The 72089-nt window shown below is 43.2% G+C and overlaps 1 protein-coding gene and 1 non-coding gene across 3 annotated transcripts; both read right to left on the bottom strand.

The window, feature by feature from the left end:
- Window positions 1-20332: 20332 nt before the first annotated feature.
- On the bottom strand, window positions 20333-62882 carry AGPAT5 (1-acylglycerol-3-phosphate O-acyltransferase 5). Of its 2 annotated transcripts, XM_065947196.1 has the most exons (8): window positions 62329-62882; window positions 50487-50556; window positions 44154-44269; window positions 40770-40859; window positions 37921-38011; window positions 29740-29901; window positions 23916-24039; window positions 20333-22914 (listed from the first exon to the last, which is right to left on the bottom strand). In XM_065947196.1, the coding sequence occupies exons 1-8, from the start codon at window positions 62545-62547 to the stop codon at window positions 22689-22691; spliced, it is 1098 nt and encodes a 365-aa protein (XP_065803268.1). In that variant the 5' UTR covers window positions 62548-62882; the 3' UTR covers window positions 20333-22688. The 2 variants fall into 2 exon arrangements, with proteins under 2 accessions (XP_065803268.1, XP_065803269.1); XM_065947197.1 differs by lacking the exon at window positions 40770-40859.
- A 2171-nt stretch (window positions 62883-65053) lies between these two features.
- LOC136143892 (U6 spliceosomal RNA) lies at window positions 65054-65160 on the bottom strand. The gene has a single exon (XR_010658400.1). It is a non-coding gene; the product is annotated as a U6 spliceosomal RNA (small nuclear RNA).
- Between the last annotated feature and the right edge of the window lie 6929 nt (window positions 65161-72089).

The raw sequence follows: 72089 nt of genomic DNA, 5'->3' as shown, positions 1-72089 counted from the left end.
ACATAATTCAATGGGCTTTCTTGGTGGTTCAGCTGGTAAAGAATCTGCCAGCAATGCTGGAGACCTGGGTTTGATCCCTGGGTTGGGAAGATCCCCAGGAGAAGGGAAAGGCTACCCACTCCAGTATTCTGGCCTGAAGAATTCCATGGACTGTATAGTCCATGGGGTCACAAAGAGTCAGACACGAATGAGTGACTTTCACTTTGACTTTCACTTTCACATAACTCAATAGCCAAAAAGAAAAAAATCTCATTTTTAAATGGGCCAAGGACCTGAGTGAACATTCTTCCAGTGAAGACATACAGATGTCCAACAGGTACATGAGTTCAATGTCACTAGTCATCAGGGAAATGCAAATCAAATCCACAAAGAGAGCACCTCACACCTGTCAGACCTGTCACAGCTGTCAATGAAAAGACCACAAATAGCAAGTGTTGGGGTGGATATGGAGAAAAGGCAGCCTTGTACACTGTTGGCAGGAACGTAAATTGGTGCAGCTACTGTGGAAAACAATACAAAGTTTCCTTGAAAGACTAAAGACAACACCGTACGATCCAGCGATTTGAATTCTGGTTATTTATCTGAAGGAAAGGACAACACTAAGGTGAAAAGGCATCCACACCCCCATGTTCATGGCAGCATTATTACAACAGCTAAGACACAGAATCAACCTAAGAATCCACCAGGGGATAAGTAGATAAAGAAAATTATCCATCTATCTGTCTCTTTGTAGATATAAATACATATGATGGGACTTCCCAGGTGCCACTAGTGGTAAAGAACCTGCCTGCCAATGCAGGAGACATAAGAAATGTCAGTTCAGTCCCTGGATCAGGAAGATCCCCTGGAGGAGGAAATGGCACCCCACTCCAGTATTCTTGCCTGGAGAATCCCATGGACAGAGGAGCCTGGCGGGCTACAGTCCACGGGGTCACAAAGAGTCGGACTTAGCACACACGCACAGATATACTGAGCCCCCGATGGCGCCCTCCAGAGTGGACAGAGACTGCAGCCGACTCTCCGGAAGGCCTGCAGCCCCCGGCAGAACCCGGACCTGGCCGCACGGCTCCTGGAGGCCCAGTGGTCTCCAGGGGACAGAGGGCTCAGAGGAAGAGACCCCACAGCCCTCTCTGCCCCACCTGCCCCCCACCGAGCTCGGGGTGGTCACTTCCTGAAACAAAACTAGGGGAACGTCAGCCAAGTCCTCCAGTAGCTTGTACCATTTACACCTCACCTCAGAGCCAGTGTGGAAAACTACTCGGCTGGAGAAATTTTCCCCATGTTACTGCTTTTGTGTTTTATATATAAAAAGGGTGTGTACATAATAGTGATCATCCCCTGCCCACACACACACACACTCACACAGGGTAACTGTGCAGAGGTGATGGATAAGTTATTTAGCTTGACTGTGGTGATGTTTTCACAATGCCTACATATACCAAAGCATCCAGTTGTACACCTTAAATACACACAAATTTGACATGTCAATGACAGGTCAGTAAAGTTTAAAAATTAAGTCATAAAATAAAAACAATGGAGGAAAGGGTAACAACAAATAAGATAACCACATGAGAGAGTTGACACCCCTTGTGGAGAGAAATAAGTCATTTAGCCATTGCTGCTGTTGTGTGAAGTCTAGTCGATCCTTTGCACACTGGCTTTTAATCACTAAAAATATTATATCCTTTGGTCAAAACAGCAGCATCAAAAAGGTACGTGAAAATGCTCCCGGAAGCGACATGGCGGCATCCCACGGCACTCAAGACGCCAGGAGGCAGGCTGGCTCACCTCAGCCTTGTCTCAACTTCCATCAGCCTCTCTCTGGGAAAGTTTCCTGCCCAGAGCTGCATTTCCGCCCCCTCCAAGGAGGGCGCTGTCTCTCCTATCATCTTTCTGTAATAGTTGTGTCTCCTCCTGAGCTGCCTCAAAACAAAGTTGTGGGCTTTGATGCCCTCGCTGGGAGAGAATAGAGAAGTATCATCTCCACTCTGGAGGCCGGATGTCCAAACTCTGGGTGTCAGCAGGGCCCCACCCCCTAGAGCCCCTCGGGGGTCCTCTCATCTCTGCGGCTCCTGGTGGTTTGCTGCTGTTCCTTGGCTTGTGGGAGCCTGTCTCCAATCCACTGGCTTCACGTGGAGGGCTGTGTCTCCTGTGTTCACATCGCCCTTCCACTGCATGTGTGTTTATCACTATGTACATGAAACACAACTACGACTTCTATATTTTTAATATATAACATGCACCTACTGTTTAAGAGACTTTTCTGGAAGTCTCCAGGAAACAGACTTTTTCCTGCTGAACCCACACTGACCATGTTACCTGGTGCTGACCTGTCCTAGAGAATAAATAACTATCTGCCTTTGACATATGGTTACCAATGTTCCTCAAGCTCGCTCTTAGGCTTCCCACAGTCCCTCTGGCACCTGATCCTCGCCAACCCGCCAGCCTCTCCCACCCATGTCCTCACACTCAACCACTATCTATGCCTCATCTGAGCATCGTATAACAAAATGCCACACTCCTCCGTTTTCTTTTCTTTGTTGTTATTCAGTCACTAAGCAAATGTGGAAAACTCATCAGTGGCCACAGGACTGGAAAAGATCCGTTTTCATTCCAATCCCAAAGAAAGCAATGCCAAAGAGTGCTCAGACTACCACACAATTGCACTTATTTCACACGCTAGTAAAGTAATGCTCAAAATTCTCCAAGTCAGGCTTCAGCAATATGTGAACTGTGAACTTCCAGAAGTTCAAGCTGGATTTAGCAAAGGCAGAGGAACCAGAGATCAAATTGTCAACATCCACTGGATCATCGATAAAGCAAGAGAGTTCCAGAAAAACATCTATTTCTGCTTTATTGACTATGCCAAAGCCTTTGACTGTGTGGATCACAATAAACTGGAAAATTCTGAAAGAGATGGTCATACCAGACCATCTGACCTGCCTCTTGAGAAACCTGTATGCAGGTCAGGAAGCATCAGTTAGAACCAGACATGGAACAACAGACTGGTCCCAAATAGGAAAAGGATATTGTCACCCTGCTTATTTAACTTATATGCAGAGTACATCATAAGAAACGCTGGGCTGGATGAAGCACAAGCTGGAATCAAGATTGCCGGGAGAAATATCAATAACCTCAGATATGCAGATGATACCACCCTCACAGCAAAAGGTGAAGAACTAAAGAGCCTCTTAATGAAAGTGAAAGAGGAGAGTGAAAAAGTTGGCTTAAAGCTCAACATTCAGAAAACGAAGATCATGGCATCTGGTCCCATCACTTCATGGCAAATAGATGGGGAAACAGTGGAAACAGTGGCTGACTTTATTTTTTGGGGGCTCCAAAATCACTGCAGATGGGTGACTGCAGCCATGAAATTAAAAGACACTTTCTCCTTGGAAGAAAAGTTATAACCAACCTAGACAGCATATTAAAAAGCAGAGACATTACTTTGCCAACAAAGGTCCATCTAGTCAAAGCTATGGTTTTTCCAGTAGTCATGTATGGATGTGAGAGTTGGACTATAAAGAAAGCCGAGTGCCAGAGAATTGATGTTTTTGAACTGTGGTGTTGGAGAAGACTCTTGAGAGTCCCTTGGATAGCAAGGAGATCCAACCAGTCCATCCTAAAGGAAATCAGTCCTAAATATTCATTGGAAGGACTGATGCTGAAGCTAAAACTCCAATACTTCACACTTGATGTGAAGAACTGACTCATTTGAAAAGACCCTGATGCTGGGAACAATTGAAGGCTGGAGGAGAAGGGGACGACAGAGGATAAGATGGTTGGATGGCATCACCGACTCAATGGACATGAGTTTGAGTAAACTCCAGGAGTTGGTGATGGACAGGGAGGTCTGGAGTGCTGCAGTCCATGGGGTTGCAAAGAGTTGGACATGACTGAGCGACTGAACTGAACTGAGTCACTAATTTGAGTCTGACTCTTTGTGACCCCATGGACTGCATTATACTCCTCTGTCCTTCACTATCTCCTAAAGTTCACTCAAATTCATGTCCATTGAGTCGGTGATGCCATCCAACCCCCTTATCCTCTGCCACCTTCTTCTTCTCCTGCCCTCAATCTTTCCCAGCATCAGGTCCTTTGCCAGGTGGCCAATGTATTAGAGCTTCAACTTCAGCATCCATCCTTCCTTACAGATGAATACACAGGCACTGAGAAAGAAGGATTCCTCAAGATCACACAGTAAGTAATGTTAGGATGTAAGACCAGGTTGTCTAGATCCAGCCCTCTTTCAATGAGCTGCCTGTGTGAAGTCCATTCCTTTTCAAACCTAGGCAGCAACCCCAGGAGGAATGATGCTTTCCAACTTGAGGCTAATGGCCGTGGTTTGGGGATGGGCTAGTTAAAGCAGATGGACTTTCATGTTTTCAACAGAGTCAGCACCTTCTGGTGGGCAAGGGAAATGAAATGAACTAGGAAATGCTCTGCTCATCATGAGACTCAAAGGGTTCCATGATCATGATCTCTCCCATTAAAGGCAGTTTTTCCATGTGGAAAGAAAGCAGTCACCTAGTCACAGGCCTCAGATGGGTCAGGGGCCAGTGGGAACCATCCTCACAGCCCTGCAGATGGAAAATCAGCCTGCATCATTTTATCCAGTCCTGGGAAGGGCATTCTCAAATGATTCAATGGGATGGAGTCATGGAGCAATGGCTTCTCCGAGGCCCCCAGGGAGGCCTTGAAATTTAATGACTCCCCATAGCGGTAAATTTCCTTTAGTTCATTTGCTCATTTAAGTTTGCGGAGTTTTTTGGGTTTTTTTTTTTTTTTTTTTTCCATGAAAAACCAAACTGAAAAAAGAAAAATAATATGGTTCTATTTTTTAGCCAGGAGCTTCCCTGGTGTTTCAGTGGTAAGAATCTTCCTGCTAATGCAGGAGACATGGGTTCGATCCATGGGTTAGGAAGATCCCCTGGAGTGGGAAAATGGCAACCCACTCCAGTAGTCTTGCCTGGAAAATCCCATGGCCAGAGGAGCCTGGCGGGCTGCAGTCTATGGGATCGCAAAAGAGTCAGACACAGTTAGTGACTAAACAACAATTTTTTAGCCAATTTTTCTAGTCACAGAAAAATATACCAGCTTAAAATTAGTGTTTATTTTCTTGGATTTCTTTGAATGAGTTAATAGGAACTCAGACTATGATAGCAAACATTTATCAAACACCTATACACCAGCCCTGATGTACCGATTCACCTGGTCCTACCAGCAACCCAAGACGGAAGGAACTCTTACCTGTTCCCAGATTGCAAATGAGGAAACCAGGCCCCCAGGAGACGTCCTCAGAGACACTCAGTAGGGGCAGGAGTTCCAGGCTGACATGGCCAGTGGACGCTGGAGCAGAAACCCACACTTCGAGACCCCTGTCTGTGCCAGCTATATTCAGTCTGGAAGTGAACACATTTCAATAGTGAGAAAAACTATGATCTGTTGCCCCTCACCATTTAATAACAGCCCACAAGGCATGTCTTCCCAACCTTCTTCAGACCTCTCCACATGCATTTAGGGGCACAGTTTTCCACTAGTCAAGGCCCTGATGCTGGGAAAGACTGAGGGCAGGAGGAGAAGGGGGAGGCAGAGGATGAGATGGTTGGGTGGCATCACTGACTCGATGCACATGAGTTTGAGCAAACTCCGGGAGATGGTGATGGACAGGGAAGCCTGGCGTGCTTCAGTCCAGGGGGTCACAAAGAGTCAGACACAACTTGGCGACTGAACAGCAGCGACGGAAAGGGAAACAGAGGGCTGTTTCCTTTGTATCTCCTGACTTCAGACATCCCAGAGAGCACCCAGGCCTCTGGGCCAGGCTCTCTGTGAAGCCCGCCCTGCAGCTCTTGGAAACTGTCCCCTTGCTTCCAGGCCTGCAGCGGAGCTCTTTCCTGGTGTCCAAAGAGAAAGCTGACCTCTCTGTCTCTAGGTGTTCTGCAAGGAGGGAAAACCAGTCTCTCCAGCACATGGCAGCCGGGTCTCCACCAGTGACGCCAGCAACAGCGGGTCTCCCCGCTGGGAGAGGAAAGCCCCCAAAGGCAGTGCTGGGTCCTAACCTGAGAGCTGACCCCATGTTCCTCCTGTGTGAGACTGGTGTGAAAGGGGGAGCGTCCAGCTGGACGCATGAGGCCGGCAGGACAGGAGGGACCGTCTGTCCTGGGCGTTCACCAGGTGGGGCCATTTCCCTGCCTCCAGGGGCCTCATCCTTCTGTCCACACACCCCCTGCATCAGCATCGCCCTACAGGCAGTTCCCGAAGTGGATTCCGGGGCTCTGCTCGGACCTGCTGACCTGTTTCCAGGAGGGTAAGCTGGGAGATTTAAGAAGCAGCCCTCCAGGGACCCAGCACCCTTTTTGTTCCCAGACGGCGAGGCAGGGGTGACTGACGAGGGCTTTGGGCGCCTGGGCAGGCGGGGCGTCCTCCCCACGGAAGGCAGAGCCCCCGGGCACCTTCTCCCAGCACTCAGGATGCAGGAGGGATTCAGGGCGCCTGGAGCAAATCACCTGGGAGCAAGCGAGGGCCATGCTCGGGAATGAACTGAGGCCTGGCCTGGCCCCGGGGCAGCTACGTCGTGTCCCCTGCGTGTTAACGGGTGACTCGGCCTTGAAGCCGCTGTCTTGCTCTCTGCGTCTTGGTTCTCAAACTCATCCTAGAAGGACATGGACTGAAGCCAGTGGCCAAACTGTCGTCCCCCCGCTGGCCACGAGATGGCGCGCCACCCCCTTTCTGCGACCCGCGTCTTTGAGAGCCCCGGGCCAGCGCCAGCTCTTCCTGGGCGGCGGGTTTGCGGACAGAATCGCGCAGAGAAGTCTAATCTCTGCGGGGATTTCAAAAGGAACAACAACAGCAAGAAAAAGAGCCAAACACAAATGTATTAAAGCTGGAAGCCCGTCTGGGAGAAAAAAGCCTGGAGCCAAAATATTTCCCGGGTCACGGAAGCTGAGATGCGCTACCTAGGAGTCCTCATCTCAGGTCCTCGGAGGTGACCGTCTAACACGAACGGGCGCCCCCGCCGCTTAGGAAACGTCGCTCGGGCCACGGGGGTGCCCACGGGCCCCCCTGACTCCCCGTATCCACCCGCAGTCGGGGTCTCCCCGGGGATGCAGGGGGGAAAGCCGGCTGTTGGTTTGGTTTTCCCATCAGCCTGGCCCATCCTTTGCGGGGAAACCTGAGCTGTTTGGGCCTCGAGGTCCACAGGACTGGGCCTGGCTGTGTTCAAGGCTGTGAGTCCCTCAGTACCTTGGGCAGGCTGGTCCCTCCCGCAGAAAGCTGCCTCCTTCGTGGCTTGTCCCGAGGACACTTGTCTTCCCAGGCCTGCGGCTTTGACCTTGACTGGGGACGTAGGGAGCCTCGGGGCTGTGGAGGTACTGGTTTAGGGGGGCTGTGACCCCAACGACCTCTGCCGTCGGCGCCTCCATTGCTGCCGTCCCAGGATGAACAGGAAGGCCTGTGGAGAGGGAGGAGCAAACCACGCTCTGGGCTCCCCTGGACTTCACACCGAGCGCCTTTGAGAAGGGTCTTCTATGACACCGGGATGGCGGCTTTTTCTGGCCTCCTCAAATAGGACCTTTGCTTCTGCCTCTGAAGTAAAATGAGCTGAAATAATAAGGCCCTATTTTTTAACCACATAACCTCCTAGATTACTCCAGGCCTGCCTTCACTCCGTCTTTTGGACTTTCCTTTGCACACACACCCCTGGCATCTCTTTCTCTAAGACGGGCTTCCCAGGAGTCTCAGTGGTAAAGAATCTGCCTGCAATGCAGGAGATCCGGGTTCCATCCCTGGGTCAAGAAGATCCCCTGGAGAAGGAAATGGCAACCCACTCCAGTATTCTTGCCTGCAGAATCCCATGGACAGAAGAGCCTGGTGGGCTACAGTCCATGGGGTCACAAAGAGTCAAATACTACTTAGCAATGAAAGAACAACAGCAGTAAAGAGCTTCTGTCCTCTGGGATCAGGGCCCCGACCCAATGACCTCACTTTACCTAAATCACACTTTTAAGACCTTATCTCTAACGCCAGTCACATTTTGAAGTCCTGGGGGTTAGACTTGAAGACACCAATCAGGGGCGGGAGTTCCAATTCAGCCCATAACAATCCCGGTGATTCCAGAATCAAGCCCGGACCGCTTTCACACCTGGGGAGGGGGGCAGGTTGACACGTATTCATTCACAAACCCAATCAGTCAGTTTGCTTCCACTGGACACCGCTGGGCCCTGGGAAAGACGGCTGGCAGGTCAACAGAGGACTTGCCCAGATTAGATATGAGCAGCATTTTGAGAGCAGGAGGATTTGGGGGTTGGGCTGGGCCAGGCTGGGAATTCGGAAAGGGCTGGGGGCACGAGAAGGCAGACACTCCTTCCTGGGGCAACACCTGCCCAGTGTCCATCAGCTGTGTCCCCCCAGGCTTCTCCTTGACAGTCCACATGGAGATGGTCACCCCGCAGACAGACACCCAACCGCAGTGCGCCCCAACCCCAAATCCACTCCACGGCCCGGAGTCACCCACGGCATTCACAGACAGAAGTCAGGAGGTCTGACCCCAGGGAGAATCAGACCCACGTCGAGGCCAACTTCAGTCCTGCCAGGCAGTTCTGTCCTGGAGAAAGGGGTGGGTGGGGAGGAAACCCTGTGTTTCTCTGCGACCACACGGGTTGTGCCTGCCAGCTCTCCTGGGCCTGCTGGGCAGGCGGTGTGCAGCCAGAGAGCTTCCCGAGTAGGCGCTGGTCGCGATGACATTTCTTTTCTTTTTTTTTTTTTTTAATGTTAGTTCCAGATTTTATTTTTTTAAATTTTTTATTGTAGTGGGTTTTGCCATACATTGACATGAATCAGCCATGGATTTACATGTGTTCCCCATCCCGATCCCCCCTCCCGCCTCCCTCCCCATCCCATCCCTCTGGGTCTTCCCAGTGCACCAGCCCCGGGCACTTGTCTCATGCATCCAACCTGGGCTGGTGATCTGTTTCACCCTTGATAGTATACTTGTTTCAATGCTGTTCTCTCTGAACATCCCACCCTCGCCTTCTCCCACAGAGTCTAAAAGTCTGTTCTGTACATCTGTGTCTCTTTTTCAGTTTTGCATATAGGGTTATATCGTTACCATCTTTTTAAATTCCATATACATGCGTTAGTATACTGTATTGGTCTTTATCTTTTTGGCTTACTTCACTCTGTATAATGGGCTCCAGTTTCATCCATCTCATTAGAACTGATTGAAATGAATTCTTTTTAATGACTGAGTAATATTCCATGGTGTATATGTACCACAGCTTCCTTATCCATTCGTCTGCTGATGGGCATCTAGGTTGCTTCCATGTCCTGGCTATTATAAACAGTGCTGCGATGAACATTGGGGTCCACGTGTCTCTTTCAGATCTGGTTTCCTCAGTGTGTATGCCCAGAAGTGGGATTGCTGGGTCATATGGCAGTTCTATTTCCAGTTTTTTAAGAAATCTCCACACTGTTTTCCATAGTGGCTGTACTAGTTTGCATTCCCACCAACAATGTGAGAGGGTTCCCTTTTCTCCCCACCCTCTCCAGCATTTATTGCTTGTAGACTTTTGGATAGCAGCCATCCTGACTGGCGTGTGATGGTACCTCATTGTGGTTTTGATTTGCATTTCTCTGATACTGAGTGATGTTGAGCATCTCTTCATGTGTTTGCTAGCCATCTGTATGGTGATGACCTTTCTAGATGAGAGAACCCTACAGATGACCGAGGGCTGCTGACTTCCCCACGGAACCAGGGGGCCCCGCCACGCTGGCAGAGGCCGGGCCCAGGGCTGCCCCGCATCCCATCCGGCAGGGCAGTCTAGAGGGCTCCTCAGAGGCACTGGGATGCAGGTGGTGGGGTGAGGGGTCCCTGGTGCTGGGCTCACACGCATGGATTCAGACCTGGCTCAGCCCCTGGCTCATTCAGGAACTCTGCCTAAGTTATTTAGTCTCGGTGGGCATCATAGGCCTCAGCCATGACATAGGATGGACTTGCCTGTCCTCGGAATCTTGTACGGCATGGGCGGGGTGAGGCATCTCAGGTCCCCAGCCCGGCGTCACGTCCCGGGTGAGACCTGCTGGTTCCTCTCCGTGTCTCCCCGCCCCCCACTGCCTCGTGTTTCCATCAAACATGCTTCTCCAGCCCCCAGACCCGAACTTCTCCTCGAGTTCTCCTCACCTGGGTGGGGGCTCCAGCTCCTTCTGTCTACACTCGACCCCTGCCTTTCACCCCAAAGTCCATGATCACAGAGGAACCCACCGCTCCTCACGGGGTATCTGGACGTCGGCTTCAAAGTAACTTTTAATGTGAAAATCTAAGTATTATGCAATATTATCAGTGAACTAGTGCCCTTCTGCTCGTACATGTTTACAGTTTCAAAAGAAATGACCAGTGGTTTTTACTCTGTAAACCCCTGGGCTCCCGGAGACAGGGGACGTGTTTTTCCGACTGGCCTTGTTTCTGCAGACCTGTTTTGTCGTCTATGGACATAAAAGCAAATGTCGCACATCTCTTAGGGCCCAGTTCTGTTTTTGGATGAGATTTAAAAAAAAAAAAAAAATGGTAGTAAATGTTCACTGTTGTCAACAGGACATTTGGGGACCCCTATCAATTTCTCCTTGAGAGTTCCTTGGACAGCAAGGAGATCCAACCAGTCCTTCCTAAAGGAAATCAACCCTGAATATTCATTGGAAGGACTGATGCCGAAGCTGAAATTCCAATACTTTGGCCACCTGATCAGGAAGAACTGACTCATTGGAAAAGACCCTGATGCTGGGAAAGACTGAAGGCGGAAGGAGAAGGGGATGACAGAGGATGAGATGGTTGGATAGCATCACCGACTAAATGGACATGAGTTTCAGCAAACTCCGGGAGGCAGTGAAGGACAGGGAAGCTTGGTGTGCTGCGGTCCATGGGGTCACAAAGAGTTGGACATGACTGAGTGACTGAGCGTGCACACAGGCAACATTATTCAAAAGATCATTCTTCTAACAACTTAGGGGAATTATCTTGTTTCCTATGCACTTCTCAAAATCAACTGCAGCCTTGTTAAAAGTCTCATTCTTTTGCTATCAGCATTTTTAATGTGTCTTCTGAGGCTGCTATAAACATACTGCCTTTCAACACAATTCATCCCAAGTAATTCCTTTTGGACAGAATGAAAGGAACAGACAGAAGTAACAAGAGTTTCACTTTCATTAGAAGCAGATGCAACAGCACAGATATTTTCCAATAATTATTTGCAGTCACCGTACCACATAACATTAACTGATTGAATTCATTTAGAGATAACCAGAAAGAGGATTTTTCAAACACTGCAGATTTTAAGACTTTACTGAATTACTAGTCATCATGATACCATATGGAATTATGTTCTGATAACAGTGCTAAACAAAATAACCTATGTGCCTAGTAAATTTAGCATTTTTGAATTTGGAAAAATTTGAAGATACACAAAAAAATCCCACCCCCCGACCCTACCCCCCTTCCTCCACACAGAAAATGACAAGATATGACAACCACTCAAAGCCCAATCCAGAAAGAAAACATTTCAATAGCATCATATCTGTCTCACATTGTCTTCCTTGGTTGTGCTTTTCTGTCTTCACCACCATCAGTTCCTGGATGAACTTCCCAAACCATAACTTCCATATTACTTGCTAAATATTGGTTATGCCATTGACTTTTAGAAATAATTTTTTGACTTCAGACTGTAACAGTGAGACACAGATGCTTTAGAAAGACTCCAACTGATATTTGATCTGTTTGCCCAGTGGTTACCTGTGAAACATCAAGCCTCGGGTGTGTATCTGTGGTTCAGTTCAGTTCAGTCCCTCAGTATGTCTGACTCTTTGTGATCCCATGGACTATAGCACACCAGGCTTCCCTGTCCATCACCACCTCCTGGAGCTTGCTCAAACTCATGTCCATGAGTTTGATGTCGGTGATACCATCCAACCATCTCATCCTATGTCCTCCCCTTCTCCTGCCTTCAATCTTTCCCAGCATCAGGGGCTTGTCCAATGAGTCCGTTCTTCACATCAGGTGGCCAAAGTTTGGAGTTTCAGCTTCAACATCAGTCCTCCCAATGAACACTCCAGACTGATTTCCTTTAGGATGGACTGGTTACATCTCCTTGCAGTCCAAGAGACTCTCAAGGATCTTCTCCAACACCACAGTCAAAAACATCAATTCTTCAGTGCTCAGCTTTCTTTTTGATCCAACTCTCACATCCATACATGACCATTGGAAAAACCACAGCTTTGCCTAGACAGACCTTTGTAGGCAAAGTAGTGTCTCTGCTTTTTAATATGCTGTCTAGGTTGGCCATAGCTTTTCTTCCAAGGAGCAAGCATCTTTTAATTTCATGGCTGCAGTCACCATCTGCAGTGATTTTGGAGCCCAAGAAAATAAAGTCTGTCACTGTTTCCATTGTTTCCCCATCTATTTGCCATGAAGTCATGGGACTGAATGCCATGATCTTAGTTTTTTCAATGTTGAGTTTCAGGCCAGCTTTTGTCACTCTCCTCTTTCATCAAGAGGTTTTTCAGTTCCTCTTTGTGTTCTGCCATAAGGATGGTGTCATCTGCATATCTGAGGTTATTGATATTTCTCCCAGCAATCTTGATTCCAGCTTGTGCTTCATCCAGACTGGCATTTTGCATGATGTACTCTGCATGGAAGTTAAATAAACAGTGTGGCAATATACAGCCTTGATGTACTCCTTTCCCAATTTGGAACCAGTCTGTTGTTCCATGTCTGGTTCTAACTATTGCTTCTTGATCTGCATACAAATTTCTCAGGAGGCAGGTAAGGTGGTCTGGTATTCCCATCTCTTTAAGAATTTTCCAGTTTGTTGTGATCCATGTAATCAAAGGCTTTGGTGTAGTCAATAAAGCAGATGTTTCTTTGGAACACTCTTGCTTTTTTGATGATCCAGCAGATGGTCCCAATTTGATCTCTGGTTCCTCTGGCCTTTTCTAAATCCAGCTTGAACATCTGGAAGTTCTCGGTTCATGTACTATTGAAGCCTTGCTTGGAGAATTTTGAGTGCTACTTTGCTAGCATGTGAGATGACTGCAATTGTATGGTAGTTTGAGCATTCTTTGGCATTGCCTTTCTTTGGGATTGGAATGAAAACTGACCTTTTCCAGTCCTGTGGCCACTGCCGAGTTTTCCAAATTTGCTGGCATATTGAGTGTAGCACTTTCACAGCATCATCTTTTAGGACTTGAAATAGCTGAGCTGGAATTCCATCACCTCAACTAGCTTTGTTTGTAGCGATGCTTCCTAAATGCCACCTGACTTTGTACTCCAGGATCTGACTCCTGGTGAGTGATTACACCATCATGGTTATCTGGGTATTAAGATCTTTTTTGTATAGTTCTTCCGTGTATACTTGCCATCTCTTCTTAATATCTTCTGCTTCTGTTAGGTCCATACCATTTCTGTCCTTTATTGTGCCCATCTTTGCATGAAATGTTCCCTTGGTATCTCTAATTTTCTTGAAGAGATCTCTAGTCTTTCCCATTCTATTGTTTTCCTCTATTTCTTTGCACTGATCGCTGAGAAAGGCTTTCGTATCTCTCCTTGCTATTCTTTGGAACTCTGCATTCAAATGGGAATATCCTTCCTTTTCTCCTTTTCTTTTTGCTTCTCTTATTTTCTCAGCTATTTCTAAGTCCTCCTCAGATCACCATTTCGCCTTTTTGCATTTCTTTTCCTTGGTGATGGTCTTAATCACTGCCTCCTGTACAATGTCATGAACCTCCGTCCTTAGTTCTTTAGGCACTCTATCAGGTCTGATCCCTTGAATCTATTTGTCACTTCTACTGTATAATCATAAGGGATTTCATTTAGGTCACACCTGAATGGTCCAGTGGTTTTCCCTATTTTTTTTTCAATTTAATTCTGAATTTGGCAATAAGGACTTCATGATCTGAGCCACAGTCAGCTCCTGGTCTTGTTTTTGCTGACTTTAGAGAGCTTCTCCATCTTTGACTGCAAAGAATATAATTAATGTGATTTTGATATTGACCATCTGGTGATTTCCAAGTGTAGAGTCATCTCTTGCTATTGGAAGAGGGTGTTTGCTATGACCAGTATGTTCTCTTGACAAAACTGTTAGCCTTTGCCCTGCTTCATTTTGTGTTCCAAGGCCAAACTTGCCTGTTTTTACCCAGGATTCTCTTGACTTCTTACTTTTGCATTCCAGTCCCCAGTGATGAAAAGGACATCGTTTTTTAGTGTTAGTTCTAGAAGGTCTTATACGTCTTCATAGAACCATTGAACTTCAGCTTCTTCGGAATTAGTGGTTGGGGCATAGACCTGGATTACTGTGATATTGAAAGCTTTGCTTTGGAAATGAACAGAGATCATTCTGTCATTTTGGAGACTGCACCCAAGTACTGCATTACAGACTCTTTTGTGGACTATGAGGACTACTCCATTTCTTCTAAGGGATTCTTGCCCACAGTAGTAGCTATAATGGTCATCTGAGTTAAATCGGCTTCTCAGGTAGCTCAGCTGGTATAATCTACCTGCAATGCAGGAGACACTGGTTTGATCCCTGGATCGGGAAGCTCCCCTGAGAAGAAACCGTTTTCCTTGGGAAACTCCACTCTCGCTTTCTTGTGCTTCCCTGCTGGCTCAGACAGTAAAGAATCCACCTGCAATGTGGGAGACCTGGGTTCAGTCCCTGGGGTTGGGAAGATCCCCTGGAGAAGGGAATAGCGACCCACTCCAGTATTCTTGCCTGGAGAATTCCATGGACAGAGGAGCCTGGAAGAATTCCATGGAGTCGCAAAGAGTAGGACTCAACCGAGGTCCTTTCAGTTTCACTGTATCTATCGTGTGAGGTAAATAAACATGCTGGGTGCCTAGTATGCCAGGAATGGGATGGAATCTCAGGACCCACAAGCCCCAACCCATCCTGCAGACCAGTCTGTCCACCAGAAGCCAATGGCAGACACACATGCAACGTTAGAGCTGGGCCAGCAGTTAGAAATAAAATGTTATCAGGAAGCAAAGCAACACACTCGATACTGGGAACCAGCAGACACCAGCGTGGGCACAGGAGTGTGTCAGACAAACCTGGGGCCTGCAGCTCCCCGAGAAAAGGACCAGGGGAGGATGCCCTGTATGGATTTATTTCTGACCTAAAGTCCTTTACTTATTATAACTTCTAGAAACAGATAGGGAAGGAATACAGAGGCAAAAAGAAAAAAAAGGATAAAGACATTAGCACACATGAAGGAAGGAATAAATTGTTGCCTTGATCCTTTAAAATACACTTTATTTCATTTTGCAATATCAAGTTTACCCTAGTCACATGACAAATTAGAACAGCATACCAAAAAACTTCAAACAAGAAAGTTGCTAGTGCTAGCGTTAAGGCAGAACCGATTATGGACATACACATAGACACAGTATACAGGGTAGTTTGGGGCTTCCCTGGTGCCTCAGATGGTAAAGAAGCCACTGGCCAATGCAGGAGACCCAGGTTCGATCCCTGGGTGGGAAAGATCCCCTGGGGGAGGAAATGACAACCCACTGCAGTATCCCCGCCTGGGGGTTACCATGGACAGAGGAGCCTGGCCGGTTACAGTCAATGTGCAGAGTCGGACACGCCTGAGTAACTGAGCACATGAGCACGTGCACGCACGCGCGCGTGCACACACACACACACACACACGCAGGCGCACACGGCACTGCAAGGGAAGCCCTTTGAGGTTGCCGTTACACTCCACCTTCACCAACCTGGGAAGGAGTCTGTGCTGCCAGTCTGCGGGGACAGACATTTCCTCAGCCTCAGGACCAACGTGGGGTCAGTTTGGAAAGACCAGGAGATTTTCTTATGAAAGATGGAGAATCTTCACTTTTGTAATCTCTATATTCTTTTATCTAGATTTTAAAAACCTCTGTAATCTTTAAATAACTATGATCAGAGTTACGATCACCCACTTCTTAAAGGCACTTACCAAGTTTGAAATACTGTGTTACATCTTCATTAAGCCAGAGTGATTTTTTTCTGTCAGAAGTATCAGTTAAGTGACTTTTGTGTACTTCATTTGAACTCTGAATCTCCTCATCTGTAGAACCAGGGGTGGGAGGAGGATTTGAAGAGCCAGACGTACGTAGTACTGCTACATTCCATGCACGACACGTAATACTTCAGAGGCACTGACTTCCTGAGACCTCAGCCAGCCTTTGAGGTAAACATGATTATTATGGATGTTTAACAGATTAAAAAAAAAATTGGGTGGCAGAAACTTGATATTTTAACTTGCCCTAGGTCAAATGTCAAGTGGCAAAACTGGAACCCCAAGCCTGGCAGTCCACCTGCTGCCTGCTTCTCTCAACAGCCAACAGTTAATCCCCTGCCGTACGGGGCCTGCGGTGGGGATCAGATGAGCGATCATGCCCCTGGATTAGCACGCCGCCCCACCAGACAGCAAGCACATCTCGGGAAGAACCAAATGAAAATGAGCTTCGAAAGTAACATGTAGTACTCTATCACTATATTTGTCAATGCAACATACCTATCACATATATATGAAATAACTATCTGCAAACACAGCCTTTGTCATCACATATATCGCCAGGAAGGGCTTCCCAGGCGGTGCTAACGGTAAAGAACCCACCTGCCAATGGAGGAGACAAAAGAGACACTGGCTCCATCCCTGGGTTGGGAAGATCCCCAAGAGGAGGGCATGGCAACCTACTCCAGTATTCTTGCCTAGAGAATAGACAGAGGAGCCTGGTGGGTCACAGTCCACAGGGTCACACAGTCAGACACAACTAAAGCAATTTAGCATGCACCCATGCATATTGCCAGGTAACTAATTTTTGAGATTTATAGTTTCCCTTTTTTGGTTGAACTAACAAAGCATCAATAAACCCAAGAATGTAAGCCAGAATTTATTCTCAACATACTATAAGGAGACAAGACTCTTAGAAAATAATCTCTTACTAGCATTCTTTTTTTCAGATATAAAGATTTATAAAAATAAAGTTGCAGATCATGTCTTTCTTACATAGTCACAGATAAAATCATGAATCATCAATTTGGGTGAATAACTGAGCTGTCTCCCCACCACCAATAAATATTTATTGAGAGTTTGCCCCACAAATCAGAGTTTCTTCAACACAGTAGAAGTTATTTGAGCTTTCTATTTAGGGTGACTTTTTGAAAAACAGGCTTTTTTACCCCCTGCTCAGGATAATAACCAAGAATCTCTCTGTTTTCATTACAATCCCAAAGAAAGGCAATGCCAAAGAATGTTCAAACTACCGCACAATTGCACTCATCTCACACACTAGCAAAGTAATGCTCAAAATTATCCAAGCTAGGCTTCAATAATACGTGAACCGAGAACTTCCAGATGTTCAAGCTCGCTTTAGAAAAGGCCAGAGGAACCAGAGATCAAATTGTCAACATCTGTTGGATCATAGAAAAAGCAAGAGAGTTCCAGAAAAACATCTACTTCTGCTTTATTGACTATGCCAAAGCCTTTGATTACATGGATCACAACAAACTGGAAAATTCTCCAAGAAATGAGAATACCATATGACCTTACCTGCTTCCTCAGAAATCTGTATTCAGGTCAAGAAGCAACAGCTAGAACTGGACATGGAACAACAGACTGGTTCCAAATTGGGAAAGGAGTACGTCAAGGCTGTATATTGCCACACTGCTTATTTAACTTCCATGCAGAGTACATCATGCAAAATGCCAGGCTAGATGAAGCACTAGCTGGAATCAATATTGCTGGGAGAAATATCAATAAACTCAGATATGCAGATGACACCATCCTCATGGCAGAAAGCAAAGAGGAACTGAAGAACCTCGTCATAAAAGTGAAACAGGAGAGTGAAAAAAGCTGGATTGAAACTCAATATTCAGAAAACTAAGATCATGGCATCCAGACCCATCACTTCATGGCAAATTGTGGAAACAGTGACAGACTTTATTTTCTTGGGCTCCAAAATCACTGCAGATGGTGACTGCAGTCATGAAATTAAAAAATGCTTGCTCCTTGGAAGAAAAGCTATGATCAACCTAGACAGCATATTAAAAAGCAGAGACACCACTTTGCCTACAAAGGTCTGTCTAGGCAAAGCTGTGGTTTTTCCAATGGTCATGTATGGATGTGAGAGTTGGACCATAAAGAAAGCTGAGTGCAGAAGAACTGATGCTTTTGACTGTGGTGTTGGAGAAGACCCTTGAGAGTCTCTTGGACTGCAAGGAGATCCAACCGGTTTATCCTAAAGGAAATCAGTCCTGAATATTCATTGGAAGGACTGATGCTGAAACTGAAGCTCCAATATGTTGGCCACCTGATGGGAAAAACTGACTCTTTGAAAAATACCCCAATCCTGGAAAGACTGAAGGCAGGAGGAGAAGGGGACGACAAAGGATGAGATGGTTGGATGGCATCACTGACTCGATGGACATGAGTTTGAGTAAGCTTCAGGAGTTGGTGATGGACAGGGAAGCCTGGCGTGCTTCAGTCCATGGGGTTGCAGAGTCGGACATGACTGAGTCTCTGACCTCAGGTATAAATAGTCTCAGAATGTCTCCCCAGTTAGTAGAAGTAATGGATTTACTTAACTATCCACCAATTTGAAAAAGCATCAGTGAAATCTTAGGGATAATGTGATGTTGTAACTACTCTAAACTGACACAGATAAGTGGTTGCAAAATGGCACACCAAAACATCTGAATAAAAAGTTTTAGATTCAGTCAATGGAGATTTTATCTATGTTAAGGTGTTAGGTTCAGTTACTGTGTTTATAAAGACAGTTATACTAAATGGTAACGTAATATTCACAGTCAGCCAATCTTTAGTTTAAAAGTAGGTGTAACTCATAATAGAGACTGTCCCTCCTTCAAATTCCTACTTATAAGCAAAGATATGTAAGTTACTACAAGGTGGTATCTGGCATATGTGCCAAGAAAACCTCTTCCTCAAGCTAACAGTTGAAGAACAAATCTTATTAGGATTACAGTTTATTTTTACTGTATACATTTGCAATTGTACACATTAAATCCCAGGATAGACATTTCTCCATTTTCTCAAATGTGAGTTTACTATACATCTGGCAGTTACTTTGCACCTATGCTTCATTGGCAAAGGTTATGCAACATTTCTTAGTTTTAATGGTCAATTTACTCAGATCATTTTACTGATATGGACTTATTCAGTGAAGGTAAGTATAAACCATATAACATTATGATAGAAACAATAAAATTTATGTAACTTGGATGTTACTTTAAAATCAAAGGTCCATCTAGTCAAAGCTATAGTTTTTACAGTAGTCGTGTATGGATTTGACAGTTAGACCATAAAGAAAGCAGACTGCTGAAGAATTGATGTTTTTGAACTGTGGTGTTGGAGAAGACTCTTGAGTCCCTTGGACTGCAAGGAGATCCAACCAGTCAATCTGAAAGGAAATCAGTCCTGAATATTCACTGGAAGAACTGATGCTGAAGCTGAAATTCCCAATACTTTGGCCACCTGATGCGAAAAAGTGACTCATTTGAAAAGACTCTGATGCTGGGAAAGAAGGCAGAAGAAAGGGACGACAGAGGATGAGACGGTTGGATGGCATCACCAACTTAATGGACAAGAGTTTGAGTATTCCCTGGGTGTTGGTGATGGACAGGGAAGCATGGCGTGCTGCAGTCCATGGGGTCAAAAAGAGTTAGACACGACTGAGCAATTGAACAGAACTGAACTGAATCTAGATATAAAGGAGAATTGTACCACTCTAAATGAAAAATGGCTTCCCTGGTGGCTCAGACAGTAAAGCGAAAAAAAAAATTACATGGAAATGTTACAGATGAAAGAAGTCACCAGTACATGTGATGTAAGGATCAGTCAGATTCGTACTTGACTCACTAACCTGGCTAATTTTAAGCATCTGACACATTTCAGTGTGGTATCTTAGTAATTACAAAATTGTCAAGCAATTAATAATTGCCATACATCTTATAAGCTTCCCTGGTGGTTCAGATGGGAAAGAATCTGCCTGTGTTGGGAAGATCCCTCAGAGAAGGGAATGGCAACCTACTCCAGTATTCTTGCCTGGAGAATCCCATGGACAGAACAGCCTGGAGGGCTACAGTCCATGGGGTCACAAAGAGTCAGACACAACTGAGCGACTAACATTCATTCATACATCTTTTATCACAATTTTGAAGATTTTAATGTACTTAAAAAAAATCACTCAAAACTATTTCAGAATGCAGAGCCAATCATGAGGCCTATTTTATGTAAAGAGAGACCGTTGGTGAATTTTTGAGTCACAAAATGTTAAATGGCACAGACATCAGAGACAGTGAAAGATTTTATTCTCTTTTACTTTCATCCAAACACATCCTTTTGTGAAAAAGATAAAAGCATGCACATTGACTGCAGTCTTTTAAAGAAAAAACAAGTAACTTAGCTGTAAGTCAACAATAATATAAACAAAACCTTAAATGATATTATGTGAAAAGATTTACTGGTATATGGAGTTCTTAATTTCAGAAAATAATAATTCAAATCATATCAATACATGTTAAAAAGAAGCTTCTAATTTTTGAAATATTTTGATACAAAAAAATGTTGAACATTTTATAGACCTTTTGTGAGAAAAATATAACGATAGTTATAAGAAACATGCTGTTCAAGTATCTTGTGCAGCTCACTTGGCCTTCTTCAAATCAGTTACAGTCAACATAATTCCAGTGGTATTGCTTCTTAAAATTTAAATTTAGAGCATATCCATGACATTCAAAATAAGTTACACAATTTACATTTATTGTGATCTAATTAGAAATAGTTCTAACTTTAGGACAGTTAAAGAGTATTTTAACAAAGACATGGCATTGACATAATTTCACTTTAGAGGGTAAGAGAAAACTGCAGTGTGGCATAAGAACAAAACTTTTACCTGCACCTCATTTATAATGAGGCCGATGGTATCCTGTGGGACTGTGTGTACACACACACATTACACACTCATGTGTGTATATACATACACATACTAAACTACTAAACTATGCACAAACCAGTTCATACTACCCAACTTTTCAGAGGGGTTTCTTGAAATAACTTACTCTGGTTCTGGAAAAACAGACAAAACTTATCTTAATTATTATTTCTATTTTGTTTATCATGATTTAAGAGATGTATTTCATCTGGGGCACTGATACAATTTTGCAGGAAAAATCCATTACCCGGAAGCAGAAATGGGTATCTTAAGGGACTAATAGGCAATCAAGCTTGAATTGTAACATAAAAGTAGAGCAGATCACACTTTAAAAGGTCCTCTTCTTGAGGGTTTGTTGTTCCAGGACTGAAAACTGTGTGACTGGTTCCTGAAAGTTCACTCTTCTTTTCAGGTGACTCAGATGAATTACGCGGCCCCATTAACACTAATGGGAACTAAACAAATTCATTCTGTCCTGATGGATTAAGTCTGTATTCAAGAAGTCGCCCTCTTGACATAAAACAACACAAAATGTCTTTGCTGCGGCTCACAAGAGCTTAAACGGTTGAAGCCTGCCTCAGGACTCAGCACTTCCGGGTGAGGCCTGCGTCAGGACACAGCGCTTCCGGGTGAGGCCCCGCGTCCGCTGTGGGCAGCACCTCTGCTGATGATCTGGAGGAAAGGAACTCAAGTACAACGGAAACCGACCATGATGATATAAAAACAAGATTTTTGGATTAGACATTTTGCTGAACCCAAGGGTAACAGGCAAAAGGCACATGCTAGTAAGTCTAGTCAGGTGTCTGAGAGCTCCCACCATCTTAGATATCTGTGGACTCAGGTCTAACAAAGGTTCACACTGATTATTTCGACATAAAAAATAACAGGAAATCTTAAGGTTTTCAAGTACTTTTGGCACAAATGTCATGAAGTTCTAGGAGCTTAGCCTAAATCTTCAAAAAGCTGAGCAATTTAAAGTTCCACTACAATGAATCAGGATCACAATTTTAACTTAGTTCTCTTTTTTTTTTTACATTATTCTTTTGTATAGAGCACAGGGTGTGCAAATGAAGCTGTTTCAGTAAATATTAGAAATACTACTTTGCAAATATCAAGTGAAATCAGCTAATAACACAATACAATAATAGCCCGTGCTAAGACAGAGCTTCTCCCACCAACATTCCCCGGCCCTTTCCTTGTGCCCTTCTTGATTCTTAACTATAATTTCTTTCATTGACTTGGAGAAATTAAACAAAAGGCAAAATATTTCACAGTTGCAAGACACTAAGTACTTTAGTGATAAGAATTGGCCCAGTCAAGTCGTAAAAAAAAAAAAATGAAAACGAATACAGTAAAATATATTGCAAATTAATGTTCATGAATGCAGCTATTTTAATTACAACACAACAACAAATTATACAATCCTAACAATCTTCTGCAGTTGACATTAGTTCATAGGAAATGCCAAGAATAATATAAACTGTTTACCTTTTCCCTTTCCAACAGCTTCTGGACTAAAGTTGCAAAACCATGTATGTTTGCCCAAGACCAGCTGAATATTGGCTTTAGTCAGAAATTCTATTTTATCCAATGTTCAATCATCAAGGCTTTATTTACACTTCTTATTAACTTCAGGAGCAATCAGATGTAACGTGCAGCCACCAACAATAAACAGCGTAGCACATCCCACCGCCTGGAGACAGCTACTCGTTTATGCTTTAATACTAACCCACAAGCAGCCAATCAAGGTTCCATAAATCCAGGTCTTCACATACAGTTTCCTTCCAGCCTCAGTCATAAGCAAACCAGCAGTCAAACCACTTAAGATCAAGAATGATGGTAAGGTCTTCTTGAGACTTAGCTTAGAATTAACACTTTCTCCAGGAAATTTGTTTCTTCTTTCCGGGTCCGGTGAATCATAGAATTCTATAAGCAATCTACGGCCAGAATGAAAATGAAAACTGCTTTAACTTTCAGATTTAGTCATTTCAATATTTTAATTCAACAAATATTCATTGGGTGCCTGTTAGAGAAGTTACAGGTCCTTATGAGGAAATACCCAAAGAGTTGCTTTAATTGGAGTTTCTAGACATTTAAAAAAAAAATCATTTTAATGGTGCATTCTATAACTCATAGATCCACTTTTTTCAAGAAGAGGGAAAACAGTATCAATATTTAAAACACAGCATTCAAAAAACAGAAAAAATATCCACTGACAGCAAAACAAACAGTGAATAAGTAATATATCCTGAAGTTTTCATCCAAGAAAATTCAATGTCTAAATATCATCTCCAAACCTAAGAGCTCAGTTTTTATTTTCCTAAAAACAAACTTCCAAAATTTCTACTTTTAGGAATTTGTGTAAATCACAGGGAGTCTCACTCGCTATCCCCCTCCCCCAGAGGCCCCCACTTGGTACTTAGAGTAATGGTCAGCACTCAGCAGGAGAGACACTGGGTCAACCCCAGAAACTGTTTAGGCCCCAAAACATTAACAGCAAAAAGACACTTTGGTCACAAAAATGTCAACTGCCTCTTCTTTTTCCAACAAATGCACTGGGGTCAGTTCCACATACATGTGAGGCACCATCCTCCACCCATGGCCGGATCCTCCATGCCACGCTGGCCCTCAGGCCAGACACCCTCCCCCAGGCCTGGAGCATCACAATGCAAAGCTTTCTGTGTGTTTCTTTTTGTAAAAAAAACTTTACATCTTACACAAATTATTGAAATGCAGTAAATAATGATGGACAGCCCCCCATAACAAGATCTTCCACAGTGACTTGTAACTGTCAAGGTTAAAACATGAACAGACGGAAGCATGGAATGAGATTTGAGTTTGTAAAAAGCATTCTTATGACAATAATCTGTTTCACATTGTTTACTATAGTGACGAGTTGAGCCAATGTATTTGAAGGGCGAGAACTGTCATTACTCACTTATCTTTTATTTCAAAACGCTCATGAAGCCATCTTTTCATGGATACTTGTTCTTCTGGGATATTTTTTTTGTCTATACGATCGATGTGAATATGAATTTTTGGACATTCTTTGCAGAGAAATTCTAACAAGAAACAAAAATATTTCATTTTCATTAGTTTAGAATTCAGTTATATAAAATACCAACGAAAATGAGGTTTAAAAAAGTTTTAAAACAAAGTTCAGAATCTTTCTTTAGCAAAGACAAAAAAAAAGAAAATAAAGATTACAAACTGGTGGTCTGGGGTTTCAGGCTGAAGCAGTATAATTTCCAAGTCTCCCATAGTTACCTAGGTCATGAGTTAATCAACCAGATGGTACTTCTCATATACCAACTGTAACAAATTGTACAGGCAGGCCAGTCAGGAGGCTAGCCTCTACCAGAAGTATACACCCACCCTCTAAAGGGATCCCCATATGCCAACCACCCTCGGGCCTACCGGTCGCCTTCACGGGGCCACCGGTCTCTGTTCCCAAGCCGGTGCTTGTCACATGTCACTGGGACAGGAGGGATGTGCCTGGGAAAGCACTGGGCACACGGAGCCACCCCACCCCTCAGACCCCAGCACTGAGCTGTGGCTCCTGCCACGACCCCGCAGGCCTCCACCCACCCCCCAGCTCTGTGAGCTGCCAGTGATTTCCACTCACTGATACGCCTTGCTTTCCTGATCCTTGCCGTATTTCAACATATTCTAGTTGCTCTGGGAACCCAATTTCTTTGTGTGGAATAGCTCTGGGCCTTTCAACTGCTAGTTCCTAAAAAATGCTAACCTAAAAATTAGCAGACAGTCCTTTTTTCAGCCCAGGTTGCACAAGGGATGAGGTCAGGATTTATTCCAAGATAAGAAAGAACTTTGAGCCCAGAAATTTCCTTTTTTGGATGTGACTTTCTGTGAAGACATGACAATGCTAACATATTTAAATTCCTGGAGAAGAAGGAAATATTGCTAAGAGATTTAAGAGGCTACTATGTTCCTTGGGTGGGCATGCAAGTAGAAGAACAAGACCGTTTATCTCAAGTGGGAATGTGCTTGCACGTGTGTTCAGGAAATAGTGGCTGGTGTGTTGTGCAGCTGGAGGAAGACAGGAAACTGATCCTTCAAGGCTCCACCTCTGGACCCCGCACACAGCTCTGCTTGTGAATTCTCTCTGCAACTGCTTTCCTCCACTTCTGGTGTCAAGCCTCAGTAACGCACTTCAGTCATTAAAAATTATCTTATTGTTTATATACTCCTAGGAGTGAACTAGCTTTGATGATAAATGTGCAAAATACTGTCATAGGAAGATTGTACTTTTACAATATTATCCTCTTGCTTTTCCTCAAGTTCCATTTTCTTTAAATCAAAGACCAGCGTAGGAAGTGCTTTCAGGGGCAGAACTGTGCACAGGTGAAGAGCACAGACAGTGAGTCAGGCGGCCTGGGCTCTGACCCTTCACCTGCCCGGGCAGATCTCAGCGTGCAGCCTCTCTGCACACCTTTCCACGTGCATCCAGCCACAAGACGTGATGGAAGCAGACCCGGACCGGGAGGCTGTCATGAGGGTGAAGGGGCAGGACAGGACCCAGCACACACACTGGAGTGTCAGTGACTGGAATTTGCTGGCTGCAGGTGGCTCTTCACTTCACCCTATTTCTATTTCTGATACGTAAAAATGCAGGAGCTGACACCAACTTTCCTGCCTTCACTTAATCATCTACACCTACACCTGCCCCTAACATTTCCTGCCCCTTAATTAAGCGGGTGTCCGGATGACACTGCATTTATCCCGGATGTCCCGAGTCCCGGGGCACAGACATACAGAATCTGCAAGGACACGAAACCAGTTGCACTTTTGGGGTCAGAAATGAGTGTGTGTGAACTCAAGTGTTTGGAACATGCCACCCATCCTTAAAGACGCCAGTGTGAGAAAGGACCTTGAAGGTCCCCTGGGTGCTTTTGGGTTTTCTCACCTAGAAGGTACATGTGAATGTCTCTCAGTCATGTCTGACTCTTTGTGACCCTGTGGACCGTAGCCCACCAGGCTCCTCTGTCCATGGAGTCTCCAGGCAAGTATTTTGGAGTGGGTTGCCATTCCCTTCTCCAGGGGATCTTCCCAATTCAGGGATTGAACCCAGGTCTCCCATGTCGCAGGCAGATTCTTTACAGTCTGAGCCACTAGGAAAACCTAAGAATGTACATAGTGCTTTGGTATTTACAACACACATTTGTGCACATCACTTCACTTGACCTTCGTGCACCTCTGCAGGCAAGGACCATCATTCCTTCGTAGGGGTGAAGGGACCAAGCCCCAGCATCATCAGCAGTGGAGTCAAGCCAAGTCCCTGTGCTCAGGAATCCAGATACAGACCATACAAGCTCAGCTCAGAGCCAGCGACACCCAGGAGGTGCTCCCACCAGAGACAAGGAATGAGTGACGGAAATACTTCCCCCGGTATTTCATAAGCTCCTATATCTACTTTGGTAAAAACTATTTTAGTGGGGGCACATTTCACAGGGCATGAGCAAAAATTATCCCATAATATTTAGGGAATGTAGGGAAAATTGTTCTAATTAAGGTGTAATTTTTTTCTGACTACAGCTTTCCCAGCAGGTCCCTAGAGTATACTGATATTCCAGGGCTGTACAGGAAGTCTTCCAAGGCTCTAGACATGTCACAAGGCCTAGTCTCCGGAGGAACCGGGTCGCGGTGCTCTGTGCCTGTGGAGCCGGGCGAGAGGGGCAGAGCGGAACCCAGGGGCCCAGGGCGCCCGCGGGCTGAGCGGGGAGTTGGGGCTGGGCCCGAGCCTGCCTCCCACTCTGCTCCCTGCCTGGCTCATCACCCGCCCCCGTCCCTCTGGGTGAAAACAAGAGAAGAACAATGTGACCTAAACCCAACAGAAAATTGAGTAGGTAAATGGTTATATGTGCACACCAATGAACACTACGTAGCCATTTAAAAAATCATGTTAAGTGTACATAATGACATGTAAAGATGTTCATGACACACTCTTAAGCCAAAAAAAAAAACCACCACACACACATAAATACATACAGACAGATAAATACGCCAACATACAGACATTACAGAAGACTTTGAGAAAAATATCTGAAGTGTTATCTGGGGTTTTATCTGGACAGGTGAGTCTATAGAGTTTTTTTCCTTCTTTTGAGTTACCTGTAATTTTCCCCTTCAAGTATGTCTCATTTTCATAAAAGAAAATATTAAGAGAAAAAACTTACCTGAAAATTATAAAAACTACTTAAACAGAATATCAATTGTTGTCCTTTAGCTCACAATTTCTTCCAGTATAACACTCATTTTAGAAACAGGAGTTATAAATCAGTTACACTCAAATGGCCCTGTCTCACCTCTGCCCAATGGACTCTGTCCACAAGAGCGCTTGGTCACTGTTGGAAAGACCAGGCGAAGCACAGGACACCCTGATGGGCCCTGAGCGTACCCACCTTACGATGACACGGACCATGAAACAGGAAGGACATGGCTCCCTGCCTCCCGCCTCCGGCTCTGCTGGGAGGCCCCGGCTGCCAGATGCGGGTCACCAGGAGCATCCCCGCGGGGTCATCCCCACAGGCTCACCCCCGCAGGGTCACCAGCACACAGCCCCGCCCCGACTCAGGACAGCCTGTGAGCGACCAGGCTGAGGCACGCCAGGGAACTCGGACAGAAGTACAATTCCCCTGCAGGGCTGGGAGCAACACTGGCCTATGGCACATCAATGAACGATCTGGCAACTTTGTGGAAAAAATTGCTGCACTCCTATCAACAAAGCGCAAAAGTCCCTGGGACACTCTACTCACCCATAGGCATGGTATCTAACCTGTTATTTGGGGTTTCTACCAGTTTGATAGCAAAAAATGGTTTTTAAATTTTTCTTATAATGAACAATTTTTTTCTGTGAACTGGCTGTTCTTACCCTTTACTCATTTTTCTATTGAGTGACCGATCATATCAGTTTATAGGCACACTTTGTACATTAAGGAAATGACTCTTTTTTCCTGCAGTCCCCTTGTCTTCAGTCTTTGGGTTTTACTCTGGTTTGTTTTTGCTTGAAGAAATATTTATTCTTAATTGACTGAAATGAAATAATGTTTTTGTATGTGGCTTCTGAGTGTAAGAGAAAAGCCAACCTTTTCAAAAGTAGACGCCCTGTGTCCAGACGACCCAAAGCCAGCTCAGATGCTGAACAAGCGGAGCGGTGGGAGGAAGGGCCGGGCCTGGGAAACCCAGGCCTAAGAGGTGTGCCCCCAAAGGCACTTCTGGGCTAACTGTGAGGAGACGGACTCACCAACACCAAGCGTTACCTTCTATACACGCTGTGCCCTGGGAGTGCAGAAGCCCTGTGAGCAATGAGGGGCGCCTTTGTCAGGGAGAAGGTCACAGGCTCACATGAGGGTGACGGCAGGAAGGTGGCCCGGCCTACACTCAGCCCCCAGTCTCAGAAGCCACCGCAGGCGGCGCGGGAGGGTCTCCATGACGGGCAGGAAGCCAGCAGCCCCAAGGGCCCCGAGCAGGAGGCGACGGCGTGAAGGAGCTCGGGCTGGGCACCGCGTCCCCACACAGCAGCGCCCTGGGGACCCTGGGGACGCTCCCCGGCCCATGGGTTCTTACCGTGGGACCTCGACTCAATAAAAGCAGCCTTCTAAAAAGGTTACTATGGGAATTACATCTGGTATCCATAAACAAAAAAATATATTCAGTCTTGTTTTCTAAATAATGCTTGATAAACTCATGGCAATACTGTTGGATAACTACATGTATGTCCGTCTTCAAATGTAAAACTCGGTCAGGGACTCTTTCAATGGTTCAAAAAGAGTAAAAAGTATTATATGTTGCCTTTTGTTTGTAAATTGAGTTTGTACCTACAATACACAAGTGATGAAGATATGGGGTACCCGGGGTGCGGGGGACCAGGGGGACGGGGTCTGGTAGACAAGCCCGAACACTTTCGCGGCAGCTCCCACTTCGCTCTGCGGTCAGGGAGCCACGAGAGCGGTCAGTGCTCCGCAGACGAGGCCCCTCCGGGTACCCTTCCTCCGCCGCTGGCCGCTTCCCACCGTTCAGCCACAATCTGCTCACCCCCCTGTCCTTTCCCTTCCTTCCTCTGGGAGTCACTCTCCCTTCTGAACATCTGCCTTCAAGATATCCTGCTGAGATGCGCTAGACAAACAAGCCGGTTCCACGTTCAGCAGCTGCCAAGGGGAAATACGAGGCTGCTACCTTGAAGAGGAGACGAGAAACTCCACACGCTTCCTGCTGCCCAGCCCCACATCCGGAGGTCTCCAACAGTCAAGGGTGCGTTTGTATTGAACTAAAGCATGCTGCCCTCTTAAATCCTGGCCCAAAGGTCCTTAATACTGAGCCCATGGTTGAAAAAAGAAAAAGTCATGTGTGACGGTCCTTCTTCTCGTCTGAGATAATAGAGTTCACAAATGTTACATGAAAAACACACATAAAGAGAACACTGGCCATGAGGGCACAACTCAGTGCTGCTATGAGCATTTTCCCTGGTCACTCCTCCCTCTGCTTTATGTAGCTTTTCCATTTCTATGTGTGAACCTTGGGCAGAAAGAGGCCGAGTTAATGAAACTGGGCAAATCCAAAGGACTAATGGGACAGCCGGGCAGAGCTAAAGTAATTACTGCCGTTACAGATTAATAAAAAATACACCAAATGTACATATTTTGAAAATATATCAATGCAAACATAATAGAACACACTTATCCTTTTTAAAAAATATATCCCACATTCATAAACATATATGACTTACTTGAAAACAAACTTACCAGCCATGGATGGCGCTTCCTTCCGCTGCCCTTTATCATCCACAGACCCTTCAAAAGCCACCGTAACATCATAAACTGCATCCAAATAATCCTTCATAGAATCAAAAGCAACGTGAGTTGCCTTTATTCTTGGTGTCAGCACATGTTTTAATACTGGAAGGCCTAGAAGAGAAGTTGAGTCAGCATGGCCATATATTAGTTACAAAACACCCTGGTAACAGACTGTAACTTCTAAACTGTTTTTATAGGAAAGTTTAGACAGCACTCAATTTAAACCAACATTCATTTAATACACTTACCACATACCCACATGTACAAGACCATGCAGGAAGCTGTTGGAAAACCTGCCTTCAAGAAGCTTATAGCCTCTCAGAAACCCTCCAATTTGAAAAACTCAGACAACAGCAAATATACAATCCTCATTTCTGGCGACAGAATAAAAGTGGTAGCACCTTGCCTGTGAACTCAAGATTCAGGAATAAAATTCCTAATTTCTGACTTCAAGTCCAAGATTCTTTCAGTTCTATTTCTACTCAAGTAGAGATGGAGTGCGATTACCCAAACAACCCCGACTATACAGCATTTGAATTAAGAGCTGATGTGATCCATATATAAATACTGACCTGATACTTATAGGATAACTGAAGAATCTAGGTTCTCAGTAAACATTTTTTAAAAATCTGAAATCTAATTCACACACCATAAAATTCACCATTGTAAAGTATACAATTCAGTTGATTTTAGTTTATTCAAAGGGCTATACAACCATCACCACTATCAAACTCCAGACCATTTTCATTACTCTAAAGACCTTTCACCCCAGCAGACACAGCACGTATCCTCTTCCTTCACTTCACTCCCCATTACCACAAAGCTACTTTCAGTCTCTATTAATTTCCCAATTATGGGCAAATCATATAAATGAGATCAAAGTTGTGTCTGACGTGTACATCAGTACTTCATTACTTGTTATGGTTGAATAATATTCTATTGCATGGATTTAACTTGCATGGATATACCACATTGTGTTAATCCACTGACTAGCTGACATATGTCTGGGTTGTTTTCACCCTTTGGCTATTATGAGCAACGCAGCTATGGACGTCCATGTAAACTGCATATGAACAATGAACACAGACAAGTCTTGGCATGAAAGTACAATTTCGATTCTCTTGGGTATATTATTTACACACACACACACACTTTTAAAAGTTTCTTTAGGTGAGAAATACTACCATTTGTACACAGTAATTCAACATGTTCATCAGTGCTCCCATGAGTGCTAAGAATTGGCTCCTTTTCCCTCCTATTTCCTAGGAGTTGGTGAATGACAGGGAAGCCTGGTGAACTGCAGTCCATGGCAGCACAGAGTCGGACACGACTGAGCAACTGAACTGAACTTCCTATTTCCTACTGCCCACCCCCCCCCCATTCCTGGTTTAGAATATTTATTGACAATTTAACAGAAAAGTGTAGCTCTCTGAAAAAGTGACATGAAAACAAACCATAAAAAAAAAAAAAAAAAAAAAAAAGCTCAATTTCTACTGCTTCTCTCCAGGGAAAATTAGCTGCATAAGAAAGAACAGCTATAGCATGTTGGGATCTTCCTGCAGAAGAATTTTTAAAATGCAGAGTGGTGTGGGAAAGAAAAAGATTCCCACAACCACATATCTGACTTGAGTCCCTGGGGCAGAAACAGTTTAATTTATTCACAAACTTATAACAAAAACCTGAACAGTACACCAGGCCGGGAAACATTTGTCAATTAAATTAGTTAATACTTCCTTTTCTGCTCTTGGAATTCACCCAACTTTATGAAGTCCACAGTTCCACGGTATCACCTGTGGTAATTAATTATCAGAATCTAAGTAAGTCAGTAAGAAGGTAAGAAGACAGAAAATACTTCCCTAAAAATGAGTTATAACAAAGGTTTGGGAAAATCGATAGGCAGATGAGTAAGAAACACCCATCACTAGTAGGTGAAGGAAGTGAAGGCAGAATGTTCTCACTGTGGAAGGCATGGGGCTGCTCCACTATCCCCAAACCTTGGGTCATTATTATACAACTAATTTCACAATAACACTATAGAGACCAGTTAGAATTTCAGTACAGAGTCAAATAATAGGCATTCACGATGGCATTTGTAATGAACTACTTGAGCTTGAGCCCAACCATACTGCCTCTAGGGAACTCAGAAAACCCCTGAGCCTGAAACAGGAAAATGTTAGCGAATTAAATTAATTCTTCCTAGTCAACATCTAACCTCTGTTTTAGTATCTGCTTTGCCTTGTTTCCACCTCCAGATCTCCTGACTTCTAGCTGGCACTAACAATACTCTAGCTTACCCTTGACCAAACTTCTCCCTGAGGGCCAACATGGTGATGCTTCATAGAACTGAAATTTTGTTGTTAAATAAATGATACCATTGAATGGAAAATCTTTATTGATCCAAGTAGGAAATTTTACATTATATATGTATGTGTATATATTGCTATATATACATATAGACATACACAGGGCTTCCCAGGTGGCTGAGTGGTAAGGAATCTTCCTGCCAAGTAGGAGACAAGTCTGATCCGTGAGTTGGGAAGATCCCTTGGAGAAGGACACAGCTACCCACTCCAGCCTGGAAAATCCCATGGACAGAGGAGCCCGGCAGGCTACATTCAACAGGGTTGCAAAGAGTCGGACATGACTCAGTGACTGAGCATACACACACACATTCTGAGGACCTGTACTTAATTTGCGGGAGTCAAGTGAGATCAGGTGTAGGGGGGTGGGTGTGTGTGTGTGTGTGTGTGTGTGTGTTCACTAGGTCATGTTGCCATTTCTTTCCCGAGGGATCTTCCTGAGTACTTAATTTGCGGGAGTCAAGTGAGATCAGGTGTAGGGGTGTGTGTGTGTGTGTGTGTGTGTGTGTGTGTGTGTGTGTGTGTGTGTGTGTGTGTGTGTGTGTGTGTGTGTGTGTGTGTGTGTGTCAAGTGAGATCAGGTGTAGGTGTGTGTGTGTGTGTGTGTGTGGGTGTGTGTGTGTGTGTGTTCACTAGGTCATGTTGCCATTTCTTTCCCGAGGGATCTTCCTGAGTACTTAATTTGCGGGAGTCAAGTGAGATCAGGTGTAGGGGTGTGTGTGTGTGTGTGTGTGTGTGTGTGTGTGTGTGTGTGTGTGTGTGTGTGTGTGTGTGTGTGTGTGTGTGTGTGTGTGTGTGTGTGTGTGTCAAGTGAGATCAGGTGTAGGTGTGTGTGTGTGTGTGGGTGTGTGTGTGTGTGTGTGTTCACTAGGTCATGTTGCCATTTCTTTCCCGAGGGATCTTCCTGATCCAGGGATTGAACCCACATCTCCTGCATTGGCAGATGGATTCTTCATCACTGTGCCAACTGGGAAGCCCAACATAAAAACATTACTCACACTTAAACATTTTTTTCACTTACTCACACCAACTGGTAAAAGCTTGAGGAAAAGGAGCATGCTGGAGAAAGGCCAAGATAGAGGCCTGTAGGGTAGAAAGTGGGGGAAACCCCACTGGATAGATGACCGAAGGTGAACTAATTTATTTGGAAATATGAATAAGTCTTTCTTTAAAGGAATGACTAACAGTTTCAAGTAAAAAGGGAATTTAGAGATCATTAATCTAACAAACTATGAAGTAGAGAGTAACACTGGGTCATCTATAGAGATACAGGTGTGAACCTAGAGTCTTCATTGTCATATAGAGTGAATAAGTCAGAAAGAGAACAAATATCGTACATTAATGCATATACATGGAATCTAGGAAGATGGTTCAGATGAACCTATGTGCAGGCAGAAATGGAGATGCAGATGTAGAGAAGGAACCTGCAGACACATGGGGAAGAAAAGGTGGGGTGAGCCGAGAGAAGCACTGACGTACACACACCACCATGTGTAAAACAGATAGCCAGTGGGAATCTGCTCCAAAGCACATGGAGCTCAGCTCAGGGCTCTGGATGACCTAGACAAGTGGGCTGAGGGGTCGAGGGAGGCCCAGGAGGAAGGGGCCGGATGGTGCAGGTACAGCTGATTCACACTGCTACACAGCAGAAACTAATGCACTTTGTAAAGCAATTATAATCCAACAAAACAACCTAAGAACACTCTAATACAGACATTCCTTAAATAACAACTCCAATTATAAACAAACATATTTTGTGACTAACATTATTTTTGAAGGAAAATACTTCTAGAAAATAGTGATAGCCAGGGCCTTGAAATATTATTTAGGATTTATTAGACAGACAGACATACCCACATCTACCACTCCTACCTCTTAAACCAGCCATCACCACATCAGTGGTATATGTGACTTCCACATGTAAACAAGTATGAAATGTTAAAAATCTAAATTTAAAAAGGTTGGTTTTGGTTTGTTTTTCTATTGGTTTACTAAGTCAGATTCAAATGAAGGTGTACTTTAGGAGCAGAATTAATGTTTTGAAGCAAAACATACAACAAACAAACAAGAAGTGCTATTAAGTTTCAATTTTCCAGAAGAAAAATTAGCTTAACAGCTGGAAAAACGAGTTCGTTTGTTTTTATTTTCAAGCAATCTCATTTAGTTGTGAATTAAGAGGAAAGAAAACAGGAAACACTCTTTCTAGCTATACTGTTCACAAATCAACTTCCTTTGTGTGTGGTGGAAAACAATTACCATTAGAGTTATAAGAAAATATATTTTTAATAAATAGCGAGTTTTCCCAGTTACAGGATTTAAAGAATAGTTAGTTAGCAGTTAAAATTTGTATCCATGAGAAAAATTATTCATTTTTTCCCCTTTTGGTAACTGAGAAAGATCTGTAACTCACAGAAAAATGAACAGACCAGTAATGGTCAGTTACTGGTGACTAAGGTATTATTAGATTTTAAAAGTTATAGTATATATATAATATTATTATGTTATTTTAAGAATTACTTCCAAGTACTTGCTTTAGCATTATAAAATTAGTTTGGATTTTTTAAACATAAGTAACTTTAAGTAGTTATATATAAGTTACTAAATTTGTAACGTAAATAATACATGTTTGTGGTTTTAAGTCACTACAGTTTGGGATAATGTGTTACACATTAGTGAATAATAAATACAATCATGTTTTCTCTTTCCTATTAAATCATAAACTCCTGAAAGACATTATACAGCGAGTTGTACCACCTTAACAGACTGTGTTACATATTTAGAAATAAAAAATGAAATCAGCAGTCTATGAGGACTTAAAGCGCTCAGGGTTAACTTCTCCCAAGTTCAACTCTCTGTTCAACTCATTAAAAACACATGTTCCAAGACAGTTGATTCCTTAATCACAACAAAATGTACCAGATTTTACAAGACACATGAAAAGTAACAATAAAAAAATTCCCAAATACTAAGTTTATTGTTTCTCTTTCATCTCATCTAACATAAAATTCTAATTCCCAAACAGAATTAAAGTGGATATGAGATGACACATAAGAGTTTCTGAAAATTTATATAGTTTATTAGCCTTCATAACTCGAGACTTTATGAAGAGTCTCAAACAAGTTCACCTATAAACTCTTTTAAGCTTCAAAGAGTAAAATATATACTTTGTTACAGTCAGGGCTCAGCAATGTAGAATCGTTAGAGAAGGAATAATTTAGGAGAGCTGCAATATTCTGAAATCCTAAGAATTTACTCCATAGAAACCCCAAATTTTGTGTAACAATTCTAGGTCATTGTTTTCTCTCTTATATAAATTTAGTAAACAGCTCCTTAAACAAAATAAGACATTTTTACAATAGAAATTTTCTGAGACTAATACATACGAATGTGAATAACTCTCCAAGGAAAGGATATAAATGCAACATTCTCTAAACCCACTTGGACATCGAACCCTTTCTCCCATCCCCCGCAAACTCTTGTAGGCTGAGTTATCACATACTTTAGAACAAGGGAATTAAGATGGCAACTTCTTAAATAAGACACAATGAACTAATTAAAAAGAATACTGTTCAGTGACTTCCCTTCAACTCTGGCATGAAGTCCAGACCACCACGCCGGACAGAATCCAGAGTCTTCTGTGGTGGCTGAACTCACACAGCTCTTCTTCGCTCATCCTGGGCTTGAAGACATCAAACTCCTTGCTCATAACTCCACGTCTTTGCTATTGTTGTTTCTTACACCTAGAATCCGTTCCTTTCACTACACGTGTCGGTCTTAATTCTACCTTTCCAATGGACACCCTCTGTCAGCTGGTTCTCTTTCCCTTCAACTCCCACGGACCACTGTCTCTCCTTTTCCCACCTCACCTCTTTATACATCACAAATATGTGTCCTTATCCACTATCATATAAGGACTCCTCTGCTTTGTAAAATAAGTATTTCTTAAAGGAATTAGTCTTTCTATTTTATCCCTTAGGATCAGCTATAGCTTTTTGCCATTATTAATAGATTCACCTGTGGCAAATCTCCACATTCTAAGTTAGAAATAATGACTTAGTAAAGGTATGTATATGTAATATACATATACATATATCAGACTTTCTATAAACATTATGTCACTGAACCTCACAAATGCCCTATGAAGAAGATAATTCCTGATCCAAATAAGAAAACAGACCAAAAAATAAAGCAACTTGTCTAAGGTTATACGAATGCAGCCCAAAGCTAATGTTCATCTAAGACTCAACACTGGCTCAAGAAGGACACTTGATGTACACCATAGAGCAAAGCTGGGAGAACCTTGGAGAGAGAGGCCCAGCTGACAGGTATATGGGTGGGGAGAGAAGCCCTGCACTTGACACGCCCAGTCTGGGGCACGCCTCTGAGCCAGGCAAGTGAAACGCTCTACTGGGTGACTATATAGGAAAGTCGAGAGTCATGCAGACACGCGTGGGTGAGAGACAGTTTTCTGAGGCATCAGCAGTCAAACAAATGGTGGTGACAGCTATGGAATTAGAGGAGGGCCACCATGAAGACCACAGACAGTGAAGTAAATGAAAGAGACCCGGGTCAGACATGGGAAACAGCACAGGAAACAGGAAAGGATGAAGCAGAAGACAGAGAGGAGATTAGGTGGGAAGCGCCAGAAAGGCAGGAGGAAAGGAGACGAGCGTGACAGAAATCTCGGGAGAGAACTTCAGTGAGCACCTAGGATTCCACCTCCAAGCATGAATAATTAACCAAAATTAACTAGAAGCAAACACTCTCTTTCTCTGATGCACCAGCCCATTTCAACTGCTCACTGCATAGGGGTCAGAACAGAGATACACAGCAGATCCTCAGAAGCACCGTAGAGGCCCCGGCCAGCCCTGTGACAATGCACCCTCTGACAGACCCCGTGTGATCCAGCCAGCCTCCCAGACACCTCTGGGGGCACAGCCCACCTGGCTAAACTGTACACCTACCGGTATATCAGCTATCCAGGTCTCTAAAAGACGGATGCCAAGAACATCCTTGTTACTGGGGACATCAATAGCTTTAAGTATTGTAGACTAACTTTGTGTAATATTCTCCATTAGAAGCTTCACATATCTTTAATCCTTACACAGATTTAGGTTTACCCATGGGAACAAGCATACCCCCCAACCCCCACCCCCGTATCCCCACGGGACTGGTTCTAAGACCACCCCACCCCCACCCACTCCCTGGATACCAAAATCCCCAGATGCTCAAGGCCCTTATGTAAATATGGCCGAGTGCTTGCATATAACCTATGCACAAACTCCATGTGCTTTAAATCAACTCTAGACCACTTATAATAACTAATACAATGCAAATGCTATGTAAATAGCTGCCAGCATGGCAATTTCAAGTTTTGCTTTTTGGAACTTCCTGAAAAAAAATTTTTTTAATATTTTCCACCTGTGATTGACTGAATCCATGGATGTAGAATCCACAGATCTGGAGAGTTGACTATATGTTTTTTAAGAGGTGGGCCAACTGATGCTCAGTAACATCAGGCAGCTTACGCCCATATGGCTAATAAATGTCAGAATCTGGATTCCAGTCTAGGTCTGTCAACCAACAGAACAGAAACTCTGTCCATCACAGAGAAGTCACATTGCAGACAAAGGTTCCATCTAAATAATCATGTCCCTGGATAGATTCTACCTGAATCTATGGTACTGGAATACAAATACAGCAAGCACTTAAATTTATTCTTAGACACATTTAAAAATAATAGTTTCAAATGTAGTTAATTTTTTACTTACCTTCTTGAGCAGCAAATGCTTGACTAGCTGAAATGACTTTTGTTAGTTCTGGATTATATCTTGTTCCCTCCGGAAAAATCACAAGATACATCTGTGAAGACATAAAGAAGAATTGGTTTGTTTTATGTGAGTGTTTTTGTTGTTGCTGTTAACTTACCAATGATAACCCTGTTAATCCTAAGAGTATTTCCCATGGTGGTGAAAAAAAACTCAATTACCTATGACCTTTATTGCAAGCAGAACAACCAAAACGCACAAATTCAATTAAGTCACGACATAGCATAGACTATATTTGAAATGCAGTCCTACATTTATTCAGATGTCAGTCATTAATAATCTAACAACATTTCTAATTACATGCTAATATTTACTAATTTAAAAGCTTGCCATAAAATGCTGACTCATACAAAGCCTCAATTCATTAATGAAAGAGGGTCCCCCCACGAAGATTCTGTAAAATCACTTTTGAAAAGGTGCAAATTTTAGACATCAGGGTCCCTAAGTACACCTCATCTGATGGAAACCATATATAAATATATAAATCTCCATAATATAAAAGATAATAAGTGTTCATATTTCAAAAGATTCACATAGCAATGTTTATTCAGAAGATGTATTTCTTAGTAACTTTTGGAAAAAAAATCCTGCAGTCTCTCAAATAATGTGCATGCGTGCTAAGTCGTGTCTGACTCTTTGCAACCCCATGGATTATAGCCCTCCAGGCTCCTTTGTCCATGGGATTCTCCAGGCAAGAACATTGGAATGGGTTGCCATTTCCTACTCCAGGGAGTCTTCTTGACCCAGGGATTGAACTCATGTCTTTTATGTCTTCTGCACTGGCAAGCAGGTTCTTTATCACTAGCACCACCTGGAAAGCTTTCTCAAATAATACTACTAGTGAATAAGAGCTGATTTAATCATTAATCATTGATTTCAGTGAGGAATATTAAGTCACATGGAAGTTGACTTTATAAATATATTCTACCTTGCCAATTATGTGATTAACTTTCAGAAACAAAAGAGCCTAATAAAGAGTCTGAGAAATACTTAGCTGTTTCACAGCACTTAAATATTAAACAGTGAAGCGACCACCCAGATTCTATGAACGTGGCCTCATCCCCGCAGTGACCTGAGCGACAGCCACTTGCAGTGCTGCCTCGAGAGCCTGGCAGTCCATCATTCAGTGTCACTGTGTGACCACCAAAACACTAGACTCTCGCCCTTGAAAAACAGAAATGCTCTCTGGGAGCCCAAAGTGAAAGACTAGGTTATTTGAGGGCTTCCCTCGTAGCTCAACTGGTAAAGAATCCACCTGCAACGCAGGAGACCCTGGTTCAATTCCTGGGTTGGGAAGATTCCCTGGAGAAGGGATAGGCTACCCATTCCACTATTCTTGGGCTTTCCTGGTGGCTCTTGGTAAAGAATTTGCCTGCAGTGCAGGAGACCTGGGTTCGAGCCCTGGGTTGGGAAGATTCCCTGCAGGAGGGCATGGCAACCCACTCCAATATTCTTGCCTAGAGAATCCCTAAGGACAGAGGAGCCTGGCGGGTTGCAGGCCATGGGGTTGCAAATAGTCGGATGCAACTGATCGACTAAGCACAGCACACAGCAGGTTCTTTGAACTGACTTTCCTACTGAAAACAATTTAGAAAGCTGGATATAACATCATTCTAAGAGCATCCAAGAGCTGACAAGGTGTAAGACCAAAACTAAAGCAAACACGGAAAAGCAGAAGAATTTAGCTCTAAGAGATACAAAAAGTGAGGGGAGAGACATCTAAGGCCACAGATCTCGTGTTAGAAACAGTAAGAGTGAAACAGAAGTGAAGGAAACACCAAAAGGGCCACACTCCTGGGGTAAAAGCCCAGGTCTCAGAAGGTCCTGTCTCACTACACGGCCTGGGTGGTACAGGGAGCCTCGAGCTCAGGCCTCTGCTCGGGTGGGCCCACGGGAGAGGCGCCTCCAGGGACTGGGCTAAAACCAATGCCAGTGTTTTTCATCTTATGCTCGAGCTGATTTCTGCAAATAATTTTTCCAAACACAATCAACAGCGAACAAAGATCACCGAGCACATGGGGAAAGGAGGCACCGTGAGCCAGGGAGAAGAGACAGGGAAGTGGAGAGAGAGGGCAACTGGGTGGAGGAGGAGGGGAGAGGCAATGAGGAAGGAAAAGGGGAGAGAACTTGAACCTGTGAGCTACGTTTCGGAGCACCAGGACAGACAATCATGCGGGGCCCCGGGGAATGAGGCTCAGGGAGGCACGTTTCCCCTGCGGCCCTGTCCTCAGAGGGAGCGGAGAGCCACAGCGGAGCAATGAGCATTCTGCAAGGAGAATGCAGAGGCTTCTATGGGCAACAAGGTTTTATAAACTAACGTCTACATGCAATGTTCTTCATTTGCAGATATTCATACTTTTTCTGACTTTTCAAATAACTCAGTAGGTACAAGAAATCCAAATTCACACTGACAGAAAACAGTAGTTCTTCTAAAACTCCACCGGATGCTGAAGAAGAGGAGTCGGAGGAGTTCCTAAGTAGCTCAAGTGTAAGGTTACAAGGGCAGTTCTGTTTCTAATTATAGGCTAATGACACCAAATGTTCTCCTTACTCCTCTTTAAGGTCAATATTGACAACCACCTGCAAAGGATCAAATCGCCGGCAGCAACCTTTCTGATGGCCAAAAATAACTGCTTGCCTATATTTAGAAGGTTTTTTGCTGCCTCAAAAACTCTGAATTATTTATTACACATGAGATAATATATTTTCAAAACAATTCTTAAATGCTAATTTAATCCTTAAATTACAAATTGAGAGTTGATTAAAAAAAATAAAAATGAGAGTAATCTTACTGGAGTTCCTGCATTGATGTAGCGCTGCAGCTTTTTCCTCATCTGATTTTCATTAAATTTGGCACTTCTTTTTACATAGATTCCTCCATGCTGCCAAGAAAAAAAAAGGGGGAAAAATATTTACTATTAAAATGTCCAATGGCCAGTCATCAAAATGGTTAACTTTATTTCCAAAGGGTGAAGAACAAAATTACATTTTAGGAATTAAGTTATATTTAATACATTCAAATGTTAGCCTTTAAATAACAGCTGGATTCTGTGTTTTCAATACAATTCAAATAAAACCATGTGTGGCATTTCATAGGAAACTACACAAACATTTAGTTTTGCTGGCAATTAAAAATGCTTTCTTACCTTAAAAACACTTTTTTTTTTAATGAAAAATTCAATCAAATGGATCTTAGCTCTCAGTTATTCCACTGACTTCTTACATTGAAGCCCTAACTCCTAAATGTGACTATATTTGGAAATGAGGTTTTTAGGAAAATAATTAAGGTTAAATGAGGTCATAAGAATGGGCCCTGATAAAATACGAATGGTACCTTGTAAGAGATTAGGACACAGACAAAGTCACGTAAAGGACACACACAGAGAGAAGATAGCCACCCGCAAACCAAGCCTCAAGAGAAACCAACCCTGCTGACACTTTAGTCTTGAACTTCCAGCCTCCAGAAACTGGCAGCAAATAAACTTCTGTTGTTTAAGTCAGAGTGTGATATTTTATTATGGGAGCCCTAGCGGGCTAATACAAACACCACCATAAAAATTGTTTAATCACTCAGTTGTATCCGACTCTTTGTGACCCCATGGACTGTAACTTGTCAGGTTCCTCTGTCCATGGAATTTCCCAGGCAAGAATACTGGCGCGAGTTGCCATCTCCTTCTCCAAGGGATCTTCTCGACCCAGGGATAGAACCCAAGTCTCCTGCACTGGCAGGTGGATCCTTTACCACTGAGCCACCAGGGAGGCCCTCATAAAAATTTAAAATAACTTTAATTAAACCTCATAAGTGAATGTCATTGAAACTTTGCATCAGGTTGGTCTTTTTTTTCTTTTTTGCCTTCCTCTACTCTAACTCAAAAACTCATCTGTAAAATTTGAACAGACTGGCTGAAATTTGATTTTGTCTTACTCAAGAATATGAGTAAAAGGAAATAAAGAGAAGCAAAGAGGGGAAAGGATAAGAGGGGAAGGGGGGCCTTAGATTCTGGATGTGGTTCCTTCACACGTGAGCTGACTTGCCTGAGTACAGAAAAGAAACTCCAAGTGCTCTAAGAGTGCAGGTACTTACCCAAAGTAAGTAGTTTGGGTGCTACTCACCCACGTAAGTAAGTAGTAGTTTGGATACTACTTACCCAAACTAAGAAGACCGATGAGGATAAAGTCATTCTTAACGAACTCTTTAGAATTAGAGCCACAGGATACACATACTGCAATGTGAAACTTCCCCAAGCTTTCAATGACATTATGTCTCTTCTTTGCACACTATTTCTGACTAATCATTTAATGCACTTATTAAATTCAATTTTCATTTAAAAAAATCTGAGTTCTTTCCCAGGTATATATGGAAGCTACAGAAGTCAAGACCAGCTATCTTTCCCTTTGGAATTCCCCAATTACTGATGAAGCAAAATATGTATACGAGTGTAATATAAGAGAATGAATACGTGTTACAATAAAGATGGCCAGAATTGAAAGCAGAGTGGACGAAAGTGTAGATAGCTCAGGTCAGTCACAGCTGTCACATATATCTCTAGTTACACTCACAGGACTTAAATGAGAAAAAGGTCTCTAGTGCCTTTTTGATTTTTTAACACACAGTAAGGTTCCCAAAACATCTGCATTTGGTTGGGATGAGGGAGCAAAGAGGATTCCGTTCTATTCCAAAGGTAAACTACACCTGTCAATGTTCACAAGCTGGTGGTTTAGAAATGTTTAATTTTCTGAACATCTATATATTAAAATTAAAGAGGGTGACAGAGGATGAGATGGTTGGATGGCATCACCGATTCAATGGACATGAACTTGGCAAACTCCAGGAGACTGTGAGGGACAGGGAAGCTGGTGTGCTGCAGTACATGGGATTGCAAAGAGTCGGACATGACTGAGCAACTAAACAACAACAAAACATTTAAAATACAACACCACCACATAAAGTAAATAAAAAACTTGACTGTTTCCTCATATTTTGCTTGAAAATAACTATTTTTGAAAAGCATTATTTCTGCTTCATACAGACTATAAAAAACAAGTCTGCTTAAAAGAAAATCTTACTTCTTGGCATAAAGTTATGCAACCCACTCCAGTATTCTTGCCTGGAGAATCCCATGGACGGAGGAACCTGGTAGGCTCCAGTCCATGGGGTTGCAGAGTCGGACACAACTGAGTGGTAATACAAAGTCCACTTTTTAAAATTTATTTACATTTATACATGAACAAGATAGTTTAAAATACTTTTCATCAAAATATATTTGAATTTTATTTTCCTTTAGAAGGAAATAAGGAAAAGAAAGAGGAAATGGACAGTCAAGACTATAACCTCCAACACCACAGGAACTCTTATCACGGGACTTGTGGGTAGCATGGACTGTCCAAAGGATGACCTCCAGATTTCTATCTTTTCAGGGTTTACTGTAACTTTAGCCTCTCTTCTTTAATCGAGTATTAAAGTCTTATTATCAAGCATGTCTTCCATACAAATTTCACTCTTAATATTTAGAAAATTGCAAGTGTATATGTACTAGTCACTCAGTTGTGTCTGACTCTTTGCCACCCATGGACTGTAGCCTGCCAGGCTCCTCTGTCCATGGGATTCTCCAGGTAAGAATACTGGAGTCGGTTGCCAGAGTCTCCTCCAGGGGATCTTCCCGACCCAGGGATCGAACTCGTGTCTCCTGTGTCTCCTGCATTGCATGAGGATTCTTTACTGCTGAGCCACTGGAAAAGCCCCCAGAAAACTGCATAACCATGATTTATTCAGAAAAGGCATAGAAAAATGCTAGTAATCCCCTTCTGAATATTAAAGAACCTGTTGTATAGTTTCATGACCTGATGGTTATTATGTGATTTTAAAGGACTTTTATAAAATAACATATACTGAACATTTATTATGTACCTGACATTTTTTTATATCCTGCAGATAATTACTTTTTAATTTATTAAGGGTCCATCACATTTTTTACCTTTAAAATTTTTTATATGATTTTTGTAGTTTACACTTTTTATTTAACAATTTGGATAATCAGACAGATATATAAATACACACCATTAAAAATGCCAAATAAAACCACATTAATTTAGAATGAACTGGTAAACCCATTAAAAATAAACCCAAAAACCTTTAACATCCATACATATAAGAAAGCAGCATGGAGAACAGTTACCTGAGAAAAATAACACCCATACAGCGGGAGCCATTTGAGCCCATCTTTCAGCACGTAGCGCACGTGGCCGAGAGCATTCTGCCTGACGGCCAGGATATCGGCAATGATCCAGTCGACTGGGAAGACAGAACCCGTCAGTCCTAAGTGATCCCCGCCACAGAAACAGAGCCTCTTCACAAGACTGTTATGAAGATGTGCTTTGAAAACATTACTCATAGAATTTAAAAATTTTTTTAAATCAACCCCAGACATTTGAAAAATACAAATTCTGTGGGTTTTTTCAGGTTTGTTTTTACATTTCTTAAAAGCTTATTTCAGGGATATAATGCAAAAGTCATACAAATCAAAGTAATACAAATGATGCAGGAACAAAGAATAAGATAAGCTTCTCTAAGTCTAGAAAACATGAAATGATAGGCAGAGATTGGCTAAATGAAGCTGTCACGTTCAAGAAAATATTCCATATATACTAATATGCTCAACAAAAGGCAAGGACATTTTATCTTTACCAGTGACTTTCAGGACGCAATCATAGGCTATAACGGAATTCAAAACAAAGATGTCTCAAAGTTTACAACTATGCTGGGCACATATGTATTCTTTACATAGGACAAGTAGCCAAGCTGCTAAAAACTCTAGTTATGTAGATATATTATTACTAAAAGGTAAATAAAAACAAAAATAAGAAGGCATCAGTTAAAAAAAAAAAAAAAGCATCAGTGAGCTGATAACACCAAACCCAAAAAACGTAGGAAGAGAGAAGTTGTTAATTGATCTTTCCAGCAGAACAAATTCTGAACAGAAGAACAAGCCCTTCCTTGCCAAAGCAAAGAAACAGGGGCCAGCAAAGGGTGCAAAAGATGTCAAACAGAGAAGACGGTTTAAAGAAATTAAGAGAAAATGAAATGAAGTTAAGACAGCAAACGGTAAAGAGTCTTGAAGACCAGAGAAATGTGATTTGAAAACAAATGGCTGCAAACTACTCTATTCCTTCATAAGAATGAAAATGATAAAAAAGAAATTTGAGGGAGACTGCTCTAGTATCTACAGATGAATTGGAAGATAGGGATACTTGAAAAAAACATTGATAAGAATCTGAAAGGATTCAGTCACAGGATTAAAGGTGTGTTCAGGGTCAGGTGAATGAGAACAAAAGGAATAGATTCTTGGAGGAATATGGTTTTGTTAGGTAGGAAGGTACGCATGAGCCATGAGGGGTGGCCTAGCCAAAAAGGATGCAAGCTGATCTCTAAAGCCCACTCCAGACACAACCAAGAGAGCTCACAGAGAGACTTTTCCAACTCCTGAACATGCACCCTGGGCACACAGGGATACAAACTAACCACAGGGGCTTCCTCAAGTAACCTTAGAAAGCTAGGAGCCCATTAAGGGCTCATAAATATTCTATATATAAATACACCTGATTGTAACAGACTGAATTATGGGAAGACATGCACAACAGGGCCTGTTGCTCCGTAACTTGCAACTGTCAACCGGCCTTGAGTGTATGCCCATTTGCATTCCCTTTCTTGATGGGTGGCGGGAAAGCCCTATTTTGCACAGGATACAACCAATAGGAGGAGAAGGGAAGTATAAAAAGGGGGAAGCCAAGAGGGATCCTTATGATCAAGTTTCAACCAAAAAGGATAGTTTTCCCGAGGATTATGGGAGGATGAGCTCTCAGCTGTGTGGAATCCTTCAGGCGCTGCACCATGCTGGACGGAACATGCCATACAAGATTTAGCCGATTCAAACACTGAAATTATCCTTCTGGAAAGGTGTTTTATCAACTAGTATAAATCTTCCTTGTCTGAATATTTCATCACTTAACTCTTTCTTGATTTCAGAGGTACAACTAATACATCTCTAATTTCTGTCACAGCTCCCTTTAAACAGAGGGAAGCAAAGATGTCCACGACAGTAAACGAACGATCCCCTGTGTCTGTCAGGCAGCGACGCCTACTCTATTGAACATCAATTATCACTTTTCTCCAAAGTATGTACCTTCCCTTAGAAGTCATCTCCCTGCCCTCCTCGCCTCTAATTCACATTAAACAGGCACTGATAAACACATTTCTTCCTAACCATGTCATAGAAACTAAATAATTAAATTTGTTAAAACTACATCTAATGTAAAAGTAGAGACTCAGAATAAATGGAGAATGCAGTGTACTGTTTACAGGCTACAGAATATTCTGAAACAAATTTTGGTACAAGGTTAAAAACAAGATTTGGTATCTTTTCTGGAGACAACCATTTTTTTAAATTTGGAGGAATTTGAAAATTCATTTTTAAACACATATGGCTATACTATGGCCTAGATACACCTTCCAATAACTTGAAGGAGAAAGTGTCAAATTTACAAAATATGTCATGTTTGTAATGAACTTTCCCGGGCTATGCCCTTATACTTTTGAAATACTTAGCGAAAAAGTTTAAGAACTAACATAAGTAGTCAAAGGGCTTCCCTGATAGTTGGCAAAGAATCGACTGCAATGCAGGAGACCCTGGTTTGATTCCTGGGTCAGGAAGACCCACTGGAGAAGGGATAGGCTATCCACTCCCATGTTCTTGGGCTTCCCTTGTGGCTTAGCTGGTAGAGAATCACCTGCAACGTGGGAGAGCTGGGTTTGATCCCTGGGTTGGGAAGATCCCCTGGAGAAGGGAAAGGCTACCCACTCCAGTGTTCTGGCCTGGCAAATTCCATGGACTATACATTCCATGGGGTCGCAAAGAGTCACACACGACTGTGTGACTTTCTTTCATTGAAGTAGTCAAAACACACATGCTGGGTGCCTCCAATTCTTTCAACTCAATTATCTTTTTTTAAATTGTTTAAAATTCTCAACTAGGTTTCAGACAGGAGACACCAGCTGAGTTACTGATGGCTGGGATAATACCTTCTTAATTGGCCACCTGATGCAAAGAGCTGACTCATTTGAAAATGTCCTGATGCTGGGAAGGCTGAGGGCAGGAGGAGAAGGGGACGACAGAGGATGAGATGGCTTGATGGCATCACTGACTCAATGGACATGAATTTGGGTCAACTCCAGGAGTTGGTGATGGACAGGGAGGCCTGGCGTGCTGCAGTTCATGGGGTCGCAAAGAGTCGGACACGACTGAGCGACAGAACTGAACTGAATAACTATTCACATTTTGTGTTCTGGCATGACTAACTTAATTAAGAGATGAAGAAATGCAGCTGTGTAAAAATCCTTCCATGGTGATCCAGCAGTGCCACAGTTTATATTATTAACTTGGAAGAGTGGAGGGAAGGGCAGAGGAGAGGCAGCAAGAGAAGTGAGGCTCTTCTCACCTGCGTGACTAGGGAAGAAAAGTTTCCAATTCTTAAGGGCACCGTGTTGGCTGAAAGGAACCCTGCACGTGAGGTACTCGCCTATCATGGATGCAATGTGACCTGGAGATTAGCTGTCATCAACACCATCACTCCTACTGTTGGCTGCCCTTGAGCCAGGCTCTCTGTGGGGTTAGAGCCAGGTTACGGAGATTGCCTACAAGCCCTGACCAGTAGACATGACTCACACCTGACCAGAGAGGCTAGGTCATCGGCCCACAGACACACAGCATGCTATACAATGGCATACCAACTGGGGTCTGACTCCACAGCCTGGGCCTTTTAACGAAAGGCCACCATTCATGCTGTTAGTTAAGGAAAATGTCACCCAGACCAAGGAAAGGGAACATTCCATGAGATTAAAAAGGCCCAGAGTGTTCAAAGCAGAGAGTTAAGGAGGGCGGGGGGAAAGGAACAGTGGCCACCGCAGTCCTGCTGACTCTGGAGAAAAGTCAGTCAACAGAGACAGAGAACGCAGAGACGGCAAGGGCTCACTGCAAGTGAAAACAAGGGGGCAGAGGGACAAACTCAGATGCCAGCTCTGCAGCCAGCCGGGCCAAGAAAAGCCTCTTGCGTTCTGGCAGGCCTTGGAGAGCATGAGCTGGGAAGTCTAAACTCAACAGCAGTCTTTGAAATGTTCTTTCTGTCACTGACACTTTCAGTTTATTCGATGGTGGTTTTCAGGGTCTTGAAAGTGTTTCATAAAGGGCACCCAGACACAACAGGCCAGGGCCCATGTCCCTGGGTAAACGAGGGGCCTGCAGAACCTCAGACTGCAGGCAGAATTTTATGTGCCCATATTCTAACTGAAGCCTGCAATTCTAAAGTAATTTAAAATCTCTGTCTAGTTATGTTCCTAAGCTACGGGTTTTTTATTTATGGTCATGCCACCGGCTTATAGGATCTTAGCTCTCCAACCAAGGCTTGAACCCCAGCTCTCGCTGTGAAAGCGCAGCGTCCTAACCATGGGACTGTCGGGGGATTCCCTGGGTTTTTTAAAGGACTCAAAAAGCAACCCTCCCCGCTCCTAATGGCTGACTGGCGTGGGGCCGGCACCCAGGTCGGGTGAGGGTGTGGACGGCCGGATTCTCGCGGAGATGTGCAGCTTTCTCCCATCAGCCGGGGAGGACTGTGGACCTCACACTTCCCGTTCTACCCTTGCAGTCCCAAACATTGAAGAGTTTTGAAAAATCTGTATTCCTCCAAATGTTTTCCCCAAAGTCCACACTCGGGAGTAAGGGATATAAAGGTCAGCACACAGCAAGCACACCCAGGAGAGCAGTGGCCTCGGGAAATGTTCAGAGTCCTCACTCTACAGGTTTGTCCTGGGCCCACGGCTCTGTCCCTAGAACACTCTTTCCATTGAAGCCTGCAAAAAGGCAAGTTGGCAGGGAACCTAACCAAGGAATTTTAAGAGAGACCTTTTAAATAGAAAGTTAGCTCAAAGTGAAATTAACCAGGGGCTCCATATAAAGAAAAATGGGTTAAATGAGCCACTCCCTGCCCTAGAACCAGAAATCCTTTTTATCTGGATCTTGGAAACTTGGTAACGATTGGCCATCACTAGCAGGACCAGAATAGCAAGACTGTGTCACTAATAAAAAGCTCGATAAGACTGGAGAAAGCGTGAAAATAAAGGAGGAGGTCAGGCTGCTTTATGGACCAGAGTTAGAAACAGACTCTGACCATATCCTAAAGTCAAATGTAATTAAGTCAAACAGTCTTGGCAGTTAGGGTAATAAGATTCAGTTCAGTTCAGTTCAGTTCAGTCACTCAGTCGTGTCTGACTCTTTGCGACCCCATGAATCGCAGCACACCAAACCTCCCTGTCCATCACCAACTCCCAGAGTTTACTCAAACTCATGCCCATTGAGCCGGTGATACTGGGAAATACAAACACAAATACATCAAATTCCTATTCATTCTTTGTAACATCAACTCTTGACCTAGAAAACTGAGTGTAACTACTAATAAACTAAGTTGAGAAAGAGGCATTTCCCCTTCATAACTGTTCCGAAGGTACAGATAGTGACAACAGTAACTGAAGACACACAGCTGACAGGAGAAGATAAAGGACAGCCACAGGCATCAGTGATTTCCCAGTGAGGTGTTACCATTCATTAGTCTGTTTTTAGTCTTGAACTTTTGCTTGCTACATTTTTAAAAGTAATAAAAATGGAATTTAGGAAGGGTGCATCAATAGCAGTTACAGCTTTGAAAAAATAATGAAGCCAGATATCTTTTTGATTGAAGTATTTGGAGAACTAAAAAGTACCTGAATTTCTTAGTTTGGATACTGTAGCATAGTTATATAAGATGCCACCTTTGGGAGAAACTTGGTGATGGAGTCACGGGAGACTATGTACTATTTTTGCAAATCCTTGTGAATCTACAATTATTTCAATATAAAAAGCTTTTTAATTTTTTTCTTTAAAGCACCTTGACCTAATTTAAAGTACACACTGCTATCCTGGAGACCAGAGTCTTCAGTCATTCTTCTGATAGAAAAGGGAGCTATAATTAAACCAAAACATTTGAAGAAGCAAAAGGAAGTGCAGACATCAGAAAATAATACTGTGTTTAGTAACAAATACAAATTGGTACAACCTTTCTGTAGCCTAACAATAAAAAAAATCTAACATGTTCATATAGTATGATCCAGAAATTTCACTTCCAAAAACAAAACTTAAAAAGGAAGAATACGAGTCTTTAAAGCGATAGTCAAAGAAAGAGAAAAAAGGAAAGAAAATAGCTTATGTACACCCAGCAGAGGCACAAGGAAAACTCATAGCTTTCACAGTCTTATTTTTCCAAAACAGTAAAATCACAAAAATACAAGGTCACATATAATATCTGCATTGAAAATTCAAGTTTCAACAACAACAAAAAAATCCATTTAAATATATCAGAACACTACTTTGAATTACTTCTCTACTGTGTGTGGAGAGACCCAAGTTTCATGCAAATGAAATACAAACCTGTGCTTTGATGATTTGCTAAATATATTACATTTTCTTTATTTTTTGGCAAATCTCCATATAGCAATATCTAAAAGATAAAATAAAGAGAAACATTATGTTGATATTTTAAAACATGAACTACAGTCACATACAAAATATGACAATGTCAAAACACTGACAAAAACATGATGTCATAAATATGTCATCCACGATTAACAACTATTCGACTTCTCTTACGAGCCTTAGAGACCATCAACAATAGCATATGACTAGAAAGAAGCTGAGTACAGAGCAGGTTAATGGTCATTAAGAGAAACAATGATCAGTCATCCTCCGGAATTTTTACTGATTTCTCACAATATCTGAAACCCTGTTCATAAGGTACATTGTCCTTCAAAGAGCCTACAGGGGGAGACACAGGCGTGCACACAGCAACTGTGATGAAACATAATGCAAATATTATGAAAACACAGTCTATTTTAAAGACCTGTCAACCGCAGAGCTGCAGTAGCATTTGTTAGGTGTGACAACAGTATGGGAGATGATGAAGGGAGGACCATGACGAGGGGAATGAAGGGATGGAGTGGCAGCGTCTGGGGCCAGCATGGGTGTGCCTGGCAGGGTCTGGTCACAGCCGGGCTGCATGCAGTCAGGGAGCTGGCGCGAGCGGACCGGAGGGAGAGCTCAGCCAGAACACAGTGTCCTCTGAAAGCCAAGCTAAAGACGAAAACTTTATCCGGGAAGTAATGGGGGAACTTGGATCTTGATTAGGAACTCTATTATGACTCCACACAGAACTCCCTAGATGGACTTCAAGTGATCCCTAGGAAGGGGGGGCTGCAAGAGGGGGAGGGGGTACAAGCAGGCTCCAACTCCAGCTTCCATGCTTTATGTCTTTAAGTGGGTGGTGGGCGCGCAGGGGCTCCTTACAGGAGTCTTTCTGTAGTTCTGCATGTCTGAAATACTTCATAGTAAATCATTCAAAGAAATTGGGAGTATATTTTTAAAGGCTTCAAAGGAAATGACTCCTAACAGTGCAATTTTTTTATTCAGGGCATTTGTTTCCATATCTTGTCATCATGGATTATTCAAGAATATGAATTAGCTACAGATCTATCTTTTTCCTGATGCTAGGAAAACTGAAGTCAAAAGGAGAAGGGATGAGTAGGTTAGACAGCATCAGCCACCCAGTGGACAAATGAATTGGAGCAAACTCCAGGAGAATTCGGAGGGCAGGGGGCCTGGTGTGCTGCAGTCCGTGGGGTCACAAAGACATGACTTACAACAACAACTAAATAACAACTATCTTTTTAGATAGACACAGAGACTTTCTTTTGAATACAACACTACTCATTAATATCTTAACAACAGAACAAACAAAAGGACTCTGTTATCTCTGCAGATAAAGGTAACTAGATGACAAAGTTCTGGAGACCAGGGACTCAGAATGAGATTTCTATGATCTTCCTCAGAAAACCATACAGTGCTATGTGGATCAGTCAGTCAGTCAGTCAGTTCAGTCGTTCAGTAGTGTCTAACTCTTTCCAACCCCATGGACTGCAGCACGCCAGGCCTCCCTGTCCATCACCAACTCCCGGAGTTCACTCAAACTCATGTCCATTGAGTCGGTGATGCCATTCAAGCAGCTCATCCTCTGTCGTCCCCTTCTTCTCCTGCCTTCAGTCTACATGGGTAATATGTGTTTAAATATTTGCTCAGTAATTTTTTAATATGAACATCCCTTCTTGAGCCTCACTCCCCCACCCCCACCATCCGACCCCTCTAGGTTATCACAGAGCACTGAGCTACTTGCTCAATAATTTTTTATTAATAAAGTCTATCAAGACCAAAACAAAAAACCAAAATCAGTGACTTGATCCACGCAAGGTTAAAAAGTGGAGTCCTAGTTTGTGAGCGATCTACCCTCTCAGCAATGAGCCAGAGTTGTTTTGGGAACTCTAGGTAGGACTCACTGGGTTCAAAGCACTGAGACCGAGAACTTCTGGCTTGACTTCCTTGGACAGGATACTCACAACGACAAGTTGTGGTTTAATTGATTCAATCGGAAAACCACTCTTTGGAGACCTGCCTGCCCTCAGGCTGAAGGCAGTACTTGAGCCACCCAGGCAACGCTCCTTCCCTTTCACTTCATTAAGAGACCACAGCCTTTGAAGGCAGCTGACAAACAAGTTATTAAAAGGATTTCTTTTTCTTAGTTTGATTGTGGTAGTCATTTCATAATGCATACCTATGCCAAAACATCACAACGAATAACATGAATAGGTAGAATTTTTATGTGTCAAAAACAAACTTAAAAATTTAAATAATGGGTATTCACAGGATGATAGTTATCAATCATATAGAAAACAGAGCACTGCAAGCTTTATTTCCTATACAACTAAATATATTCCACTTTAAAATAAAACAAGCGTGGTGAGGTGAAAAGAAAACCACAAACATAACACAGTCATCTAATCTCATGACAGTCTCCAACAGTAAAACCAGTCAATACACGCACCGGCAGCAGACCAGCATTTGGCCGTCACCTGGTCCAGCGCCACAGCCTCACACGTCAGCAGGCCGAGCACAGAACCACCACGCTGCCTTGCTCGGTGACCCATTATGAGTCCACAGCACCACTTAAGAAGATCCCACACCATCACTACTTGGGCTGAGTCCAAATACTATATACCACATTGGCCTTAAAACATCAGGTTCCTACTTTTGTTTACAGACACAACCATGAACCAAAAAGTTTTGCAGGAAAGCCACCTCTGCTTTCCCTGGGGCTCACTAATTTCCCCCATCCTTAAATAGCTTGCAAACAACTGACATTTTCAAAATGTAGTTCGATTATCTCAATAACAAAGTTCAACAGGCCCAGTGTTTAAAAACAGATCTTCAGTGGTATCTAGGAAAAGTAAGACAAGTAACAAATTCTGGTGGGCAAAACAGATGAGCAAAATGTGAAAGGAACAAAATCTTAATTCATAGCAAGGGAAAATAAATGCATAGTTCATACTTTTAAAGATTATTCTTCAATATGCATCTCACCGAAATAAAAGCTATTTCCAATTGAGATGCAAAAGAAGATGGTAAGCCTCTGACATGAATTAGGATCTCAAAGCAGGTATTTGGATTCAATGCCTTTAAGGTTTTTTTTTAATTTGTCACTATAATTTGTTTGGAATTCAACAGAAATGAAAGTTACAAAGAACTGCCCTTAATATTTGAAAATTTAAAAGCTCTAAAAGCAAAGTAAGTGAAATGATGAACTGCAAACCTTACTGCAATAGATGCAGCCCTTGATTACTAAGTACTTCAAGTAAATATTGATTAGCCAAAGAAAGAAATACATGATTGTAATGTTTATGTACCAAACATATGGGCATATGTACAAAAGACTCTTGAGAGTCCCTTTGACTGCAAGGAGATCAAACCAGTCAATTCTAAAGGAAATCAACATTGAATATTCATTATAAGGGCTGAGGGTGAAGCTCCAATACTTTGGCCACCTAAAGTGACGGGAGCTGACACTTGAAAACACCCTGATGCTGGGAAAGATTGAAGGCAAGAGGAGAAGAGGGCAGCAGAGGATGAGATGGATAGACAGCATCACCAACTCAATGAACATGAATTTGAGCAAACTCTGGGAGATAGTAAAGGACAGGGAAGCCTGGCATTCTGTAGCCCATGGGGTCACAGCACTTACAAAATACCCATACATTTACATTGTTAAATGACTATGATTAAAGCCACCTGCACTTTCTCATTGCAGTCATCTTAGATCAGCTTTTTCACAACATTTATTCACCCCCTCATGGAAGCCCTCCTGCCTCCTAATAAGCTGGACCCCAAGATTCATCACTTCCCCTTTTGCATCACAGTAAGCCCTGTCTCCCTGTGTACCCCTATTTCTAGCTCACATCACATTCCCCTTGAGACCCACAAGCTCCTCAGGGGCAGGGACCTCATCCCCGTTCTGCCCAGAGGCCAGCACCCAGGTGCTTTTCAACAGATGTTCACTGAATCAACAGGCTGCATCTGTATTTCTCACAAGTGGATAAAGCTACGCCTCACTTTCAGCAGTAAAGGGTTGGGGTAGAAACAAACACTTTAAATGCACCAGTGACTTACTTAAGGCATCATTCTGTGAGTCTTCTGGTACATGTATTTCAAATTACAATCACTTCACTGGCAGGTAATTTGTTCCTTCAAACAAGGCACATGAAAAACATGGCTTTTTTGGCTCTTCCTAAGTTTCTGAGTAATTTTAGGTTCATCACAATTGTTCAATTTGGGGTTCATCAATTTTTTGAAAACTCGTGTAAAATCCCTCTAAAGAAAAATAAGTGTTCTCTTTTAATTTTATTAACTTAACAGACAATAAAAATGGTCTTTGATTATCTTCATTGTGACTGAAACACACTAGCTACAGCTCTGCTCCAGTCAAACAAGCTCGTTTAGGTTGCACAAAGAAAGCTTTCAGCAGACCTGGGTTTAGGCAACACTGTCCTCTCACCTGGACCTCACCTTTACCTTTCTTTTGGTTTGTTCCCATGATTTGTGAACTACTTGAAGACTCCCTCATTTGTATCCTGAAAAAGGATGGCAGAATGGAATCTAAAGTAATCACGTTTCTCACACAGTGGAATATCCACCCAACAATGCCTTGGGGACATAAAACACAGCATACTTACTCTTCAAAAAACAAACAAAATTCTTCATTTATCTCAATATTAAAAAGCAGAGATACTACTTGCCGACAAAGGTCCATATATAGTCAAAGTTATGGTTTTTCCAGTAGTCATGTATGGATGTGACAGTTGGACTATGAAGAAAGTTGAGCACTGAAGAATTGATGCTTTTGAACTGTGGTGTTGGAGAAGACTCTTGGACTGCAAGGAGATCCAACCAGTCCATCCTAAAGGAAATCAGTCCTAACTGTTCATTGGAAGGACTGACGCTGAAGCTGAAGCTCTAATACGTTGGCCACCTGATGGGAAGAACTGTTTCACTGGAAAAGACCCTGACTCTGGGAAAGATTGAAGGCAGAGAAGAAGAGGGCAACAGAGGATGAGATGGTTGGATGGCATCACCGACTCAATGGACATAAGTTTGAGCAAACTTCAGGAGGTGGTGATGGACAGGGAGGCCTGGCATGCTGCAGTCCATGGGGTTGCAAAGAGTTGGACTGAGTGACTGAACTGATCTCAGTAATATCTATTTTCTTTCAGCATGCAAACTGAAATACAAATTTTGCAAACAAACAAACAAACAAACAAACAAAACAACTTCCTTCACTGTCCTTCAAATATACATGATGCTGTAGAAAGGGCTCAGAATATCCACCCCAAAATATGCCACTTTGACATGAGGATTATCTTGAGCTGAAGGCAACTGAGAAACAGCACACACAGCTTGCTGTCCTCCCCGCTAAGCTTCCCTTTGTAAAGGTGACACTAAACTTCACTCATCAATGAGTCAGCGAACCTTACTAAACACCCTTATCACATATCCATTTCCCAGGGACCATCCCACCATTTACCAGCTTCAAGAACCCAACACACCTCTCCTCTATCTAGCTGTGTCTCCACAGTCTATTGTCCTCTGTTATTAATAAAATGATAAATACACCCCTGGGCTGAAGAATTCCACGGACAGAGAAGCCTGCAGGCTATAGTCCACAGGGTCACAAGAGTCAGACAGGACTCAGCGACTAACACATATACATCCCTGGGCTGAGTTTAACCACCTCTTATGGTTTTCACTTCTTTTCTGTGATGCTCCAATAAAAACACGCTTATTTAACATGTAAAATACTAAAATATTTTTTAAATACTTACATCAATGGAATTTGTATGCCTTTTCTTCTATTGTGACTTCTGTCAATTTAATTTGTGGGCCCAGCTACAGAACATTTTGCCTCCTCTATGCTGCAATATAATCATCATTAAGATACAAGCAGAAATGTTCAATTCACATGAAGATGGGGATTTGAATCCTAGTCCATCACCTTACCAACTTTATGAACTTCAGCACAAGTACCTAACCTCTCCATGCCTTTTTTTTGTTTTTTGTAATCTGTAAAATGAATGTAATAATAGTAACTACACCCCACAGGTCAAGATGAAAAAACTGAGACCATGTAAACTACTCCACATTATTCCCAGTAACGCTTCCCCCAAAACGGTAACTGTTGCTATTAGTAGTAATGTCAGTCGCTCAGTCATGTCTGACTCTTTGAGACCCCATGCACTGCAGCTCACCAGGCTCCTCTGTCCACGGCAAGAATACTGGAGTGGGTTGCCATTCCCTTCTCCAAGGGATCTTCCAGACCCAGGGATCAAACCTGGGCCTCCTGCATTGCAGGCAGATTCTTTACCATCTGAACCACAGGGGAAGCTCATGTTGTTATTATTATTATCCAATAAGGTGAAACTGTTCACTCAAAACTGTGTTAAATGATGAATGGATAAGAGAAACAGATATCTAGTTTATCTTCTTTTAAAAAAAAAGGTCTGATTATGTAGAAATGCAGCTATAATTTCAGCATAAATAAGTTCACATATGTAATTCACACTGTGACCATTTATAATTATTTAAAGTGAATTTTTAAATGTATTTCTATGTCAATGAAATATATTATTTCAAGATCACATATAAGATTTCTAATGTAATACACATGAAATGATGGTCTTTTCCTGCCCAGTTTGAAACATTTCCCTCAACAGGAAAAGTATGATGCCCTTCTGAAACAAGGTTAAAATATAAACATAGTCATTTGTCTAATAATCAGTATAAAAATAATTATTATGCAACATTTAAGTGGAACCTTACAAATCACAAAGCTCTCTTTATACAATATATTCATCACAGGTATCGCTTGATACTGTCTTCATTTACAGATTGTGTTTTTCCTGGGTATCTGTGATGGATCTGTCATTGAGCTAAGCAGCTTCACATATTATCTCAGTCTTCAAAATAACAGGAAAATAAGAATTCCATTTAAGAATGAGAATACTGAGTTGAAAAACTGGTTTACTCAAGCTAACAGAGAATGGCAAAGAACTAGGAATTACACCAGGTTTCTCACCCAACATCCAAAAATCTTTTGAATATAACAAATTACCTGCAAAAATTCCAAATAAAAATTGTCAAATGAGAAGGAGTCCCATGTATTAGAAGCCTATGTAATTTTTTTCACTTTGAACATTAACCACAAGGAGGTAAGAAAGCCTTGAGTAAAAATTTAAAAACTGACATAAAATGTTTTCCTACAGAAACACAAATTAAGAATGGGAGCAAAGCAACATGTAAACACATGAGGAGGTGGCTTCATCACACAGCATGTAACACAGAAGAATCACCTTCCCCCAGTGAAGTAACCACTTGTATTCAGTTATACTCCAGTGTTTCCTCCACTCCTTGCTCATTTTGTCATTTTGTAACATCCCATTATACATTCATTATTAAAACAACAACAACAACTGACTTCTTTCTAACTGCTAAGTTGTATGCTGGGAGCAGAGGCTATTTTATCAATCGAAACGGTGCCTCACATGTGGTTAGCACTTAATATGACCCTGTTTCCAGGTATCACCCATCATTTCTCTCTGCTTCTATCACATACACTTACACACACACATATAGCCCTCTAAATCCCTAGGCAACACTTATTTATTTGGGGCTTTCATTGCTAATTCATGGAAAGAAGCATAGCAAACAAAATAAACCTGACAGAACTGATTATTTTTAAAAATTGCAAAAAAGTGCAGGTTTTTATTGACAAGTATACAAAGTATACAAATATTGACAAGTATACAAAATTATCTATACTTTTGTATCGATACATTTGTATATATATTTTGTAAGTATACAAAAGTCTCTATATTGCTAGCAGTTTCAGAACTCCTTTTATAAGGTCTCTGACCTTATTCTCAGTCTTTGGTCAACTATTAGGGCCATTCAAGAGCCCCTGCGCATTAAAAGTGAGATGTGCCCGAATTTCCAAAGAAACACAGATCGGCATCCCTTGCAGAGTGCTCTGCCGTTTTGCTGAAAGGGAACCATCAAGTCAAGTCACTCTTGCCACCTCCAAGAAGCTACAGTCATGGAAAGGGGACTATACGTATATATATTAAAATATGCCCCTGCTATGTTACTATTACAGGTTAATGTTACACGTAAGTGATCCTGACACTGAGATGGGCTGAGAGCGTGACAGGCGAAGAGGAAAAGTGCCTGAGCTGGAAGAAAGCATCCTGAGAAGAGCAGCGCAAAGGCGGATTCTTGAGAAGGCGCGGTGAATGAGGGAGCAGGCGCTGGGAAGGAAGCAGCAGTTGCGCAAAAGTGAAATCAGTGAATGGAAAAGCTGGCCAGGGCGGAACTGTGACGGCCTTGAAGGCCATGCGTAGGAGTCTTCATTTTTACTCAGTTATCAACGGAATAAAACACAGCATGTTACTCCTACTTGAAGTATAAAAGCTCAGAGTGGTTCATAACAATTGATACAGACTTCTTGAATAATCTAGCAGAGTCACAAAGACTCTATAAAAGACTATAAAGTCTATAAAACTAGACCAATTTAGGAAAGAGGGAGAGTAAACTGTATATACAGAGAGTCCTCTTTTCTTTTGTTTTCCATCATAATGGCACAGAGGTGTTCCCAAAGGTTAGAGTATATTTAGTGCTACTATAAAACCCATCCAAGAAGTTAATTTAAAATGGAGGAGTCTCTCCACAACTCATACATTTATTTAAAAGCTCCTGGTAGAAATCCAAAGTTACACACCAAACTGTTGCAGGCTGGAGGAGGAAGTGTAGATAAGGGAACTTTAACTGTCTCAAAATCTTTACGCAGTGTTTGAATATTTTATTGCACCGCTAACTTAGAAAAATAAGGTAATTAAAAAAATTTTATATGGATGCAACCCAAAATAACTGTGTTGCTTATAGTCCAGGATTGATATTTCTAGACAGTATAAAAACAAGGTTCTAATTACACTTCTCTAAGATTTTCTTATAAGTCTGTTCCCTGGCCGAACTTAAAGTGTGTTAGATTGGAATCATATTTGATTGAGAAATGTTTAATTTCCTCTTTCAAAGGCTGTCATTCTACTTAAGCATCTTCCGGGTTCTGTGCCTCCTAGCTAAAGTGAAGGTAGTCGTCTAAGGTCTTTACAAGTCTTCACGAGGATGATAAATACGTAGAGAAAAGAGAAAATAAAAGGAGACAAGGAAAAAATGATATTCTACATAGGACTACTGATATTTGAGAAGAATCTGGGCAACATTTTAGCAGAAATGCAAAAAGAATCCAAACGTGATAAAGAGCTTGGACTTGTGAGGTCCCTTCTCTGATTCTAAACACATATTTCATTCTAATAACTAAGCTGCTTTTACAAGCTGCATGCTCAGTCATGTCTCACTCTTTGAGCCAGGCTCCTCTGTCCATGGGATATTTCAGGCAAGAATACTGGAGTAGGTTGCTATTTCCTTTCTCCAGGAGATCTTCCTGACCCAGGGATGGAACCCGTGTCTCTTGCATCTCCTGCATTGGCAGGAAGACTCTTGAGCACTGTGCCACCTGGGAAGCCTGTATTTTACAGGATACAGAATACAAATTTATCTCATTAAGAGTCTAGCACTACTTTTGAGGACACGGTGCTACCAAAATAACTAGTTATAAACGGCCTCCAGATATGAAGGCCTTGAGGGTTTCTGAGGAACTTGAAACAACCTTTCAAGTAAATGTATAAATTATTAGAGTATTCTAATTGGACACATTATATAAACATCAAAATCTTAGACTTAATTCTGTCTTACTTCTAGTGTTATTTGAACTATTTTATATTTGTAACAGGTCAATTGAAAAACTAAATTTATTTCATATCAAATTTCATATTTGACTGTTACAATGTATCATATTAGCATTTAGGGAGGTAGGGATTAGCAGTCATTAGTGTAAAATCTATTTTAAAGTAAAACAGTTGTTACTAACTGATTTAAGCAGGAAGAAAATGGTAACTAAAATACTTAGGTTTTAATGAGGAGGCATATTGTGTATCACCATATAGTTCGGTCTGCAAATATCAAAGTTCAGTTTTTCATCTATTCCAGTAGAAGGAGGAGAAAGTGCAACATTTTTTTAAAAACACAAGAAAAATGAATCCTCACATTTAGAAGATTATCACTAGATACTGGTTCTTTATGTATTTATAAAAGGATGTCTGATGGTCTCAAGCATAATTCAAAATTTTATTTAGCATGTGTGGGTCCTTGATGAAGTCTGTTAGGAATCCTTGAATTGAACAGAACTGAAACAGACTAAACTCTTAAAAAACCACATGCTGAGGTCTATACTGAACAAGAGGTGAGATATACAACTTCAGAAACACTGGAAAGTTCAGACCCATTTTTTAAAATAAGAAACTTATTATACAAATTACTTCAGCCATATATGTCGTATTGCATGGGACATGTTACAGGCTTTTAACCAAAATTAAAAAACAAAAAACAAAAAAACACTGTAGGTAAAATTATTTTTCGAAGAGGTAAATGACTGTGTTATATTGTTTTCAGTCTGTTTCCTAGCCTGCACCTACTGACATATGATGTAAAATTAAATATGTATCATGACAAAACCATATGTTTAGGCAACTGTGGTGAAGTAAGAACACAGTGGGGAAATGACTGTTCTGAATTAGTGAAAATTTTAAATGAATCCCATTGTAAAAGTCAAAGATCAGCAAACCATTATCCGGAAAAGCAGTCTTTCTTTTTTAGGAAACACAAATACTGATTTAAACAGAGGCCCTGGTTTCTAGTTCCCACCCCCCAAACCTCCAACTGGGGCAATTTCAGAGTCATCAGGCATTAACAGCAAGGCAACTGCAAATTCAAAATAGTAGCTGGTGGACAAGAGGGTATAAGCAACAGCACTAGGGGGTAGTAGAAAAGACAAAATAATGCCTTCCCACTCACTCCAATCCATCCGCAACAAGAAAAGAAGAGGGCTGGGTATAAGGAAAACCAAGAATTAAGCTCTATTTCATTCCCCCCCCCCCCCAAATTGGAGAACAAAAGGAAAATTAACAATTTTTTCCCACAGTTGCTATTTTTGTGTAAGACTTCAAAAAATTAAATAAAAAGGCTGTTCTACTTTTGTTTGTTTTACAAATTTAATCTACAAATAATCCATTCTCTACAGAGAAAGAAAGGAACAGAAGGACAAAAAAGATTAGCCACACACTTAAGCCTAGTCAAAGTTGGCAAGAATGTTATCTCCGGTAAGGCTTCTACAGTAACAAATGTATTACTTTTCATGCTCAGCTTTCAATCATCCTGGGGAAGAACGCGAAACAAAAAGTTGCACTGCCTGTCCAAAGAGTAACACCAAACTTGTCTGCAGAGAAGGTCTCCGATTTCTAAGAGCGCACTTTCGAGTTCCAGCATGACCATCTCCTCTCAGACCAAGCGCCAGAAACTGTCAACTGCCTGCCCTACTTAAATGTCCATCTGCACCGACTTCGCCAAGCACGAGACAGACAGTTACAGAAGCTGGGAGACGGCGAGGGGGAGCGGTTGATCCCACTTGTGGCCACAGAACCGCGTTCCTGCAGCTATCTATACCTAGAGACTCGGGGTGCCCGCACCGAAGCATCGGGCCAAAACCCGGAGCGCGACCGTGAACGTGGCGGGCGAGGATGGGGTGGCGGCACGTGTTCCCAGGGTCGGACCTGCACCGGCCGGGAGACACGGGGCGGGTCGAGGCTGGGAGATGCGCCCGCGACCCCCCACCCCGCCGCCGGGCCCCCCGACAGCGGCAGAGGCGGCGGCCCGCGCGCGGGGATCTCACCTGCACCCCGGTGTAGTTCTCGAAGAAGAAGAGCACCATGCTCTGATAGACGCAGTAGAGCCGGTCGTCCACCGCCTGGTAGAAGCGCGAGGGCAGCAGGGCGGAGAGCAGCCGCCAGGCGCCCCAGGCCAGCACGTAGGTGGGCGCCGTGCCCAGGAGCACGGCGGCCGGCAGCACGCAGCGCACCGAGTGCATGTGGAGCACCAGGGACAGCAGCATCCTCCCGTCTCCGCGCGCCCGGCACTCCGCCGGCCCTGCGATGCCCCGCCGCCTCCCGCCGCCGCGAGGCCCTCGCTCGCCGGCCAATCAGCTGGCCGCGTCCGGCCCCGCCACCGCCCCCTCACCTCGCCCGGCCGCCCGCCGCACCTGAGACGCCCGGCCCGCGCCCGCTCGGGCCTCCTCCCCCAGCCGCATGGGCCGGGCCGCCGCCGGAGGGCGGGTGCGCTGGCGAGCGAAGGGCGGGGTGCGCTGATCGCGGCCCGAGGCAAGGGACGCCGCGGCCCTCAAGGGCTGGGGAGCTCAAGACCGCTCACACCCCATGACCCTCTGCCCCGGCCGGGGGCGGGGCTCCGCGCCAACAACACGCCTCCCGATAGGCCGCCCGTTGCCATAGTCCCCCGTTGGGGGCGGGGGCCCGCGGCAAGAATTCGCATCCTGATTGGTTGAGCGCTGTACACGGCTGAAACGCAAGGGCTGCCCAGCCGCGTGGACGGCCCTGTTCAGGCTACTGCGCATGCTCCAAAGGTCTCCCAGCTCCGCCCCGCTCTGGGGGCGCGAGCGCTGGGGCGACTGGGTGACTGGCTGTAGGGACGCGGTGAGGTTGGTCCAGGCCGGTGAGGGGCCCGGGTGGCCGTGCGCCCCGTGGTCGGGATCTGGGCACAGGTGGGTTTGAGGAGACGCCCCACCACCTGCTTGCACGTCCGAGGGCCCCTGGACGCCGGGATGCGCCCTCGAGCCGAGACGTCCCCTTCCCCTGGGGCGCACAGGTGAAGCTCGGCACCTAGAAGGTGCTGCACACCCTGGCTGCCCGGCTGACAGATTGGTCAGGCCGGCTGGGTCAAGGCCAGCAGGAGACAATTGGGGTAGTTACAGAAGGGCCACAGGGGCTCTCGGGGCTCTCGCCCTGGGTTCTACAGTCAGGCCGCGCTTCCTTTTCACGGCGGCGCCCACCCGCTCGCTCGCCTCGGCTCTGCCTCTGCTCCCCGCCGGGTGCCCAGGACCCCGCTTCCTGCCCTTCACTCGCCCTCTGGCGTGTGTCCGAATCAGGTCCCTTCTTTCTCATCACTGTACGTTCACGCGTAGCTGGACAGCCTTTTAACAAGGTCCATTAGTTTGTCTTATCAGATTCATTTAAATTGTTGGATGCCAAATTTTGTTTTTAAACTTTTTATTTTATATTGCGGTATAGCAGATGAACGGGCTTCCCTGGTGGCTCAGATGGTAAAGAATCCGCCTGCAATGCGGGGAGACCTGTGCTCTGATCCCTGGTTAGGAAGATCCGCTGGAGGAGGACATGGCAACCCACTCCAGCATTCCTGCCTGGAGAATCCCCATGGAGCCTGGAGGACTACAGTCCATGGTCCGAAGACTCGGACAGGACTGATAAGCACAGCACGTAGCAGATTAACAATGCTGTGTTAGTTTCAGATGGACAGCAGAGGGACTCAGCCATGCGTATACATGGATCCATTCTCACCCAAACTCCCTTCCCTTCTAGGCTTATCAGATTCACTCTCGCTTCACTTTCCCAGGCCTGGCTGTTTAATGTCTTTCTGATAGCTTATGCTTAGCCTCGTTTTTCGTGTAGTTCTTTTTTTTTTAAATATTTGTTTTTATTTATTTAACTTATTTAGCTGCACAGGATCTTGGTTGAGCCACATGAAATCTTTTAGCTGTGACATGTGGGATCTTGTTCCCTGACCAGGGATCGAACCTAGGCCCCCTGCATTGAGAGCTCATAGTCTTAACCACTGGACCAGCAGGGAAGTCCCTCGTGTAGTTCTTGAAGGTACTTGCATGGTGGTGGTGGTTCAGTCGCTTCAGTCGTGTCTGACTCTTTGCGGCCCCATGGGCTCCTCTGTACACGGGATTCTCCAGGCAAGAGTACTGGAATGGGTTGCCATGTCCGCATGGACGTGTGGAATAAAGTACTGACGTACTTCTGTGACCTTCACAAAAATCTAAGGCATCAGGGCAGCTGTTTTTTTGTTATGAAAACAGATTCCGAGGCCTTCTGAATTCTTCTACCATCCTTTGACTACAATGAGTGTGGTTTACTGTGTAATCCTTTAAATGAAAAAAGGAAAAACTTTTTTCTGAATGCAAGCCTGTGAAAGTGTCTGTCTGACTCTTTGCAACCCAGAAGATTAGCCCACCAGGCTCTTCTGTCCATGGAATTCTCTAGGCAAGAATACTGGAGTAGGTTGCCATTTCCTTCAATAGGGGATCTTCCCGACCCATTGATTGAACCCAGGAAAGCCCAGCCAAATGCATTTAGTGGCATTTCAGTGGAAAATTGTAATCACGTCCAAAACAGTGGCTACCTGATTTGATTGTCTGCACACAGTTGACATGTAACATGACTGGTAAATGGTCACCCTGAGGGACAAAGCCAGATGAATGGAAATTGCTCAAGGAACAAGTGTTTGCACAGGTATATTGCCAGCAGGTAAGCACCCACAGTACAGAGATTTTCAACAGGATTTTCGGTCTTTTCTTTCTTTTTTTTAATATGGAACACTTCATGAATTTGCATGTCATCCTTGCACAGGGGCCATGCTAATTTTTTCTGTATCATTCCAATTTTAGTATATGTGCTGCCAAAGCGAGCGCTCCCCTCTTTCTGTGGAAAGCAATGCCCAGTGAGAACTAGATTCGTACTGGAGGGAAAAATTCATGGATATGGAAAATGTGCACAATCAGTGTCCCCATGCTTCCTTGAATTAAATGAGACCAGACATCTGTACAATTAGGGAAATGTATGAAGGGATAAGCTTCCCTGGTGATTCAGAAGGCAGAGAATCTGCAATGGAGGAAAGCAACAGAAAGAAATCTTCCCAGTCCCTGGGTTGGGAAGATCACCTGGAGAAGAAATGGCAATGCGCTCCAGTGTTCTTGTCTGGAGAATCCCATGAACAGAGGAGCCTGGTCGGCTATAGTCCATGGGGTCAGAAAGAGTCGGACACAACTGACTAAGCACACAGACATGAAGGGATAAAACTGGTTCAGTGTTAACATTACAGTCTGTACACATGAAGTCAGTAAATGTGTGTGATATGTGTAAATATGTTATTTCTTGTGGATTATCCCTGTATTACTGTTGGTCACCAGGTTGTAAAGTTTTGTGCAAGTTCTGGCATGGGGACATTGAGAACTTGAGCTGCCCTTGTTTATTTCCAAACTCGCCCCCTTCCCACTCGATTATCCCTTGTGCTCTGCAGCCTCCTTATCTGCAGACTCCATCACAAACTTACTCTCCTTTCCGCCTGCCCACCTCTTAGGCTGTACTCAGTCCACACCTTCTGCCTCTACTTCCTTACCTCGTACATATTTTAATCCTTTGCAGTGAGGTGAGTTTTATGTAATGGGGGAATTCACGGTACCATAGGGACATCTAATAAGGAGATCTCATTTAGTCTGGGCACATAGAAGCCTTCTCAGGTAGAGTTGACATGAAGCTCTAGGGTGAGCTTGCCAGGGTAAAGCTAGGGATGAGGAATAAGCACCTTCCAAGTGAGAACATGTCTGAAGGACTGAAGTTAAGAGCTAACAGGTTCTCAAGGCTGAGGAAAGCTGTGTGCAGCAAGTAATGTGCCCTACTTTTTTTAAAATTCAGATGCCCCCTAGAAGTATGTTGTTTATTTCCCTCACTTGTTTTTAAGCTAATATCTACAATTATTTTTATCATAAGTTTGATCAGTTAAAAAGTAAGTTCCCATGAGTAGTGAATAAAATTTTTAAATTAAATGATAACAGAATTCTTTTAAGTGGACCCCATGGGTTGGCTCAGTGGGTAAAGAATCTGCTTGCAATGCAGGAGACACAGGAGATTCAGGTTTGGTCCCGGGGTCAAGAAAGAGCCCCTGGAGAAGGAAATGGCAATCCACTTCAGTATTCTTGTCTGAAAAATCTCATGGACATGGAAGGCTGGAGTGCTGCTGTCTATGGGGTCTCAAAGAGTAGGACACGACTTAGTGACTGAACATCAACAAGATTTTTCCCAATTAGAATTTTACATTGATCCTTTATCTCCTTGAAAACATTTTCATTCCACTTCTGCCACATCATTTTATCTTCATGGAATATATTTTATGCTTCCAAATCTTTTTTATTGATCAGACTGTGTCATCAGAGTCCTAAGAGTTAAAATTTCTTCTGGATTGAGCTATGGCTGTTAGCAATGTACAATTTAATCATTGTATATCACAAAATCTGATAATTATTGTAAATAAAGTTTGTGTTAATGATACCTCAGTTACCAAGTCAATGGACATGAGTTTGAGCAAACTCCAGGAGATAGTGACGGACAGGGAAACCTGGCATGCCACAGTCCATTGGGTTGCAAAGAGCTGGACATTACTGAGCAACTGAACAACAACAGTTAAAGCAAGTTGTCTGTAAGGCAATTATCCTTCAATAAAAAATCATTAAAAAGGAAATTAAGTTACCCTCTGTGTGCTAAAGTTATTACACCTTTCCCATCTGAGTGCAGAATGGTATGGAAGATGGAGGGAGGGGCAAGTGAATGGGATGTTGTGAAATGCAAGGTGTTCTGGACTCCTGGAATCTTCTCAGGCAGATCAAATGGACAGATATCATTGACTCAATAAATCTAGTTAAATGAACAGTCAGTAGCAGAGTGTTTACATGAATACACCAAGATGACATATGAAATGAAATGCTACAAAGCAGTTTAAAAAGTAGACCCAAATGTATCATCATAGATCTGCATGTTAGGTGAAAAAAGCAAGTTGCTGGATAATGCGTGCTCAGTAGAGTCTGACTCTGCAACACTATGGACTGTAGCCTGCCAGGCTCCTCTCTCTGTGGGGTTTTTCAGACAAGAATACTAGAATGAGTTGCCATTTCTTCCTCCAGGGGATCTTCTGGACCCAGGGATCGAATCTGAGTCTCCTGTGTCTCCTGCTTGTCAAGCAGATTCTTTATCACTGAGTCATCTGGGAAGACTGCTGGATAATATATGCACTATTATCCCATTTCTGTAAAAAAAAAAAAACAAAAAATGGTATTTCCAGATGTAAATATCTTAAAAACTACTGATGACAGTGGTTTTCTCAGGGGAGGGGAAGTAAGATTAGATGAAGGTCAGCTGGACTTCCTATATCATTTCAAGTTTTTACAAAGAAATATTGATTTAGCAAGTAATGTATCCAGCATTCATTCCACATCCCACTTCTTGCAGGGTGTCAGAGATAAAGAGAGAACAGATAAAGAGGCCATGACCTTTGCTGGTCTGGGGTGGGACGATGGGATTAATTTGTTACAGAGGCAAATAAAAATAATACAAAAAAAAAAAAAAAAAAGCCAAGAGGTGACTTTGGCAAGAGATAGCCAGAAGGTGTGATCCGAGGGAGTTACTTGACCTTAGTGATAAGGAGGGGAGGGAAAGGTGAAGGATGCTTCTCCAGTTTCAGGCTTAAGAAAACCAGGTGGAGTTTGGTTTCATCCTTGAAGGGTGGAAACAGGTTCTGTGGGGCATGGAACTTCCTCAGTTGGGACAATGGAAAGCACTTTAAGTTTAGGGAGGGGAAAAAAAAGAACATAACTTTACAAATATAAAATTGGATTTGAATATGGATATTTAGAATGAGAAATGTTTACAGGCTGACATACCACAAAAATAAAATACTCAGAAAAATATTTTATTATGTAACTGTATCATGCAAATGTCTGCATGCTAAGTTGTTTTAGTTGTGTCTGACTCTTTGCGGCCCTTGGGACTGTAGCCCACCAGGCTCCTCTGTCCATGGGATTCTGCAGGCAAGAATACTGCAGTGGGTTGCCATGCCCTCCTCCAGGGGATCAAACCCATGTACTTACATCTCCTGCATTGGAAGTGCCATCTGGGAAGACCAGCTGTATCATAGATTGGTGATAAGGTATAACTTTATTTTGATTAGGAAAAACATATTTTATGTACAGGAAAGTACTCACCTTTCCAGCATGATAAATGTAAACTTGGTTTTTATCCTTGATTATTAGGGTTCATGATATTCAGCCTCATAGTTCAGTTCAATCACTCAGTCGTGTCCACCTCTTTGAGACCCCGTGGACTGCTGCGCGACAGGCTTCCCTGTCATGCACCAACTCCCAGAGCTTGCTCAAACTCATGTCCATCGAATCGGTGATGGCATCCAACCATCTCATCTTCTGTCGTCCCTTCTCCACCCACCTTCACTCTTTCCCAGCATCAGGGTCTTTTCCAGTGAATCAGTTCTTCACATCAGGTAGCCAAAGGTTTGGAGCTTCAGCTTCGGGCATCAGTCCTTCCAATGAACCCCCAGGACTGATTTCCTTTAGGATTGACTGGTTTAATCTCCTTGCAGTCCAAGGGACTCTTGAGAGTCTTCCCCAACACCATAGTTCAAAAGCATCTGTTCTTTAGCTTTCAGCTTTCTTTGTAGTCCAACTCTCACACTATGACATTTCCCCTCACACTATGACTTTAATTTTTTTTGTTGTTCAGTTGCTTAGTCGTGTCTGACTGTTTGTGACCCCATGGACTGCAGCTGGCCAGGCTTCCCTGTCCTTCACTATCTCGCTGAGTTTGCTAAAACTCATGCCCACTTAGTCAATGATGCCATCCAACCATCTCATCCTCTGTTACCCCCTTCTGCTGCCCTCAATATTTTCCAGCATCAGGGTCTTTTTCAATGAGTCAGCTCTTCGCATCAGGTGGCCAAAATAATGGAGATTCAGCCTCAGCGTCAGTCCTTCCAATGAATATTCAGGACTGATTTCCTTTAGGATTGACTGGTTGGATCTCCTTACAGTCCACCAAACTCGTTTTATTTTGTGGGGGCGAGAGATGCAAAGGAAAAGGACATAGCGGGACTTAGAACAATAGGATAGGAAAGACTAGAGATACAAAGGGAACAAATGTCCTTTATCGTGCACATGCAACAATGGGCACGATAAAGGACAGAAACGGTATGGAGCTAACAGAAGCAAAAGATATTAAGAAGAGGAGGCAAGAATACACAGAAGAACTGTACAAAAAAGATCTCACTGACCCAGATAACCACGATGGTGTGATTACTCACCTAGAGCCAGACATCTTGGAGTGCAAGGTCAAGTGGGCCTTAGGAAGCATCACTACGAACAAAGCTAGTGGAGGTGGTGGAATTCCAGGTATGTTAATTCAAATCCTAAAAAAGTGATGCTGTGGAAGTGCTGCACTCAATATGCCAGCAAATTTGGAAAACTCAGCAGTGGTCACAGGACTGCAAAAGGTCAGTTTTCATTCCAAACCCAAAGAAGGGCAGTGCCAAAGAATGTTCAAACTACTGCACATTTGCCCTCATTTCACATGCTAGCAAAGTATGCTCAGAATTTTCCAAGCCAGGCTTCAACTGTATATGAACTGAGAACTTCCAGATGTTCAACCTGGATTTAGAAAAGGCAGGGGAACCAGAGATCAAATTGCCAACATTTGTTGGATCATAGCAATTTGATCTCTAGTTCCTCCACTTTTCTACTTCCCAGGTGGCACCAGTGATTAAGAACCTGCTTGCCAATGCAGGGGATGTAAGAGATGTGGGTTTGATCCATGGGTCAGGAAGATCCCCTGGAGGAGGGCATGGCAACCCACTCCAGTATTCTTGCCTACATAATCCCATGGACAGAGGAGTCTTGTTGGCTACAGTACATAAGGTCACAAAGAGTCAGACATGACTGAAGCAACTTAGCACATACGCATTTGTTGGATCATAAAAAAAGCAAGAGAATATCAGAAAATATCTGTTTCCTAGACTACGCTAAAGCCTTTGACTGTATCACAGCAAACTGAAAAATTCTTCAAGAGATGGGAATACCAGACCACCTTACCTGCCCCGTGAAAAACCTGTATGCAGGTCAAGAAGCAACAGAGTCGGACATGGAATAACGGATTGGTTCTAAATTGGAAAAGGAGTATGCCAAGGCTGTATATTGTCACCCTGCTTATTTAACTTACAGGCAGAGTACAGCATGTGAAATGACAGGCTAGATGAAGCACAAGCTGGAATGGAGATTGCCAGGAGACACAGCAACCTCAGATATGCAATTGACACCAACCTAGGGCAGAAAGCAAAGAAGAACTAAGGAGCTGCTTGATGAAGGTGAAAGACGAGAGTGAAAAAGCTGGCTTAAAACTCAACGTTCAAAAAACTAAGATCATGGTATCCCATCACTTCATGGCAAATAGATGGGGAAACAATGGAAACAGTGAGAGACTTTATTTTCTTGGGCTGCAAAAATCACTGCAAATGGTGACTGCAGCCATGAAATTAAAAGATGCTTGCTCCTTAGAATAGAGCTATGACAAACCTAGACAGCATATTAAAAAGCGGAGACATCTCTTTGCCAATGAAAGTCTATATAGTCAAAGCTCTGGTTTTTCCAGTAGTCATGTATGGATGTGAGAGTTGGACCATAAAGAAGGCTGAGCACCAAAGAATTGATGCTTTTGAACTGTGGTGTTGGAGAAGACTCTTGAGAGTCCCTTGGACTGCAAGGAGATCCAACCAGTCCTTCCTAAAGGAAATCAGTCCTGAATATTCATTGGAAGGACTGAAGCTGAAGCTCCAATACTTTGACCACCCGATGGGAAGACCTGACTCATTGGAAAAGACCCTGATGCTGGGAAAGATTGAAGGTGGGAGGAGAAGGGGAAGACAGAGGATGAGATGGTTGGATGGCATCATTGACTAATTGGACATGAGTTTGAGCAAACTTGGGGAGATAGTGAAGGACAGGGAAGCCTGGCGTGCTGCAGTCCATGGGGTCTCAGAGTTGGGACACGTCTGAGTGACTGAACAAAAACAAGGAAAATGCACTGTAGGGACTTCCCTGAGAGTCCAGCACTTAGGACTCCACAATTCCACTGCAGATGGTTCGGGTTCCACCCCTGTCTGGGGTCTTTTCCAGTCCCCACATTTCACCCTGTGCCTCCAAAACAAAAGAAGAAGAAAGAAAGAAGCATTGTAATCTTGTAGGGAAACAATCAAGCATTTTTTAAAAGGCATAATGAGCTTTGCAAGCGCAGTGATGGCCATCCAAAGACGTCCATGTAGTTTCTGGAGCTGGTGAATACATTAATTTGCACGGCAAAAGAGAATTTAGAGCACAGACAGAATCAGGACTGCCAGTTCCATGACATTAATCAGGTGTTCCCCATAGAATCACGAGGCACCTTAACATGTAAGGAGGGGCCAGGAAAGGAGCTTGCAGAGATGCGCAGAGGGGAGGACTCACCTGGGCCCTTCGATTGGCTTATAGGATGGAGCAAGGGCTGGGGCCGGGGAGAAGGCAAGACGAGGGCACGCACCATCCCCTGGAGCCCCGGAAGGACACAGCCCTGCTCGGGACCTTCACGACTGCAGTGGGGCCCGTTCCAAACTTCTACCCGCAGAGGTATGATAAACTAGTTTTATTTAACTTTCTAATTATGTGGTGATTTTTGTAGCAACAATTTGTAGCCTGAGGAATTTTCCCAGTAGGCACTACAAGTATTGTAAGGTGACCATGATATTATGTTGCGA

Source organism: Muntiacus reevesi, chromosome 10, assembly GCF_963930625.1.
Source record: "Muntiacus reevesi chromosome 10, mMunRee1.1, whole genome shotgun sequence".
In the NCBI taxonomy this organism is placed as follows: domain Eukaryota; kingdom Metazoa; phylum Chordata; class Mammalia; order Artiodactyla; family Cervidae; genus Muntiacus; species Muntiacus reevesi.
Note: the sequence above shows the minus strand (reverse complement) of the source record. Positions and strands in the feature narration are given on the sequence as shown.

What these genes read in the sequence shown, in the direction of transcription:
- AGPAT5 (XM_065947196.1), bottom strand. Translation starts at nt 62,547, where the DNA reads ATGCTGCTGTCCCTGGTGCTCCACATGCACTCGGTGCGCTGCGTGCTG. An exon ending in AGAACTACACCGGGGTGCAG is followed by an intron (nt 50,557 to 62,328) that starts GTGAGATCCCCG and finishes TTTATCTTTTAG; the next exon opens with ATATTGCTATATGGAGATTT. An exon ending in GGAAGCGCCATCCATGGCTG is followed by an intron (nt 24,040 to 29,739) that starts GTAAGTTTGTTT and finishes GTTTCTTGTTAG; the next exon opens with AATTTCTCTGCAAAGAATGT.